Genomic DNA, 72,089 nt, shown 5'->3' on the forward strand with positions numbered 1-72,089 from the left:
ATACTTCACCATTCTCGTTTTTGAACAATTTATAGTTGGAGTCAAATGACTCATCAGGTGAATATGAAGAGTCACATGTAAAACCAGATAAAGTGGATGGATCTACTAGATGGCCTTTTGCAGAAACCCATGAGCTTTTGGGATACTGCTCATGTTTCCAGTAGGTCCCATTAGCATTGAGTTTCCTCTCAAAGGCAATACCCTCTTTCCTAGGATTCCTGTTGAGGATCTGCTTCTTAACCACTTCACAAAGAGCCTGATGCCCTTTGAGGCTTTTGTGCATGCATGTCACATACAATTCCTTCAACTCCGCATTGTCAGTGATACTTGTGGTATCCTCAGATGAGGAATTTGTGACCACAGAGATAGTCGAAGAATTTGCAGCAATAGAAGCATTTGAACTTTTAGTTGAAGAATTAGCAGATTCACATTCAATGCATTTCAAACATGGTGGAATGAATTCATCCTGAGCGGAACTGATTTGTTGAGCAAGCAATGAATCGTTTTACTTCTGAAGATCTTCATCACCCTAATCTTCTCAAGATCTTGCTTTCTTTGAAGAAATTCATAAGAAAGCTTCTCATGATTGGCTAAGAGAGTGTTATGATGACTTTGAAGGTTATCAAACTTGGACTGTAGTCACTGAAGATTATCAGTCAGAGTTTGAGTTCGATCCATTTCGTCACCCAACATGTTTCATTGCTTTTATCTAGCAGATTTTGAACCTTTTCTAAAGCCTTTTGTTGTTTGACGGCAATCTTAGCAAGTTCAGAATAGCTAGGTTTGAGATTTTCATCAGATTCATGATCACTAGATTCAGATGAGGAATATCGGGGTACCTTTGCACCTTTTGCCATGAGGCGTGGTGAAGAAGATGAGGGTTCGGGTTAGAAAGTCATCGTTTTGAGTGATTCCTTGAACTCATCAAACCATGGATCATGAAGAGTTCGATGACCTTCATAAATGTTAGAGATTCGGTCCCAGATAAGCTTCGCATCGTAGAGATGCATAATGAGCCTGAACTGATTTCTGGATAAGCAGGAGCAGATGATGTCCTTCGCCATAGTGTCCAACCACGTGTACTTGTGAATGTCATCAGTATGCGCCATCTTGCATAGATCTGTAAGAACAATCTCATTGATGGTCCACAGCTCATTGTTCATCTCCATGAGGCGATTCCTCATCATGGCCTTCCACTTGGGATAATCATGACCATCAAAGATGGGGCATGACACTTTCTTCATACCTGCGGTCGACCTAACTAAAACTCCAGGTGGTTTAACCAAAATCACATAGAACAAGGGAGTACCTTGCTCTAATACCAATTGAAAGTGCGTTATATCGACTAGAGGGCGGTGAATAGGCGTTTTTTATGAATTCTTCACTGAGGAAATTCAACTTGAGGAATTTGCTCAGAGGTGAACTACAAGTAGCGGAATAACTACTCAGGTGCAAGCATAACATGGCAGTAACACAGTCATCATGATAATATGAAACAAGCACAGAGTACAGGTGGCGTGTGAACAGGATAAGCAAGCAGAAGACAAAGTGACTGAAGAAATAGGATTGAGGAAATTGAGAAAGTCTTCAGTCAAAGTCCTCAAACAGTAATGATCAATTTCATCAACACATGAATGAGGAAATGAAAGGGTCGAGGAAACAGAACCAGTAGCTTGGTGAAGACAATGAGTTGGTAGACCAGTTCCAACTGCTGTGCCAATTGTACGTCTGGTTGGAGCTGCTAGGTATTTAAACCTGAGGACACACAGTCCTCAATGTATTCTCCTTGAGCTAAGGTCACACAGACCTCGCCCAATCACTCATGGTAAGTTGTCAAGTGACTTCTAAACCTTCACAGACTTGGTCACTCTGCGATTCACGATTCCTCTTGGATGCACTAGACCATGACGCCTAACCATCTAGAAGATGCATAGTCTTCAAAGGTAACAAGCATCAGTTCCACATAGGAACAATCTCTTTAGTGATGCTCAATCACATTGTGTTGTAGGTGTTTAGGTTTGGGTTTTCCTCACTAATGATTTTCGCTCAAAGTCCTCAGAGGATGGGATGCTCTCAATGACAAGTGTCATTTTCTCTCAGTGCAGCCAACCAGCTAGGGGTTGTAGGGGGCGGACATAAATGCCCTTCAATGATATGACCGTTAGGTGGATAGGATATTCTGGGACAGCTGGCGCATAGCACAACAATGGTTGGAAATTGAGCTCTCAAATTCCTTAGGGCTATCATGTTCCTCACTTGTAGGCAATCCGCACTGGCAGATTCCTAACACCTCAATCAGAACAAATTCCTCAGAGAACAGAAGAACTTCATCTCTGTCACTGAAGAAATTGATTGAACTATATGAGATTTCCAATGGCTTCACTCGAAAGTATGGGGTAGGTGTAGGATTTGAGATGAGCATCCCTTGGAAAGTGTTTTACCTCAACCCCCTTTAATAGTATGGTGTTTCCTATGACTCAAGAAAGAGAAAATGAAATTATGAAAACAAAAGTCTTCATGCTTCATAATCCTTGCATCAATGTCAAAGTCTTAAGGGTCACACCAATTTCCTCATTTCCAAAGTCTTAAAGAAAACCAAAGTCTTGAACTGAAGACATTCATTTTTAGGGTCGACTTTCTTCGTAAATATCAAACTCCTCATGGACTTATAGAACCTGTGTACACTCACAAACACATTAGTCCCTTAACCTATAAGTCTTAAATACACCAAAATCACTAAGGGGCACTAGATGCACTTACAATAATAGCATGTGAAAGGAATCGAGAAGAGGTGTCTAGAGGGGGGTGATTAGACACTAAGTGCCAAAAGTTGCAGTTTTTAATATTCTTAAGTTTAAGTGGAGTTTAAGAACAAGTTTAACAAACACAATACATATCAAGCAAGCATGCAATGAGTATATGAGCAGCGGAAAGTAAAGCATGCAACTTGCAAGAATGTAAAGAGAAGGGTTTGGAGTATTCAAACGCAATTGGAGACACGGATGTTTTGTCGTGGTTCCGATAGGTGGTGCTATCGTACATCCACGTTGATAAGCCCCCACCACACACACACGAGGTAACGGTTGCGCGAGTCCACGGAGGGCTCCACCCACGAATGGTCCACGAAGAAGCAACCTTGTCTATTCCATCACGGCCGTCGCCCACGAAGGACTTGCCTCACTAGCGGTAGATCTTCACGAAGTAGGCGATCTCCTTGCCCTAACAAACTCCATGGTTCAACTCTTCAATCTTGTTGGAGGCTCCCAAGTGACACCTAGCCAATCTAGGAGACACCACTCTCCAAGAGGTAACAAATGGTGTGTTGATGATGAACTCCTTGCTCTTGTGCTTCAAATGATAGTCTCCCCAACACTCAACTCTCTCTCACAGGATTTGGATTTGGTGGAAAGAAGATTTGAGTGGAAAGGAACTTGGGGAAGGCTAGAGATCAAGATTCATATGGTTGGAATGGAATATCTTGACCTCAACACAAGTGTAGGTGGTTCTCTCTCAGAAAATGTGTATTGGAAGTGTAGATATGTTCTGATGGCTCTCTCCATGAATGAAGAGTGGGTGGAGGGGTATATATAGCCTCCACACAAAATCTAACCGTTACACTCAATTTACCAATCTCGGTGAGACCGAAGGGAAAAACTCGGTCGGACCGATTTAGTAAACCTAGTGACCGTTAGGGTTTTCGGTGGGACCGACTAGTTCAACTCGGTGGAACCGATGTGCTAGGGTTAGGGTAAAACAAAAACTCGGTATGACCGATTACTCAAACTCGGTGGGACCGATTTGGTAATAAGTGAAACAGAGAGTTGGCCAAGCAAACTCGGTGGGGCCGATTGCATATCTCGGTGGGACCGAAAATATTGCAACAGGTAATAGAGAGTTTGCAAGCCCATCTCGGTGAGACCGAGATCCTATCGGTGAGACCGAACTGATTAGGGCTTCTGGCAGTGGCTATGTTAACTGAACTCGGTGGCTCCGGATAGAAAGAATCGGTGGGGCCGAGTTTGACTTTTGGTTTAGGTCATATGTGGATGTGGGAAGGTAGTTGAGGGTTTTGGAGCATATCACTAAGCACTTTGAGCAAGCAAGCCATTAAGCAACACTCATCCCCTCTTGATAGTATTGGCTTTTCCTATAGACTCAATGTGATCTTGGATCACTAAAATAGAAAATGTAGAGTCTTGATCTTGAAGCTTGAGCCAATCCTTTGTCCTTAGCATCTTGAAGAGGTTCCACATCCTCTAGTCCATGCCACTCCATTGTTGAACTTATCTGAAACATACTAGGTAAAAGTGTTAGTCCAACAAGAGATATGTTGACATTAATTACCAAAACCACCCAGGGAGCACTTGTGCTTTCAATCTCCCCCTTTTTGGTAATTGATGACAACATACATCAAACCTGCATATACTTACCTTGTGGTCTTGAGTTGGCTTAGGATGGGATGAACCTGCGCAAACAAGGTTAAATAACACAGATACACCTACTGACCAGAGCAAACAAGAGAAACCACAAGAGAACCAAGATGGGATGACATGTAGAGTGAGTACTAAGTACCACATTGGATATAGACATGCCCCCAAAGGTAAAGATACACAATAAAATCAGATATTTCCTTCCCTTAGATGTCTTGCTCCCCCTGAATCTGCATGGGATATTGGGAGAAGATAGGGAACAGAAAATCAAAGCAACAAAAAAGAAATAACAGAGCTTGAGCTAAAGCAAGCAACCAAACATGTCTTTCTCCTCTTAAAGACATGTGACATCTCTCCTCTTGAACACCAAGCATATGGGGTCTTTGATGATATTACTTTCTCCTAGTTGAGAAACTCTCTCCCCCTGAGTACTCTCTCTTTCTCCCCCTATAGGAAGGATTAAGCTTTGATGTGATCTCTCTCTCCCCCTTTGACATCAATTTCCAAGAAGGGCTCTTTTGGAAATGTGATACAAATGGGTTGGTCCTTGAGTCACAGAGCAAAGCATCATGTATAATATGATGCTAGCAGAGGACAAGAATCATTGAGTGGAACTGGAGCAAACAGAAATCAGGAATAAGTGGCAAGTTTGCTTTCCTGTGATGAAATCGGTGACTCCGAGTTGTGTGCTTCGGTTGCACCGAAGGATTTCGGTTGGGCCGAAGAGAACAAACCGGTGTGACCGAGTTCATCAGAGTGAAACCACTGGTCACCTCAGCTCACTAGAGAAGTAAGATCTCACAAGGATAAGCAAGGAATTAACTGAAAGATTTGCAATGAATTGGATGCAGAAAATGCAGAACAAAAAGGAAAGAAAAGAAACTAAAAGTTCTAGATGAAGTTTTTTTTGAAAGGGTAAACAAATATGCAAATGCAAAAGCATGGAGAAACACTAGAGAACTTCATCTAGAAATGGTCGGTGACAAAGTCACCTATGTTAGAGTATATTGACTTAGGAGTCAAGTGAGAGCATTTGATCATAGGTCATACTCATCGTTTAAGCTCAAAATGGGGTTACCATTTTTCATTTAAGCCTTTTGATGTATTCACATCTTGTCGAGTTGCTTTGACTCATGACTTGGAGTAAAGCTTCTCTAAGATGGAATAACATACCTTGGGTGGTGGTGTTGATCTTGTTCATGTAGTTGAACTTGTGTGGGTTGCTCAAGGTTGATGTAGTTCATCAAGGGTTGGGAGCACCACTTGGAGTTTGAGTTCATCTACCTACATGGGTTAGCTTTGCAAGGAAGAGCACTTGTGTATCCAAAATGACAATCATGAGACTCAACATGGAATTTGCCAAAGGATATGTTTGAATGGTTTCGTGCTTCCTTGTCTTCAACCACCATTGTGTAGAGACTTGATGATGTAGAGATTGCTCAAGATGTGGGTGAGTTGCAATCCCATAGATTTAGATTCAACCAATCACCTACACGGGTTAGATAACATGCAAGGTACAAATATATCCAAGAAATATGAATAGCATCATAAGAGAAATATCGAGGATTAGTCATAGGATCATGCCCCGCATGTATCAAATGGAGTTCCTACTCCAAGTTTGAAGCATCAATGATGTTCAATTCACCCCTCAACCTACAAAACACTTTCTCATCAAGTGGTTTAGTGAATATATCCGCCAATTGCTTATCGGTGCGAACATGCTTAAGGTTAATGTCCCCTTTTGCAACATGATCTCGAATGAAATGATGACGACCTTCAATATGCTTAGTTCGAGAATGTTGCACGGGATTGTGAGCAATCTTAATAGCACTTTCATTGTCACATAGCAATGGAACATGTTTCACATATATCCCATAAACTTTAAGAGTTTGGGTCATTCAAAGTAATTGAGCGCAACATGAACCAGCGGCAATGTATTCCGCTTCGGCGGTGGATATGGATACCGAGTTTTGTTTCTTTGAAGACCAAGACACAAGAGATCTACCAAGGAATTGACAAGTACCCGAAGTGGACTTTCTATCAACCTTGTCTCCGACATAGTCCGAATCGGAGTAGCCAACAAGATCAAAAGAGGACCTCTTAGGATACCAAATGCCAAAATTTGGTGTATGGATTAGGTATCTCACTATCCTTTTCACAGCCTTAAGATGACATTCTTTAGGAGCAGCTTGATATCGTGCACACATGCACACACTTAGCATAATATCGGGACGAGAGGCACATAGATATAACAATGAACCAATCATAGAGCGATAAACCTTTTGATCAACCGGTTGACCATCTTTGGTCAAATCAAGATGTCCACTAGTAGGCATGGGTGTAGTCATACCTTTGCATTCTTGCATATTGAACTTCTTGAATAAGTCATTGGTGTACTTCATTTGAGAGACATAGGTACCTTCCTTAGTTTGCTTGATTTGCAAACCGAGAAAGAATTTGAGTTCACTCATCATAGACGTCTCAAACTTCTCTGACATTAGCTTTCCAAACTTCTCACTAAAATGAGGGTTAGTGAACCAAATATGATATCATCAACATAAATTTGGCACACAAATAGTTCTCCATTAACCCTTTTAGTAAAAAGAGTAGAATCAATTTTACCAATTTCAAAGCCTTTTTCAATAAGGAATTTGGTCAAGCATTGATACCATGCTCTAGGAGCTTGTTTAAGACCATAAAGGGCTTTGTGAAGTTTGTAAACATGATTAGGTTTCTTAGGATTGAAGAAGCCGGGAGGTTGCTTAACATAAACTTCCTCTTCGATTTTGCCATTTAGAAAAGCACTTTTAATGTACATTTGGTACAAGGTGATATCATGGTGATTAGCATAAGCAAGTAAGATGAGAATGGACTCAAGTCTAGCAACGGGAGCATATGTCTCACCATAGTCCATACCTTCAACTTGTGTGTAGCCTTGGGCGATGAGACGTGTTTTGTTGCGAACCACTTGTCCATCTTCATCTTGCTTGTTGAGAAACACCCATTTGGTACCAATGATGTTGTGGTTGTTGTCGGCCTTCTCGACCAAAGTCCACACTTGATTTCTCTCAAAGTTGTGTAGCTCTTCATGCATAGCGTTTATCCAATCCGGATCCTCCAATGCTTCTTCAACCTTCATAGGTTCAATGCTAGAGATGAATGAGTAATGTTCACAAAAGTTAGCTAAACGAGTTTTAGAGCGAGTGATTCTCCCGGTTTGGATATCATTGTAGATTTGCTCGACGGGATGATCTTTGGCAATTCTTGCTCGAACTCGTGAAAGCTTTCGCTTGGGTCGGGGTGGAACATCCTATTCATCTTGTTCTTCTTCTTGGACTTCTTCATTGTTTACGTTGTCGTTCTCTTGTCGTGGTGGAGAAGGGGGTTGTTGATTTTCATCTTGGTGCGCTTCCTCGTTTTCTTCATCTTGCCGTGTCCCACTTGTGGATGCTTCCGTATCAACTCTTGGTTCACCTTGTCGTGAGGTAGAAGCTTCCACTTGGACGGACGAGGTACTCTCCTTCACTTCCGTTGGACGAATCTTGCCAATGGACAAGTCTTGAATTGCTTCCGAAGGGTCTTTGTCTCCTACATCAATTGGCAATTGCTCTACTTGCGAGCCGTTAGATTCATCAAACTTCACATCTACCGTCTCTTCAACCTTTTGGGTGAAATTGTTGTAGACACGGTAAGTGTGAGAGTTTGAGCCATAACCAAGTAGGAAACCTTCATGAGATTTAAGATCAAATTTAGAACGACGGTGCTTATCAAGAATGTAGCACTTTGAGCCGAATACTCAAAAGTATCCAACTTGGGGTTTGTTACCGGTGAGGAGCTCATATGCCGTCTTGTCGAGTAGCTTGTGAAGATACAAGCGATTTGTTGCATGACAAGCTGTCTCAACCGCTTCCGCCCAAAAGTACTTTGGCATTTTGTACTCATCAAGCATCGTTCTTGCCATCTCGATAAGAGTCCGGTTCTTCCTTTCAACAACTCCATTTTGTTGAGGTGTGTACGTAGCCGAGAACTTGTGTGAAATCCCTTCTTCGTCAATAAAGGTGTCCACATTTGCGTTCTTGAACTCCGTTCCGTTGTCGCTCCGAACCTTCTTGATCTTCATTTCAAACTGATTTTGGGCCTTCCTAGCGAATTTTTTGAAGATCTTTTGGACCTGCGATTTGTCATCAAGAAAGAACACCCACGTAAATCTTGAAAAATCATCAACTATGACTAGACCAAATGAGTTACCACCGAGACTCTTGTAGGCATTTGGACCAAAGAGATCCATGTGAAGTAGCTCGAGTGGTCTTCTTGTGGTCATGATGTTCTTTGTGCAGTGACTTCCTCCAACTTGTTTTCTTGCTTGACAAGCACTACAAAGTCTATCCTTGTGAAATATGACATCTTTTATTCCAAGGATATGATCACCTTTAATAAGCTTATCAAGATTTTGCATACCAACATGACCTAGTCTTCTATGCCACAACCAGCCTTTAGAAGATTTGGCAATTAAGCAAGTTTTAGGTTGAGCCTTTTTAGTGAAATCAACAATGTAAAGATCTCCTCTACGTATATCGGTAAAGACCATTTTATGATTATCTCTACAAAACACTTGGCAGTCTACTTCAGTAAAAAGGACATTGAAACCGAAATCAGCAAGTCTAGATAATGAAAGTAAGTTGTAGCCAAGAGATTCAATGAGCATGACATTTTGTATGGAGCTATCATGTGAGATGGCCACCTTACCAAGGCCAACCACCTTACCCTTTGAATTATCACCAAAAGTGACATACTTTCGAGGGCCATCATTTTCAGCAAGCTCACGGAACATGTCTTTATCTCCGATCATATGATCAGTACATCCACTATCAAGGGCCCATTCCTTTCCTCCAGCCATGTAGCTGCGAAGATTTTCCATAAGACCAAAGTGTCTCATCGCATCATTGAGATCATAGTCACTATCATCATCATCATCATCATTATCCTCATCCTCATCTGAGTATTCATGTTCAACATCATCTTGTGATTGATCAATTCATAGAGAGGCAAATTCATTAGATAAATGATCATTTCTATAGTTATCTTTATGAATTCTAATAGCTCTGGAAATGATATTGCTAATGATTCGAACATCTCCTTTGGCACTCGTAAGATTAGTAAGCTCAAATAAGCAGTCACCAAATTTGGGATCATTGGAACTCATCTTAATCAAAGCAATAGACTTATGGAGGATTTCATCTAGATCTTTCAAGGAGTAATTAGGAAAGAGTTCCTCAAGAAATTTCCATATGGTGTAGGTACACTTAAGAGTCGGCAAACATCCAATCAAGTTTCTAGGCAAGCCTCTACTGATAAGATTAACAGTTCTAACAATGCGAATCATGTCAATATCTTCATCTAGGGTAGGGTGCAAAGGATCAACATGAGGTGCACAAGGGCTAGTAATGTACTTGTTCAAATGATATTCATTGAAAATCTCAAGCATTTCATTTTTCCACTCATGAAAATACTCTCCATCAAGAATAAGCACTCTATGTCTAAGACTCCCCAAAGTAGACACATCCATCTTCCTCCAATGGTGTTTAAACCAAGGCAATGGAGACCAATGCTTTGATACCAATTGAAAGGATTGAGAAGAGGTGTCTAGAGGGGGGTGATTAGACACTAAGTGCCAAAAGTTGCAGTTTTTTTTAAATTCTTAAGTTTAAGTGGAGTTTAAGAACAAGTTTAACAAACACAATACATATCAAGCAAGCATGCAATGAGTATATGAGCAGCGGAAAGTAAATCATGCAACTTGCAAGAATGTAAAGAGAAGGGTTTGGAGTATTCAAACGCAATTGGAGACACGGAGGTTTTTGTCGTGGTTTCGATAGGTGGTGCTATCGTACATCCACGTTGATGGAGACTTAAACCCACGGAGGGTAAGGGTTGCGTGAGTCCATGGAGGGCTCCACCCACGAAGGTTCCACGAAGAAGCAACCTTGTCTATTCCATCACGGCCGTCGCCCACGAAGGACTTGCCTCACTAGCGGTAGATCTTCACGAAGTAGGCGATCTCCTTGCCCTTACAAACTCCTTGGTTCAACTCCACAATCTTGTCGGAGGCTCCCAAGTGACACCTAGCCAATCTAGGAGACACCACTCTCCAAGAAGTAACAAATGGTGTGTTGATGATGAACTCCTTGCTCTTGTGCTTCAAATGATAGTGTCCCCAACACTCAACTCTCTCTCACAGGATTTGGATTTGGTTGAAAGAAGATTTGAGTGGAAAGCAACTTGGGAAGGCTAGAGATAAAGATTCATATGGTTGGAATGGAATATCTTGACCTCAACACAAGTGTACGTGGTTCTCTCTTAGAAAATGTGTATTGGAAGTGTAGGTATGTTCTGATGGCTCTCTCCACGAATCAAGAGTGGGTGGAGGGGTATATATAGCCTCCACACAAAATCTAACCGTTACACTCAATTTACCTATCTCGGTGAGACCAAAGGGAAAAACTCGGTCGGACCGATTTAGTAAACCTAGTGACCGTTAGGGTTTTCAGTGGGACCGACTAGTTCAACTCAGTGGAACCGATGTGCTAGGGTTAGGGTAAAACCAAAACTCGGTTTGACCGATTACTCAAACTCGGTGGGACCGATTTGGGTAATAAGAGAAACAGAGAGTTGGCCAAGCAAACTCGGTGGGGCCGATTGCATATCTCGGTGGGACCAAAAATATTGCAACAGGTAACAGAGAGTTTGCAAGCCCATCTCGGTGAGACCGAGATCCCATCGGTGAGATCGAACTGATTAGGGTTTCTGGCAGTTGCTATGTTAACTGAACTCGGTGGCTCCGGATAGAAAGAATCGGTGGGGCCGACTTTGACTTTTGGTTTAGGTCATATGTGGATGTGGGAAGGTAGTTGACGGTTTTGGAGCATATCACTAAGCACTTTGAGCAAGCAAGCCATTAAGAAACACTCATCCCCTCTTGATAGTATTGGCTTTTCCTATAGACTCAATGTGATCTTGGATCACTAAAATAGAAAATGTAGAGTCTTGATCTTGAAGCTTGAGCCAATCATTTGTCCTTAGCATCTTGAAGAGGTTCCACATCCTCTAGTCCATGCCACTCCATTGTTGAACTTATCTGAAACATACTAGGTAAAAGTGTTAGTCCAACAAGAGATATGTTGGCATTAATTACCAAAACCACCCAGGGAGCACTTGTTCTTTCAGCATGGAACAATAAAAAATTATAGATATGCTGGAGACATATCAAGCACCCCCAAGCTTCATTCCTACTCGTCCTTGAGTAGGTAAATGATTAAAACAGATTTTTTTATGTGGAATACTACCTATTGTGAAATCTTCTTTATTGTGGCAAGAATATTCAGATCCATAAGATTCAAAACAAAAGTTTAATATTGACATAAAAACAATAATACTTCGAGCGTACTAATAAAGCATTCATGTCTTCTCAAAATAACATGGCCAAAGAAAGTTATCTCTACAAAATCATATAGTCTGGGTATGCTCCATCTTCATCACACAAAGTATTTCATCATGTACAACCCCGATGTTAGTCAAGGAGTTGTTTCATACTTTTAGTGTTCTCAAAATTTTTGAACTGTCATGCAATACAAGAGCGTGAGCCATCGATATAGCACTATAGGTGGAATAGAATATGGTGGTTGTGGAGAAAACGAAAAGGAAGGAGAAAGTCTCACATCAACTAGGCAAATTAATGGGCTGTGCAGATTCCCATCAATTGAAATCGATGCGAGTAAGTCAGGATTGCCATGCAACGGATACTCTAGAGCTATAAGTGTATGAAAGCTCAAAAAGAAACTAAGTGGGTGTGCATCCAACTAGCTTGTTCATGAAGACCTAGGACAATTTGAGGAAGCCCATCATTGGAATATACAAGCCAAGTTCTATAATGAAAAATTTCCACTAGTATATGAAAGTGATAAAATAAGAGACTCTCTATCATGAATAACATGGTGCTATTTCGAAGCACAAGTGTGGAAAAGGATAGTAACATTGTCCCTTCTTTCTTTTTCTCTCATTTTTTGTTTGGGCTTCTTTGGCCTCTTTTATTTTATTAAAGTCCGGAGACTCATCCCAACTTGTGAGGAAATCATAGCTTCCATCATCCTTTCCTCACATGGGACAATGCTCTAATAATGATGATCATCACACTTTTATTTACTTACAACTCAATAATTACAACTTGATACTAGAACAAAGATATGACTCTATATGAATGCCTCATGCATATGAGAACAATATGACAATGATGATATGTGTCATAATAAAATGGAATAGTGGAAGTTGCATGGCAATATTTCTTGGAATGGCTATGGAAATGCCATAATAGGTAGGTATGGTGGATGTTTTGAGGAAGGGTATATGGTGGGTTTAATGCACCGGCAAAGTTGTGCGATACTAGAGAGGCTAGCAATGGTGGAAGGGTGAGAGTCCGTATAATCCATGGACTCAACACTAGTGATAAAGAAATCACATACTTATTGCAAAAGTTTATTAGCCATTGAAACGAAGTACTGATACACATGCTCCTAGGGGATAGGTTGGTAGGAGTTAACCATCGCGTGCTTCCGATCTCCAAACAAAGGATGAAAATAAAAAAAATCATGCTCTGAATTCATCACATAACATTGCACCATACGTGCATGCTACGGGAATCAAAAACTTTAACACATGTATTTATACCAATACGCAATTACTCACTGGCATGACTCTAATATCACCATCTTTATATCTCAAAACAAATGCAAGGAATCAAACTTCTCATATATTCAATGCCCTTTATATGAAAGTTTTTATTATATCCCTGTTGGATTGCCATCATATTAGGACTAAATTCATAACCTAAGAAAATTGCCATGCTGTTTAAAGACTATCAAAATAATATAAGTGAAGCATGAGAGTTCATCAACTTCTATAAAATAAAACCACAGTCGTGCTCTAAAAAGATACAAGTGAAGCACTACAGCAAACTGCCTAGCTCAAAAGATATAAGTGAAGCACATAGATTATTCTAATAAATTCATGATTAAAGCATGTCCCTGTTAAAGGGTGTGTACATCAAGGACGATTGTGGCAAACTAAAAAGCAAAGACTCATGTCATACAAGACACTCCAAGCAAAACACATATCATGTGGTGAATACAAATATAGCCTCAAGTAAATTTACCAATGGATTGAAGACGAAAGTAGGGATGCCATCTGGGGCATCCCCAAGCTTAGATGCTTGGTTGTCCTTGAATATTACCTTGGGGTGCCTTGGGAATACCCATTGTTAGGCTCTTTCCACTCCTTATTCCATAGTCCATCAAATCTTTACCCAAAACTTGAAAACTTCACAACACAAAAATCAATAGAAAACTCATAAGCTCCATTAGTACAATAAAATAAATCACCACTTTAGGTACTATTGTGAACTCATTGTAATTTTATATTGCTGTAATATCTACTTTATTCCAACTTCTCCATGGTTTATACCCTTGATAGTACCCATAAATTCATCAAAATAAGCAAACAACACATAGAAAACATAATCTGTAAAAAATAGAACAGTATGTAGTAATCTGGAAACTTCGTATACTTTTGTAAGTCCAAAAATTCCAAAATATTAAGATGACCTAGGCATTTTTTTATCAATCTTGTGTAAAAAATCAGAATTTTATCACGCTTATATGATTTTAAACAATTCTTCTACTGGACACAAAAGTTTCTGTTTTTCAGCAAGATCAAATCAACTATCACCATAGACCATCCCAAAGGTCTTACTTGCCTCAAACACTAATTAAAACACCAAAACACAATTACTATAGAAGTAATAATGTGTATTTATTGAAAAATAGTAGACAAAACAAAAAATAAAATAAAATTGGGTTGCCTCCCAACAAGCGCTATTGTTTAACGCCCCTAGCTAGATATAAAACATAGATCTAGGTATTGTCATCTTTGTTATGTAGTCCATAAGTAGCCCCCATAATAGATTCATATGGCAACTTAATTTTATTTCTTGAAAATTGTTCCATTCCCTTCCTTAACGGAAATTCAAATCTAACGTTTCCTTCTTTCATATCAATAATTCCACCAATCGTTCTAAGGAAAGATCTACCAAGAATAATAGGGCATGTAGGATTGCAATCTATATCAAGCACAATAAAATCTACGGGCACATAATTACTATTTGCAATAATAAGAACATCATTAATCCTTCCCATAGGTTTCTTAAGAGTGTAATCTTCTAGATGCAAATTCAAAGAACAATCATCAAATTTATGGAAACCTAGAACATCACATAAAGTTTTCGGAATAGTGGAAATGCTAGCACCCAAATCACACGAAGCATTACACTCATAATCTTTTATTTTAATTTTAATAGTAGGTTCCCACTAATCATAAAGCTTTCTAGGGGGTACAAACTTCCAATGCAATATTTTCTTCAAACGATTTCATCATAGCATCAACAATATGTTTAGTAAAAGCTTTATTTTGATTATAAGCATGAGGTGAATTAAGCATGGATTGCAACAAGGAAATACAATCTATCAAACAAAAATTATCTCTCCCTAATAATAAAGCACAGATGGACTCCGTGGGTTCACCGTCACAGTACGCTTCTTCCCGTGAATTTACGATTTTTCTTTCTTTTCCAACATGTTCATATTTTTTTCCAAAATCCAAGGTGGTACTAATTCACCGTAACTTTCCTTCTTCCACACAACCAACGTCATAAAAACTGCCTGAGGCCATCCAATCTGTTCGACCGTGTATGCAGAGATCGTGACTGTATTAAACAAGAGACCGATCCATGTATCATGAGTCCCGACCAGATCCGAGTCGGCTCTTCTAGCCTTCCCCTTGCCTTTAAATATGGTAGGAATTGATTTCCTTGCATCAAATCAATCCAAACTTCCAATCGAAATCTAGTGTTCCAAGCTATCAGGTATGGAAGAGAATCATGGTCGCGAACACCATGGACGGAAGCAAAGTTAATGGATCACGCTGGTCAGCTCCTACGGCGAGCGCTTCAAGATCAAGCAATAGGTGGCAGCGCTGTCACATCCACCACATGATCGAGGACAAGTGCGTTGAGAACGGTGTCCCGCTCCGCCGCCGCAACATGCACCAAGGTCATCTAGTGCTATAACATGCACGCCGCTGCCAGAGGTACCAGCTCCACGTCCGGCCAGCGGGACCTAAAGAGCTAACAAGCTGTCCCACGATCCTTAATTCACGTATACTAAATCAGGCCCTCGAGCGACAACACCTCTCAACGGCTCGACGAGTTAACTGATTTCCGCTGCCATGTCACATCCATAAGCCATCGCCCACAAGTGGCTACTATTTGCCACCCTGTGCCTAAACTTCGGCACTCAGCGATCCCGCGAGCCCGCACTGACGACATCGCTGACCCGCGGTGCCGCCTGCTGCTCATTCATAGCTAATCTGCAGATTGGATGCACTTTCGATTGGATGCATGTAAGATAATATGTCCCTAGGAAATAAGGAACAAATTATTTGTCTGCGTATCATCACAGCTAATATGTCCTGTTCCGGTAATGCCTAATGCGTTGGCTTTTTAGCAGTACATTGATACCTGCTCAAGGTAGACCTGTGTCTCTGATTATTTCTCTCCCTGTGATGGAATTAATCACCATATGTCGGATGCCCATGTAATGTAATGGAAATTTCTCACTATTGTGTACATAGACATGTATCATAATTTACTGCCAATTGTATGAAGCCCACTTTTGTTATGTTTCTCTCCCTGAACTCTAGCTAATTATCAGAGTAGGCATCTAGCTAATTACACATTATCTTTCGTGTTGATACAAACGTGATTTCACTTCCGATTGGATGCACCTAAAAGCTAAGCTATTTGTTAGTTGTGCTGCCTTGAATTAACTACTTCCTTTTATACATATTTTTCTCTTTGTATTCCTGACCAGCTATCTATGCAAATTTATATAGAGAAGAAAATTGTTTACCTCTGTTTTATAACTCTTAACTTCTAAGCAGGAAATGCCTATGTCAATTTTGGGATTCAGCTCAAGGTCAGCATTTCTTGGTACATGTCACTACTGCGTGCTAAGGATTGGTCAAATTTTGACAACTTGATCCACTAAATTTAGTGGGAAAGTTGGCTGAGAATAAATTTGAAAGGAGAAATCATCCGATAAAGTTCTAGACTTCTTTCATTAGGACAAAAGGAAAAACATTCTGATATATTCTAATTGTATGATCTGCATACAACCTTGGTATCCAGGTCAAGTGTGAGCCGAGATATAATGTTGTCAATTTGGGGAAAAGGCACAGTCTCAAGAAGCATGCTCTTGAAAGTGTGTTATATCGACTAGAGGGGGGTGAATAGGCAATTTTTATGAAATTCTTCAATGAGGAATTTGCCGGTGAGGAAATTCCTTAGCGAAGAACTACTAGCAGCGGAATAAGTACTCAAAAGTAAACATAACAGAATACAAGCATAGTCATCATGATGAAATGAAGACAGGCACAGAGTACAGGAAGCGTAATCACATCATAACACAGGATGAAGACAAACAGACTGAAGAAATTGAGCTGAGGAAATTGAGAAAGTCTTCAGTCAAAGTCTTCAAACACAGATATGAACAAACACACAACACAGTTATGAGGAAATGAAAGAGTTGAGGAAATAGAACCAGTAAGCTTGGTGAACACAATGATTTGGTAGACCAGTTCCAACTGCTGTCTCAGTTGTATGTCTGGTTGGAGTGGCTGAGTATTTAAACTCGAGGACACACAGTCCCGGACACCCAGTCCTGAACACGCAGCTCAGGACACCCAGTCCTCGCCGTATTCTCCTTGAACTAAGGTCATACAGACCTTGTCTAATCACTCGTGGTAAGTCTTCAGGCGACTTCCAAACCTTCACAAACTTGGTCACTCGGCGATCCACAATTCCTCTTGGATGCTCTAGACCATGACGCCTAACCGTCTGGAAGAAGCACAGTCTTCAAAGGTAACAAGCGTCGGATCCACACAGGATCAATCTCTTCAGTGATGCTCAAGCACTTGGGGTTTGTAGGTGTTTGGGTTTTGGGTTTTTGTTTTTTCCTCACTTGATGATTTTTGCTCAAAGTCCTCAGAGGATGGGTTGCTCTCAAATGACAAGTGTCAGTTTCTCTCAGAGCAGCCAACCAGCTAGTGGTTGTAGGGGGCGGCTATTTATAGCCTAGGGAGCAGCCCGACATGATAAGACATAAATGCCCTTCAATGATATGACCGTTACGTGGATAGATATTTTGGGACAGCTGGCGCATAGCACAGCAACGGTCGGAATTTTGAGTAGCAAAATCCTCAGGGCTATCATGTTCCTCACTGTGTAGGCAATCCGCACTGGCGAATTCCTAACTCCTCAGTCAGGACAAATTCCTCAGAGACCAGAAGAACTTCGTCTCTGTCACTGAAGAAATTGACTGAACTTAATGAGGTTTCCAATGGCTTCACTTGAAGGGATTGGTAAGTGTAGGATTTTGAGGTGAGCATCACATGGAAATTTTTCCTTAGTATTTCCTTGACCCCCTTTAACAGTATGGTGTTTCCTATGACTCAAGAAAGAGAATAAACAAAACTATGAAAACGAAAGTCTTCAAGCTTCATATTCCTCGCATGAATATCAAGTCTTCACGGACACACCAATTTCTTCACTTTCAAAGTCTTCATGAAAGTCTTTAGAAATACCAAAATCTTCAGTCGAAGATATTCATTTTTAGGGGTCGACTTTTCCTATAAATATCAAACTCCTCATAGACATATAGACATGTGTACACTCACAAATGCATTAGTCCCTTAACCTATAAGTCTTCAATACACCAAAATCACTAAGGGGCACTAGATGCACTTACAATCTCCCCCTTTTTGGTGATTGATGACAATATAGGTTAATTTATCAACGGGGATAAACATATGAAGTGTAACTACTGATATTGAGGAATTTGATTGCAAGATATAGAAGAACTCCCCTTGAAGATGTGCATAGTGAGGAATTTGCTTTTGAAGCAATGCACACTTGAAGAGTAGAATCATGGAGATCTCCCCCTATATCTTGTAATTCATACACGCATTTAACATATAATATGAAGAATTTGAAATGCATGATGAAATATGGTGCCTGATGAAATTCAGCATGCATGCAATAATATTAACGAGGAATAAGCATGCAGAATAGTGCATCAAAGTATCAGAGCACAGTGCATCAAAAGTATCAAAGCACCAACGGGTTTAAGATTACAACTCGATCCAATAAAGTTTCAGAAGAACGAGAGTTGTAACTTAGCAGAAAAATGCCCATATAGTAGACCCGCTTGAAGACTAACTCATATTTCTCCCCCTTTGTCATTGAATGACCAAAAGGATCAAAAATGAGGACTAACGCCCCTGAAGATAATCATGTTGATGAAGGAGCGCCAGCGTTGTTGGGGTCGTTTGTCGATGTAGGGCCTGCCGCAGTGTCGTCCAAATCTTCATGTTCATCAGTGTCGCGCGATGAAGAATATGAGCTAGCCACCAGAGAAGGAACCTGGACCTTCTTGAATTTCTTCGGTGGAGGTGCAGACCAGTCAAAATCTTCTTTGAGACCCATGTTCTTCAGATCTTCTTCACCATACAGATGTGACATGATTGCCCAGGTGCGACCGAAGACTTGATGGAGGTAGTAGTGGTTTTTCTTCACTGCATTGTGTGTGGCAGTCATGTTGTGAAGAAGTGAACCAAACTGACGCTTAACCCATTTGTGATTTTGATCCACCTTCTGGTGAAGACTAAGCAGATGTTCACGGTCAGTCATCACGCGTGGAGCAGTGGCTTGAGGAGTGGACTTGGGTGCATTGGCAGAGTCATGTGTGGCAGAGTCATCATTGGTGGAATAAGATGTAGCTTTGCGAAACTGACCATCCAATGGACGAATGCCTTCATCTATTACAGCTGGTGCCTTGCCCTTTCCATCAACTAAGGAATATGTCTTCTTGAGGACTTCAATTGGGGGCAAGTAGCTGAGGTGATTCTGGAAATCAGCTTTGTAGTTGAGTGAAGACCTTGTCCTGAGGAATCTCATAATCCAAGGTGCATAAGGCTTCAGCCCAAATGGAGACAGTGCAACATTGGCCATAGTCCTCATGAAGAAATCATGATAATTGACAGGAATGCCATGAACGATGTTGAATACCAGATTCTTCATGATGCCAACAATTTCCTCATCAGATGAGTTGTGGCCTTTGATGGACTGATTGTCCTCGTAAGAATATGATAGACAGTTCTGGGCACGTACAACAATTCCTTCATGAGGAATTTGGTTCTTGGTGCTTGACCTGGCTTCAAAGGTTTCATCAGCACCTGCATGTAATGATGTGTGAGCTCAGGTTCACTGTAGATGCAGTGAGCTTCTTCAAGGAGAGGACTGAGTGGTAGAGCATGAAGAAATTCAGAGGCTGGTGCAGTGTAGTGAGTGTTTTCAGACATCTAGTCCAGCACCCATGAATTCACATCTTCAGCATCTCCGGTGATGTGCAGCGTTGCATAGAATTGAAGAATTAGTTCTTCATTCCAATCGCAGATGTCAGAGCAAAAGTTTAGCAGTCCAGCGTCGTGAAGAACACTGAGGACTGGTGCGAAGCACGGCAGAGATTCCATATCCATGTGAGGAATATGCTCATGGTAGAAGATCTTCTCCTTGTTGAACAACACTGAGGAATAGAAATTGGCCTGGCTAGCAGTCCAGAAACGCCTCTTCCTAATCCGAGCAGAGTCATATGGGTTGTAATCTTCGAAGAATACATGCTCACCAAAGAAATCATCAGCCTTGAACTTTTGCTTGCGTGAGAATGGATCCTTTGGCTTCGGCAGAGAGTGTCAGTGAGTTGCATCACGACCTCAGGAATCTCAATCGCAGGTTCTTCAGGCTGAGGAATTTCTGGTTCCTCCTCAGTGGCAGTCTGCGTCGTTGGTTGTTCAGCAACAGCAGTTTCTTCAGCGCTAGTGGCTGGAATTTCCTCATGGACAGATGAAGTGGGATGAGTTTCTTCAGAGCCCATGTGAACAGTTTGTGTGGGGGACTGAGGAATTTGCTGTAGAGGGGTGAACATTGGAGAGTTTGGATGCTGACTTTCCCAGAATTCATCACTGATTACGGGTGTGGAGCAGCCAGTGTCCACATCTTCATCTTCCATTTCTTCAACGCCAGCCTCTTCAGCTGTGAACTGAGGCATAGGTGAGGAGATGATAGATGTTGAAGGGATCGCATCCACTTCAATTTCTTCATCCAACGGTTCAGACGAAGCAGCAGAAGGAGTTTCTTCATCAGATCCGCTGGGGATCACATATTCTTCATCAAAAGGAACAAGGTCCTTTGATGGCCTGGTTGAGATGGGAACAACATCAATCGGATTTGCAAATGAACTGGTCATAGGCTTCATTTTCTTCGGAGCTGAAGAATCCGAAGCAACTGATACTTTCCTTTTCTTTACTGCAGCACGCTTTACAGCCTTGGTCTTCTTCACATCTGATGCAGATGGAAGGATTGGGGTTGAATTTGGTGCAGGAGCAGCTGAGGAATCTGGTTGATTTTCTTCAGGCACAACTGATGCAGTTGCCCTGAGTTTTTCAGTTTCTTCAGGCACACCACTAGTGGGTGCCCTGGCAATTTCTTCAGCGGCTGGAATGTAGTCATCAGCCCTGGAACTCACATTATCTTCAGCAATCTGATTGTCATCAGCGGTGCTAGCATTTTCTTTAGTAGGCTGAGCAGATGCTTCAGCCTAAGGAATTTCCTGTTGTGTTGCGGCTGCAACATTGGAAGTGAAGTTATCCGCAAGTTTCACAAAATGAACCTTGGCTCCAAGCCAATCAGCGCGATATGTGTCAAAGTCATCACTGAGTTTCATAATCTCAGTTTGAATAGTGACAAGTTCTTCAGTTGTCATAGAGACAACGTTTTTCTTTAGATAGCGCTCTTTCTTGTACTGCGCTTTCTTGATCTGCCTGGCCTTCTCAAATTTCCACTTTTCTTCTTGAATGAAGTGGGTCAGCATGTAACTCTGGCCAGGAGTCAGCTTGAAGTCGGGCAAGGGAGTGTTGGGGTCCTTGTACCAATCATCAATGTAGTCGAGGATCAGCTTGGGATCCAAAAGCAGTGGCACCTCTGATCCTTTGGCTCTAGCGGCCCTGACTTGCCTGTCTCTGATGATTTCTGCAAGTTCATCATCATCAGCTTCGTCTTCATCAGACGGCACTTGGAAAGCGACTTGCTTCTTTTGAGGACTTGGGCGAGGACCTCGTCCAGCAGTGGCCTTTGTCTTCAGCAGTGAGGGGCCAGCTGAGGAACTTGGTGCAGCTGAGGAACTAGCTGAGACACCTGAGGCAATGGAGATGCCGACAGTCCTTTGGCACGAGGCGAGATGCACAGGTGCTGAGGATTTAGTCGGAACAGCTGAAGGCTTTGGCGGAGGAGCTAAGGACTTAGGAGGAACAGGAGCATCATGAGGGATTTGCCGTGAGGGCTTTGAGGATTCTTGCCGTGAGGGCATTTCTGAGGAACTTGGCATGCGCGCAGGCTTCTTAGACATAATCTTCTTTGGCTTGACAGCAGAGGCCTCAGTAGAGGCAGCAGCAGTAGCAGAGTCTTCATTGAATTTTCTCACTGCTTCTCTGGCTTGCTTAGCCAACTTGGCTTGGCGCTTGGCCCATTCATCAGGATAGTCCTCACCGTGCTTGAGGCTGGTGGGATCTGCTATTTGGCCAGGTGCCAATATAGCTCTTGGGCATGGAGGATTGAGTGCGAATTTCTTCATGTACTTAGGAGTGACATATCTGTACTCCCTCCATTCTCTTGCCCATCTCCTCTCTATCCTCTGTTTGCGCACTTTGCGCTCATTCTTGGTTTCCTCAGTAGGTGTGCAGTACCCAGCATATATGTCATCAGGGATCTCAAACGCTATATTTACCTCAAGCCTCTTTCCTCCTTTCTGTGGCCTTTTACCATCAGCCATTTTCTTCAGTTGAGGAATTTGAACAATCAAATTCTCTGAAGAAGTATGCAACTTTTCTTCGAGGAATGCTGCAAATGAGTTAAGTTGATGAGAACCTAGTGATTCAGCAGCTGACATGTGTACCTGTGAACAGAGTATAGTTGCAAGGAATTTGGAGAGGTCATATGTGTTCTCAGAAGGTTTTTCAAAAAGAACAAGTTTGAGGAATTTGACCAGATGAGTCTTGAAGAATTTCACTAAGCATTCTTTGTCTTAGGTTCCAGAGATGTGTAGATTAATAATCCACACATTTGAGGAATCTTGAAGAAAATCATGGCTTAGAGAAACGAATCAAGAACGGATAATATGTGAGGTGTTTTAGTGTGCGAATCTATGAAGAAGAACACCTTTGAAGATTTTGAAGATAATCATTCGAATCAACGAGGGAAGTAAAAGTAACTTTTAATTACCCTGGATGAAGAACACAACGAACAGTGAAGTGGAGAGGTGAAGTTCGTCTGTGTAGATCTTCCACGCCCTAACTCGGTGGAGGAAGACAGCTACAGCGGCGACGGAGTGAAGATTTCCGTGGTCGGCGTGAGTACGGCGGCGACGAGGTCGAGGCAGTGAAGCTCTTCCTCATCGGCAACGATGAAGTAGCGGCGGTGCTAGGGTTTGAGAAGCTCGAGCTGGAGAGAGAGGTCGAGCAGAGTAAAAGAAGTGAGGAAGGGAAGGAGGGGTATTTATAGCCACGGTGAAATACTGCTCGCCCGAAGAAATAGGACGAACGTGCCCCTGACCCTTCTCATTCGCATGACATGTGTCACCCACGTAGTGAGAGGTGGTGATCATGTTAGATCGTGGGTGAGTGGATAAGTGTATCGTGGGATGCGGAATGATTTGAGCGGCGAAGCCGAAAATTTCGATAAGATAGGTTTTAAAGTTCCGTTCGCAATTTCTTCAGCTGACAAGGACACAATGAAGATTTTGAACGAGTTTCAAATAGAACGCACATGAAGAATTTGTGAGCAGATTGGGTTGAGTATAGCATAGAGGGGGAAGGGTCCGATCACATTCACTTAGCAGAAAACCAACTTGAAGAAATAGCAATAAGTGAATGCTATAGAGGACATAAACACATATATATATATATATATATATATATATATGGCCAATGAAGAAAAATGACGGAACCAGTGAAGACTATGCAAAGTTGAAGAATATGAATAATTTGAGGAATTTGAACTTTTGGTGGTGGTGTGACCCACCATATAAGAATGATGATTTCAGACAACGCGTACAATTATCGTAGGGTTCTGAGAATCAAATTCTTCATTAATTTCTTCACACTAAGAGTGTTATTCTTCATTGATTGAAGAAAAATGCTTCTTCATGTGTTGCACATCTAAGTCAACAATTTTGCATAAGTGTTAGGATGAGTGTCCTTTTCAAAGAACATTCGAAGATTCTAGGATATTTAGCTCACACCGCAACTTGCTAAATCTCTTCTCATCCAAGGGCTTTGTGAAGATATCGGCTAGCTGTTCTTCAGTCTTCACATGCTCAATAGAAATGTCGCCCTTCAGCACATGATCACGAAGAAAATGATGACGGATCTGAATGTGCTTTGTCTTCGAGTGCTGAACTGGGTTGTGAGCAATCTTGATGGCACTCTCATTGTCACAGAAGAGAGGCACATTCTTCATGTTGACGCCGTAGTCCTTGAGAGTTTTCTTCATCCATAGCAATTGGGCACAGCAAGAACCAGCAGCAATGTACTCAGCTTCAGCAGTAGATAGTGATACGTAGTTCTGTTTCTTCGAGGACCAACAGACCAAAGATCGTCCGAGGAAATGACATGTACCAGATGTTGACTTGCGATCCACACGATCACCAGCATAGTCAGAGTCAGAATATCCAACAAGATCAAAAGCCGAGCCCTTGGGGTACCATAATCCAAGTGTTGGTGTGTGAGCTAGATATCGAAGAATATGCTTCACAGCCTTATGGTGTGATTCCTTCGGTGTAGCTTGAAATCGGGCACACATGCAAACACTAAGCATTATATCTGGCCTAGATGGACATAAGTACAATAAGGAACCTATCATGGAGCGGTATACCTTATGATCGAAGTCAATACCATTTTCATCAGTGCACAGGTGGCCATTTGTGGGCATAGGAATTTTGACGCCTTTGCAATCTTGCATGCCGAATTTACTCAGTACATCCTTGAGGTATTTCTCCTGAGATATGAATATGCCATTGCATTGTTGACGAATTTGAAGACCTAAGAAGAATTTCAACTCTCCCATCCTAGACATTTGATATTCTTCACTCATCATATAGGCAAATTCATCACTATAATGTTGGTTAGTTTAGCCAAAGATAATATCATCCATATATTTGGCACACAAAAAATTCACCATCATAATATTTAGTGAAAAGAGTAGGGTCGAGTGAACCGGGTTTGAAGCCTTTCTTCATGAGGAGTTCCTTCAAGGTATCATACCAAGCCCGTGGGGCATTCTTGAGGCCATAGAGGGCCTTGTTGAGTTTGAAGACTTTGTCAGGATTCTTTGGATCTTCAAAACCTGGGGGTTGAGCAACATATACTTCTTCCTCAAGCTTACCATTGAGGAATGCACTTTTCACATCCATTTGATATAAAGTGATATCATGATGGTTAGCATAAGAAAGTAATATGCGAATAGCCTCAAGTCTAGCAACGGGTGCAAAAGTTTCATCGAAATCAATTCCTTCAACCTGTGTGTAGCCTTGAGCTACAAGCCGTGCCTTATTCCTCACCACAAGGCCATTTTCATCTTGCTTGTTGCGGTAGATCCACTTTGTGCCGAGGATTTTGTGCTTGCGAGGATCTGGACGTTTGACCAGTTCCCAGACATTGTTAAGCTCGAAATGATGTAATTCCTCTTGCATGGCCTGAATCCACTCAGGCTCCAGAAATGCTTCATCTACCTTAGCGGGCTCTGTAATAGAGACAAAAGCATACTGCCCACAAAATTTAGACAAATGTGAAGCTTTTGAGCGTGTGAGAGAACCTGGCGCTTTGATGTCATTGATGATCTTTTTAACTTGCACTTCTTTTGCAATGCGAGGATGAGCTGGTTGTCGTTGAAGAATTTGATCAGCGTTTTCTTCAGCACAATTTTCTTCAGCATTTTCTTCAGGTGCATTATCCCGACGTTCTTCATGTTCTGGAATGAATTCTTCAGCAGATTCTTCAGTAGGAATGACATCCTCAATAGCCTTGAACTTGATAGTTTCCTCAGGTCCTGGTTCATCTATCACAGTAGGTAGGTGCTCTCTTTGCGAGCCATTAGTTTCATCGAACCGCACATCTACAGTTTCAACAACTTTGTGAAGAACGTTGTTGAAGACTCTGTAGGTGTGCGAGTCCTTTCCGTAACCAAGCATAAAACCTTCATGTGCTTTCGGTGAAAATTTTGAGTTGTGATGAGGATCTCTAATCCAACATTTAGCACCGAAGACTTTGAAATAACTTACATTGGGTTTCTTATCAGTGAGGAGTTCATAGGCAGTCTTTTTGAAGAATTTGTGAAGATATACTCTGTTGATGATGTGGCACGCAGTATCAATTGCTTCAGTCCAGAAACGACGAGGCGTTTTGTATTCATCAAGCATAGTGCGAGCAATCTCAGCAAGAGTCATGTTCTTGCGCTCCACGACGCCATTCTGCTGAGGAGTGTAAGGAACAAATAACTCATGAGTAATACCAAGTTCATCAAGATATTCATCGAGACCAGAATTCTTGAACTCCGTGCCATTGTCACTTTTGATGTGCTTGATCTTCACACCGAAGTTGGTTGAAACCCTCGAGGAAAATCGTTTGAAGACTTCCTGCACTTCATGTTTGTAAGTAACAAGGTGTACCCATGTGTAGCGAGAATAATCATCAACAATAACAAAGCCATATTGAGATGCTTCATTTGAAATAGTAGAATAATGATTAGGACCAAAGAGATACATGTGAAGAAATTCAAACGGGCAAGTGGTGGTCATGATAGTCTTTGCTGGATGCTTGGCCTTCGTCATCTTCCAGCTTCACAGGCTCCGCATAGGTGATCCTTGAGGAATTTGACATTCTCGATGCCAATGACATGCTTCTTCTTCGCAAGCGTGTGAAAATTCCTCATGCCTGCATGACCAAGTCGTCGATGCCAGAGCCAGCCTTCTTGTCGGGTGGTAGGTGCGACATATGCCAACGGGTGGCTTATCTTTGTGGGAACCAGTAAGAAGTCGCTGGTGCCTGGAAGCGGGATGAGGCGAAGACGTGCTCGCCGGCGGATCTTACCCAGCTTTGGGGCTCTCCGAGGAGATAACTCCCCTACTGCTGCTCTGCGGGGTCTCCGCATGCTCACTAGATGAATCGAGTAGCTACACGACGCTCCTTGAGCTGTTTTGGGGGAGGGGGAGGAAGAAAGGGCACGGCTAGCCTGCTTCTCCTCCTTGTATGGTATCTAGAACTAGCGGGGGGTCCAACCCTTTGCATGGGTGCCCCGGGGGGTTTATATAGGCCTACCCCCCGGGAGTACAATGGTAATCCGGCTGGGCGCGGGCCCAGCCGTCTGTGACTGCACTCACCGGCTTCTGCGCCGACTGCTGGGGCCCGCCGGCTGGCGAGTCCCGTCGGCTGTCAACTCCTTTGTCCCTGTGGCTTCATCTTGCTGACGTGAGCTTCATCGTGGCAAGCGCGGCTACAGTACCGCCGCCTGCCGGGTGATCGCTGTAGCCTTACCGCGTCTTGTCTCCTTAATGGGGCATCCTCTTCGAGGGAAGCGGCGGGCCGGCTGGCGGAGCCGGCTCTGCCTTGGGCCGGCTGGTTGGAAGCGCGGCCGCCTTCGGCCGTCTCCCTGCTCTAAGGGGCCCACCGCCTGTGGGCCACGCTGGCGGCCCGTCGTGGGTGACGCCAGGGTCAACATGGCAACAGTGCTGCGCCGGATGTGTCATGCCTACCTCGTACGGCGCACTGTGCCAGGCGTGCTCCGGGATTCGGGGGTGGCAGGCTTTTCTGTAGCCATGCCCCGTCGCACCGCCGTTAGGTGGGTGCAAACTTTGTGGGTACGGTCTTGACTACTTTATGGGGAGCCGGCTTGAAGGAGTCGGCTTTCTCGTAGCTGGCTTCTTGGAGTCGGCCCTCTCATGAAGGTTGAAGTCGGACCGCCTTCCCAAAGCCGGCCTAGATCGCAGCCGGCGGGGGGAAGGCGGCCCCGTGTCTTCGATTTTTGAGAGCCGGGTGGGCTCGTAATTTTTGCACAAGTGCCAGGGGAAGCCAGCTAGGCTACCCATGGCCATTTACTCCGACAGTAGTCCCCGAAGCTGATCGAGCTCCGAGGTGAACAAGGGGACGAGAAGCTTGGTCAGCTTCCTATCCCGGAGAGCCGGCTTCGCGGGCGTACGCCGACTTCTGATAACCCGCGTAAGCGGGAGGAGAGGGGGCCTGCATGCTGACCACGGGCCCTCTTGCGGGCACGTGGCGGCAGGATTCTGCGAGCGCACGCGCCCGATGGGACGCCGCCGCAGGCCCGGGCCCGCCACTCGCGAGCCTCGGCCCGGGCGCGGATCTCCCATGGCCCACAGGGTCGCTCGCCTTCTCAAGGCAGTTTCGCCTCGCCATTAAGGATCGGTAATCGTGGGGCGTGGGAAGTGGGCACGATCGACCCCCACGCTTCCCCACGCCCCGCCTCCTCGACTCCGTCACGTGAGCCTATAAGTAGGGGGAGGAGAGGGAGCGACAGAGGTTCGCGCGCTCCCTCCCACTCCGTCCCTCCTAGCCCTCGTCTCCTTACTCTCGCTGCCGCCGCAGCCTCCTCCTCAACGTCGTCGCTTCTCCACGCCACCTCGTCGCCATGGCACTGTCAAGCTCCTGGGACGGCTCCAACGTCCACGAGGATCACGTGGAGTTCCTTCGCCAGACCCGGCGCCTGCCCGGCGCCGACCGCGTTCAGGTCCGTCTGGCGCCCGAGAGGGAGATCTCGCCGGCGCCGGAGGAGGGCGAGCGGGTCGTCTTCCGCTCGCACTGCCTGCGCGGCTTCGGCCTCCCGGCGAGCAGGTTTCTTCGTTCCTTCCTCGACTTCTACAAGCTCCAGCCGCATCACCTCACGCCCAATGCGGTGATGCTGCTGTCGGCCTTCGTCTCCCTCTGCGAAGGCTTCTTGGGGCTGCTCCCCACCCTGGAGCTCTGGGGAGAATTCTTCCAGAGCAAGCTCGGCACGGTCGTCGCCGGCGTGCCCGCCCCCTGCGGAGCCTTCATCGCCATGAGGAGGGCGAGCGAGAACAATCCGTTCCCGCCCATCCCCCTGATCCAGTCGGTGAAGGTCTGGCAGAGATCTTACTTCTATGTGAAGAACGTCGCCGAGCAAGAAAAGACTACATCAACTTGCCGGCTTACGTAGCCGGCCCGCCGGCTGGGAGGCAGCCCTCGTGGAGCTTCCGATCCCGGTCGTTGTCTCCGGCCGGGAACGCCGCCATCTCCCGGCTTCGGGTGCTCATTCAGTCGGAAGGCCTGCGCGGGGCCGACTTGGTGGCCGCCTTCGTGGAGCGCCGGATCCTTCCTCTCCAGAGCCGGCCCCACATGATGTGTCAGATGAGCGGCCGCTTCGACCCAAGCCGGCTCAGCACATGGGAGATGCCCCACGCGGAGGTGGCGCTTATGGTTAATTACATCGCCAATTGCAAGCTCAGCGGGGACTGGCAGTACGGCAAGGCGCCGTACTCTCGCGCGAAATCCTCCACCCGTGGTAAGCTTCTCTCTTTATCCTCTTTTTCGTCGTCAGCCGGCTTCGCGACGGCCGGCTTCTGACCTTCCGCTCTGTGCAGAACCCTCTTCTCCCGCCGCCGGCTGGGGCGGCAGGGATCGAGCGCCAGTACGTCCCCGACCGCACGGTGGATGATGTTGACGACCCGGACTTGGGGGCGGCCGCCATGGAAGACGCCGTCGTGGGGGACAGCGCCGAGCCCGGAGGCTCGAAGTTCACCGCCGCGAGCTTCGAGGACTGGCCGGACGACTTCGAAGCCGAAGTCGTTCCGCGCCGCCAGCCGGCGGCCGACCAACAGGGCGCCGGCTCGTCCGTCGCGCCGGCTGCCGGCGGTGCGCAGAAACGTCGGGCCGCTCTAGGCCTCTTCGGCAGCCGGCCGAAGAAGTCCAAGCCCTCCGCCGCGGCGACGAAGCGAGAAGAGGCGGCCGCGAAGGCGGCCCGCTTCCGCAAAGCCGTGAAACAGCCCCAGGCGGTCTCGGCGTAAGTTTTTAACCGCTTGCCGCAGTCTCGTCATTGTTCTTTTTTCTTCAAATGCACTCTTAGCTTTCTTCGTTTGCTGGACAGGGCGCCGCCTTCTCTCGAGCGGGGCCCAGGCGGCTCCGTCGTGGGGCCGGCTGTAGGTTCTTCCAGCTCCCGCCGCGTGGACCCCCGCGCCGATCTTAGGGAGGCCACAGAGCGGAACGCCCGCGAAGCGCGGGAGGAGCGCGAGGCGGCGGAGAAGGCAGCCGCCCAGGCGGCAAAGGGGCAGGCTGAAGCCGTAGCCAAGGCCCAGAAGGAGGCGGCTCCTGCAGAGACGGAGGCGGAAAGCTCGCGCAGCCAGCCTCCGCTGCTCGCCGTTCCCCTCCGAGCCGTGGCCCCCAACACCCCGTTGCCCATGGCGGAGGAGATCATCCAAGACCCGCCGCTGTTGGAGAGGGAGGAGGAGCCCATGGTCTTGGCCGGGAGAACGCCGCCTGCGGCTCCAACCGGGGCGGGCCAAGGCAGTCGATCGCCAGCGGCGCCGGAGGAGCCGGCCGGAGGTGAGACAGGGAGCCGGTCCGGCCTCAAGGTGCAGCTGGCGACGGGCCGGCGTGCTGAAGGAGGCGCCGCTCCGCCGGAGTCGCGCCGAGCCGCGGGCGCAGGCCAGCCAGCAGGAGATCTGGAGGTGGCCAGCTCCGCCGTGTCCGAGTGGACTCCCATCGGGGGGGACCGGTGAGCTAGAAGCAGCGGCTCAAGGGGTCCGGAGCCGGCTACGAGCTCAAGCCGCCCTGCTGCAGCAGCTCAACCAAGAGTTCTCGTCGACACGAACCTCTGTCCGGGTAAGTCCTTCGCTCTTGGCTGCTTTGCTTTCTTGATTTCTTCCGTGGGGGCCCGTTAGCGCACCCACTCGGTGTAGTCCCCGAGATTCGGGCCGACTGCTGCGCAGTCGGGTCGGATCTTTCTCGACGGCCACCTTACTTTGCTTTCTTTCTAAACTTTCAGGAATACCACAACCTTCGTGTTGCCGCCTTCGACTGCCAGGCTCGAGAGCTGAGCCGGCGGACCAACGATCTGGCCCACAGCCGAAGTAAGTACTTGGTTTGTTTGTCTCCTGTGGGGGCGCGCCAGCGCACCCACTGGGTGTAGTCCCCGAGATTCGGGCCGACTGCCGCGCAGTCGGGTCGAATCTTTCTTGACGACTCCTTTCTTATTGATTTTTCTTCTTCTTTGTCTTCAGGGGCCAACGCCGACTTGAGGAAGGAGCTTGGCGAAGCGAAGGCCGCCTTTTTCGCCAAAGAGGCCGAGTGCACTGCCTTGGCCCAAGAACGGGATCGCCTGGCCAAGAAGCTGGTCGACCAAGAGAAGAGCCACAAAACGGCCCTTCAGGCGGCGAAGGAGAGCGAAGCCGCCGTGCTGGCGGAGTATGAGATAGCGGCGGCGACCTGGTCCGAGACCCAGCGAGGCCTGGAGGAAGGCTACGGCCGGATTGAAGACTTGATCGATGGTAAGTTGCTTTCCACAGCCTTCCCCCGTCCCTTGCCGTCTGGATTTTTTTTTTGACTTATCTTGGACTGCCGCTTGTTGTTTCTTGCAGATTACTTCCCGGGCTACTCCGTCTTCGCTGCCCAAACCATCGAGGCTCATCACGAGGCGCGCCGTCAAGCGGGGGCCGACATTGCGCCGGATGCAAACCGGACCCTTGAGGAGCAGCTTCTGGCTGTCCAGGCGCGGCTGCAGCCGGCCCACCGGATGCTCCGCCGGCTCCAACGTGCGGGGGCGCAGGTGCTGGCCGCCCTCTGGCCTGGCGAGACGATCCCCCACACCCCGAGCCGAACTGCCGACTGGCTGGAAGTCGCAGTCGGACGCTTCGAGGCTTGGAAGGCGTCAGCGGCCCGCCTCGGAGCCGGGCGGGCGTTGGAATTCGTACGGGCTTGGTACCCAGGACTGAGCCTGGACCAGCTGCGTACTTGGCGGATGGAGGCCGACGCGGAGCTGGAGGAGGTGAGGCCGGCTATCGCCCAGCGAGCTTCAACGATCGCCGAGTGCACCGACATCAGCATTTTCGCACCCAAAATCGATGATGATGGTGTCGCGCAGCCGGAGGAGTGGTTCGGGCTGAACCCGGCGGTGGGCGAGGACTCGGCGGAGGAGATCGCCTCCAGCGACGAGGGAGAAGAGGACGAAGATGACGACGGCGGAGACGTCGAGCCGGCTGGTGGAACAACCAGCCGACCTCAGGCCGACCGTGCCTCCAGCAACGAGGCGCGTGGAAGCGCGCCCTCTGCGAGAGGCGGCGACCAAGCCGAAATTCGTCAGCCGGCCGCTCCTTCAGCCAGCGCGACCGTCTCCGCCAACTAGTCGGCCGCTCCACCAGCCTGACCTGCCGTCTTTATCTTTCCTGCTTTGTTGTCTTTGAACAATCTTTTGTTAAGTTTCGCAGTTCCACCCACTGGGGGTGTATCCAAACTATGTTGAATGCTGGCCTCTTGGAGGTCTTTTTGTGTAAATATTATCACGTGCATGTTTGGTTTCCATTCACGTATGCTTGATGCCGGAGAGGATGAGGCCGTTGGCTCGCTCGACCTGGCCGTTTGACTGCGGATGGGCGACGGACGCTAAGTCCAGCCGGATGCCTTGGGCTGCACAGAAACGTGCCAAGGCTCCTTTGGCAAAATTCGTGCCATTGTCGGTGATGATGCTGTGCGGCACGCCATACCGAGTTGTTATGTCTGCGATGAAGGTCACGGCAGTCGGCCCATTCAGCTTCTTGATCGGCTTTGCTTCAATCCACTTGGTGAACTTGTCCACGGCGACAAGCAGATGCATCATGCCACCGCGCGCCGTCTTGAATGGGCCCACCATGTCCAGTCCCCAAACGGCAAAGGGCCAAGTGAGGGGAATGGTCTTGAGTGCCGAGGCCGGCATGTGTTGCTTGGAGCTGAAGAGCTGGCATCCCTTGCAATGCTTGACTAGTTCTTTGGCGTCGTCCAAAGCAGTCGGCCAGAAGAAACCATGGCGGAAGGCTTTGGCGACAAGTGATCTTGAGGCCGCATGGTGGCCTCACTCTCCTTGGTGAATGTCTGCGAGGATTGCAATGCCCTTCTCTTGCTCGACGCATCGCTGGAGGACTCCGGTGACGCTGCGCTTGAGTAGTTCTCTATTGACGATTGTGTACGCTCCGGCTCGACGCTGGACTTGTCTTGCTTCTGTTTCATCGGCCGGCAGGTCTTGGTTCACTAAGAAGTTGAGGATGGACTGAGCCCAAGATGGAGCCGCGATTTCTTCTACTGCCAAAGTGGCTACTGCCACTAGGGTGGGCGGGCTGGGCGGTGAGGTGCTGGAGTCGGCCGCCGGCTGTAGTGCTGGTGCAGCCCCCGGGCCGGCTACCGCAGTCCCCGAGCCGGCTGCCGAAGTCCCCGGGCCGGCTACAGGGGTCTTGAGGTCGGCTACTTGATTCTTCGAGCCGGACCTGGCCGCATCGGGGTCAGGCGGCACGAAGATGGAATCGGATTCCGGAGACGGCTTGAATAGGCGTTGTAGAGCGACGCCGGTTGGAATTGCTTGCCGGGTGGAGCCTATTCGGGCCAAGGCATCGGCTGGCTCGTTGTAGGCTCGAGGTACGTGGAGGAACTCGCACCCTTCAAAGTATCCGCTGAGTTGTTGGACCAGGAAACGGTAGCTCGCCATGTTCGCGTCCTTGGCGTCCCAGTCACCGGATGACTGCTGGACTACCAGGTCTGAGTCGCCATAACATAGGATCCGGCGGATGCCAAGCTCTTTGGCAAGCCGGAGCCCGTGTATGAGCGCCTCGTACTCGGCCACATTGTTGGAGGCGGCGAAGTGGATCTGTAGCGCGTATTTGAGCTTGTCGCCTTTGGGAGAGGTAAGGACGATGCCGGCTCCCAAGCCGGTGCGCATCTTGGACCCGTCGAAGTGCATGCGCCAATGGGTGGAGTCTGGAGCCGGCGACAGGTACTGGGTCTCGGCCCAGTCGACGAGGAAGTCGGCCAGCGCTTGGGACTTGATGGCGGTGCGGGGTTGGTAGAAGATTGTGTAAGGGGCCAGCTCGATTGCCCATTTCGCGACCCGGCCGGACGCATCCCGGCTGCCTATGATCTCGGCTAGCGGGGCAGTGCATACGACCGTGACGGGATGCTCTTGAAAGTAGGGCTTTAGCTTCTTGGCGGTGAAGTACACGCCGTAACACATCTTTTGGTAGTGCGGGTAGTTCTGCTTTGAGGCGGACAGCACCTCGCTCAAATAATACACCGGCCTCTGGACCGGCTGGGCTCGGCCTTCTTCCGGGCGCTTTACTACGATGACGGTGCTGACCACCCGGCTGGTTGCAGCGATGTAAAGGAGCATGGGCTCTTTCTCAGTCGGTGCTGCGAGGACAGGCGGCGTGGCCAGCATCTTCTTCAATTCGTGGAAAGCTTGGTCGGCCAGGTCGTTCCACTCGAAGTGAGTGCTCTTCTTCATGTGGCGGTAGAGGGGGAGTGCCTTTTCTCCGAGCCGGCTCATGCAGCGGTTCAAGGAGGCTAGGCACCCGGTGAACTTCTGAATGTCTCGAAGCTTGGTGGGGATCGCCATTCTCTCGATGGCCTTGATCTTCGCTGGGTTGCATTCGATGCCGCGTTCGGAGACCAGGAAGCCTAGGAGCTGGCCGGCTGGCACCCCGAACACGCATTTCTCGGGGTTGAGCTTGATTTGGAACCGGCGCAGGTTCTCAAATGTTTCCGTGAGGTCTTCCAGCAAGGTGCCACGCTTCTCCGTCTTCACCACGATGTCGTCCACATAAACGTGGGCATTCCTGCCGAGCTGCTTGAGGAGACACTTCTGCATGCAACGCTGGAAGGTGGCACCGGCATTTCTCAAGGCGAATGTCATAGTCAGGTAGCAGAAGGCTCCGAACGGCGTGATGAAGGCGGTCTTCAGGCGGTCATCCGGGTCTAGCTTTATCTGGTGATATCCAGAGTAAGCATCCAAAAAACTCAACAGCTCGCATTCGGCTGTGGAGTCTATCACTTGGTCTATCCTTGGTAGGGCGAAAGGATCTTTGGGGCAGGCCTTGTTGAGGCTTGTGTAGTCTATACACATGCGCCAGTTGTTATTCTTCTTCAACACGAGGACCGAGTTGGCGAGCCACTCTAGAAAGAAAACTTCCATGATGAAGCCGGCCGCCAAGAGCCGGGCTATCTCCTCCCCTACAATCCTGCGCTTCTCCTCTGACAGCCGGCGAAGGGGTTGTCTGACCGGCTTCACGCCTTCTCGAACATGCAGTTTGTGCTCGGCGAATTTCCTCGGAACACCCGGCATGTCCTTGGGGGACCATGCGAAGATGTCCCGATTCTCACGGAGGAAATCGGCGAGCTCGCCTTCCTATTTGCTGTTCAGGTTTGCCCCGATGACGGCAAACCTCTCTGGATGCTCGGGGTCAAGGGGTATCTTCTTCGTCTCCTTGGCCGGCTGGAAAGATCCTTGATCATCCTGCTCCTTGGGGTCGGGGGACACGGCCGACTGCTTGCCGGCCATGGCCACGACTCAGTCCAGCATCTTCTTCTCTTCAGCGATCACAAGGGACTCGGCCAGCCGGCTGCTGGCCGCGGCGCACTCGGAGGACTTCTTGTAGTCGCCGGCTACGGTGATGACGCCTTTGGTGCTTGGTATATTCATCTTGAGGTATGCATAGTGGGGAACCACCATGAATTTGGCCAAGGCAGGTCGGCCCAGCAATGCATGGTAAGGGCTCTCCAGGTCCACCACCTCAAACCAGATCGCTTCCCGGCGGAAATGCTCCTTGTCCCCAAAAAGTACATCAATCTTGATTTTGCCAATGGGGGCGCAGGACAGGCCGGGTACGATGCCGTGGAACACTGTCCGAGTGGGCGTGAGCTGTTTTGTCTTAACGTTCAACTTCTCTAGGGTGTCACGATACAAGATGTTGATGCTGCTCCCGCCGTCTATCAATACACGAGAGAAGCGGGCGGCGCGTCTGTCCGTTGCAAGGGTGGCTTCCAGGACCAGAGCATAAGAGCCGGGATACGGCATCACCTCCGGGTGGTCGGCCCGGCTCCAACTGATGGGATTTTCTGACTAATGCATGTGCTCAGCGGGGTTGGCAGCGACCACGCTGACTTCCTGGTGCTCTCGGCGTTTGCTGCGCCGGTCTTCGGGCTGGCTGGTGAAGACGACATAGGTTGCTTGCTCATCAGGGAACTCGTCATGCACGGCTCCGACTGCGGGCCGAGCGGCCGGAGGCGGCGGAGGTGGAGGCGGCAGGCCGGCAGGCGGAGGCGGCAAGAGCCCCTCGCCTTTAGAGATTCGGGTGAGCCAGTTGCACTTCCGGGTCGTGTGGTTGGACGGCTTCGCTTGGCCCTCGCTGTGGAACTTGCAAGGGGCGTCGAGGGTTTGCTCGTAGGAGAAGGCGGGCTGCCAAGCCGGCCTGCCGCCCTTGGGCTTCTTGGGCACCGGTTGTTCTTCAGGCGGCGCATCTTCGACCGTGGCCACCTGCCGGCTAGCGGGAGGCGGCGCAGGGCCCTTGCGCTTGTTGTCGTTCGAGATGGGGTGTCGTCCGGGCTCTCCAGCCAGCGTCTTGGGCGCCGGGTTGAGCACCTTCCCGGACGCGTCTACCCGAAGCTCGGTCTTCATCGAGGAGTCGGCGGTGGCGTACTTGTCCGCTATGTCCAGAAGCTCGTCGAGAGTAGCCGGCTCGTCGCAGAGGAGCTTGTGCTTGAGGAGGGTGCCTTCTCGGCATCCGGCTGTGAAGTATTCTATGGCTTGTACCTCGTGCACCCCTTCACAGGAGTTGCGGAGCTCGGCCCAACGCGTGAGGTAATCGCGAGTGGACTCGGCGGGGCCTTGCACGCACAAGGAGAGCTGTCTGGGCTTGGGAGCCCGCTTGTAGGTGCTGGTGAAGTTGCGGATGAAGGCTTCTGTGAAGTCTAGCCAGCTGTTGATGCTACGCGGCTTGAGGCTGTTGAGCCAAGTCCGCGCCGTGCCTTGCAGCATGAGGGGCATGTACTTCACGGCGACTCGCCGGTTGCCGTTGGCTATGCTAACTGCGATGGAGTAGTCGATCAACCAATCTTCCGGCTTCACGGAGCCGTTGTACTTGGGCGTGTCTCTTGGGAGCGAGAACCCTTTGGGAAAGGGCTCGTCGCGGATGCGGGGGCCAAAGCAAGGCGGGCCGGCATCATCTTCTTCTTCCAATGCCAGGGATCGTGCCAGGCGGTCGAGCCGATGGCGGGCGTCGTTCTCGCCGATTCCTTCGCGGCAGCCCAGTCGGCCGCTGAGAGTCGGATGCGCCACTGGCGGTGAGGCGGGGTATCTCTCTCCACGGGGCGGAGGCGGAGGCGGGTCGCCCCGCCACTCCATGGCTCGGGGATAACCGTCCGCGTCCCGCTCGATGGAGATCCGGGTCCGGCGGCGGCTGGTAGCCGGCTCCTTCTCGCGTCGCGCGCGGGTATCGCTCGTAGTCGGTGTCCGGGACGTCGCGCCATGCTCTCGGCGCGGGGGAAGGCTTTCCGCGCGAGCGTCGGCTTCGTGCCGCTGCATGGCGGCGTCGATCAACTGCTGGATGCGCCGGGTCATGTGGGGAAGGTCTTCAGGCTCCAGGCCGTCCAGCTCGTCTACGGCCGCCTGGGCGGCACGCAAGTTCTCGAGCGGAGTGGCATAGACCGGGCGGTCGACTCCCAGCGCGTCGGCGATGACGGCGCCGCATTGCTTGACAAGGCTGGCCCGGCTTGGCCCGCTCGGGGCCGGCGTGCCGAAGGCGGCGCGGTCAGCCTCGCGCCGGTAGGCCTCAGTGAGGCATCTTACGGAGGCCAGCCTCCGGCCCTCTGCGAGGAGGGCGAGGCGGCGTGCTTCCATGGCTTCGTCGTCGGCGACGGCCGGGAGAGGAGCGGACAGGTCGTGGGCCACCGCGCGCGAGGCATCGCGGGCGCTCTCGTCGGCCGGGCCGCTGTGGCCGACAACCATCACTTCGGCGGCGACAGCATCGTGGCCGTCGACACGGGGAAGCGGGTCGTTGTAGATCGCGACGTTGGCGGGGAAGGCGCCTTAGGAGGCCGTGTCGGAGTCGACAGGCATCGGGTCGGTGGAACCAACCGACTCCAGGTCCGCAGCGGGCTCGCTGGAGACGTGGAGCTGGCCGAGAAAGTTGGCGAGGCGGTCAGCGCCCGCATCGGAGGCGAGCTCGTCGGAGAGATCGGCGAGGCCGCTTTCCGCACAGATGCTGGCGACGCCTTGCAGCGCGTCGTGGCAAGCGCCATCGGGCGTGCCGGGCTGGCTACGCTCGCTGGGGAGGAAGAGGGTTCCTGTCCAGAACAGGTCTCCGGGCGACGGTGCGCCTGGCCCCACGGTGGGCGCCAAATGTCGGGTGGTAGGTGCGACATATGCCAACGGGTGGCTTATCTATGTGGGAACCAGTAAGACGTCGCCGGTGCCTGGAAGCAGGATGAGGCGAAGACGTGCTCGCTGGCGGATCTTACCCAGCTTCGGGGCTCTCCGAGGAGATAACTCCCCTACTGCTGCTCTGCGGGGTCTCCGCATGCTCACTAGATGAATCGAGTAGCTACACGACGCTCCTTGAGCTGTTTTGGGGGAGGGGAGGAAGAAAGGGCACGGCTAGCCTGCTTCTCCTCCTTGTATGGTATCTAGAACTAGCGGGGGGTCCAACCGTTTGCATGGGTGCCCCGGGGGGTTTATATAGGCCTACCCCCCGGGGGTACAATGGTAATCCGGCTGGGCGCGGGCCCAGCCGTCTGTGACTGCACTCGCCGGCTTTTGCGCCGACTGCTGGGGCCCGCCGGCTGGCGGGTCCCGCCGGCTGTCAACTCCTTGGTCACTGTGGCTTCATCTTGCTGACGTGAGCTTCATCGTGGCAAGCGCGGCTACAGTACCGCCGCCTGCTGGGTGATCGCTGTAGCCTTACTGCGTCTTGTCTCCTTAATGGGGCGTCCTCTTAGAGGGAAGCGGCGGGCCGGCTGGCGGAGCCGGCTCCGCCTTGGGCCTGCTGGTTGGAAGCGCGGCCACCTTCGGCCGTCTCCCTGCTCTAAGGGGCCCACCGCCAGTGGGCCACGCTGGCGGCCCGTCGTGGGTGACGCCAGGGTCAACATGGCAACAGTGCTGCGCCGGACGGGTCATGCCTACCTCGTACGGCGCACTGTGCCAGGCGTGCTCCGGGATTCGGGGGTGGCAGGCTTTTCTGTAGCCATGCCCCGTCGCACCGCCGTTAGGTGGGTGCAAACTTTGTGGGTACGGTCTTGACTAATTTATGGGGAGCCGGCTTGAAGGAGTCGGCTTTCTCGTAGCCGGCTTCTTGGAGTCGGCCCTCTCATGAAGGTTGAAGTCGGACCGCCTTCCCAAAGCCGGCCTAGATCGCAGCCGGCGGGGGGAAGGCGGCCCCGTGTCTTGGATTTTTGAGAGCCGGGCGGGCTCGTAATTTTTGCACAGGTGCCAGGGGAAGCCGGCTAGGCTACCCATGGCCATTTACTCCGACACTTCTGAAGCTTTTGCAAGTAAGCACACGGTTGGTTGTGGTTCTGTAGAGAAATCAACAATATACAGGTCTCCTCTCCTAAAGCCTTCGAAGACTTTGGAATTGTCAGCTTCCATAACCACGACACAACGGTACTTGCCAAAGACAACAACCATATCAAGATCACAAAGCATTGAAACAGACATAAGGTTGTATCCTTAGGATTCAACAAGCATGACTTTGTCCATGTGTCGATCCTTTGTAATCGCAACCTTACCTAGACCCAATACCTGACTTTTGCCTTTGTCAGCAAAGATGATATGCTTCAGATGCGACGGAGATAATGGATCATCCATCAATAGATTCTTGTCACCAGTCATGTGGTTTGTACATCCACTATTGAGGACCCACTCAGTGGCTTTGGGTTGATCATCCTGCAGACGAATTAGTGCAGCTTACAAACTCATATACTTCATCAGTGAAGAATATGACATCAATTTATCAGATCAATTTCATCAAGTAAAAGAACTGATAAAGCAATATGAGGACGTGAGAAATGAAAGTTCATTTCTTCATGATTAGCCTGCGTCCTATCAGGCATGCTCAGGTCTCCAGCAAATTCTTCAGACGATTACGTGCGTCTGGAGACCTGACCCTGCAGAAGAGATTAGTTCTTTTTCTTCACCACCCACATCTGAAGGGGTGACAATGAGTTTATCATTCTGCGAGCTCCATACGAGAAGGATGGCATATAAGCCAGTCCATTTCGTTTCACATAAGAGGGGTTAGAGTAAGCATAAGAGTATGGAGAGAAATTCTTCGAGGACATATGGACATAATGATTTGAAGAATAATACACATATCCATAATCCTTAGATCTTCCCTGCGAAACAGACGGGTTAGCACGATGATGTTCATATGAGGACTTTGATCCATATGAGGAATTTGGTCCATATGAAGAATTTGATCTGGGGTTCCTATTCTTCACAGGTGGCGTCATGATGACATTCACCTGAAGATTTTCAAGGCATCTTTTGGGAACCAAGATTTTCTTCATAGGGGAGCCGTTCCTGCAGTTAGTGCCAACATATCTAGCAAATACTTCACCATTCTGATTTTTGAACCGCTTATAGTTGGAGTCAATTGACTCATCATCAGAATGAGGAGATTCACAAGCAAATCCAGATAACTTAGAAGGATCAACTGGAGGTCCCTTTGCAGCAACCCATGTAGTTTTGGGGTACTGCTTAGGCTTCCAATATGTACCATCAGCATTGAGTTTCCTCTCAAAGGCGATACCCTCTTTCCTAGGGTTCCGGTTAAGGATATGCTTTTTAAGCACATCACAAAGAGCCTGATGCCCTTTGAGGCTTTCGTACATGCATGTCATGTACAATTCCTTCAGCCCTGCATCGTCAGTGATACTAGCAATGTCCTTAGATGAGGAATTAGTGATAGCAGAGGCATGTGAAGAATTTGAAACATTAGCAGCATTTGAACATTCAGGTGAAGAATTAGCAGATTCACGTTCAATGCACTTCAAGCATGGAGGAACAAATTCTTCCTGAGACGAGCCGATTTGTTGAGCAAGTAATGAATCACGCTCCTTCTGAAGATCTTCATAACTCACTCTTAGCTTCTCAAGGTCTTGCTTTCTTTGAAGAAATTCATAAGAAAGCTTCTCATGGTCAGATAAGAGAGTGTTATGATGACTTTGAAGATTGTCAAACCTAGTTTGAAATTTCTGAAGATTTTCAGTCAGGGCTTTAGTGCGATCCATTTCTTCACCCAACATATCATCACTTTTGTCTAGCATGTTTTGAACCTTTTCTAAAGCCCTTTGTTGTTTTACAACAATCTTAGCAAGTTTAGAATAGCTGGGCTTAAGATTTTCATCAGATTCATTCTCACTTGATTCAGATGAGGTATATTTGAGTACCTTGGCACCCTTTGCCATGAAGCAGTAGGTGGGAGCGTAGTCATCATTCCCTTCATCAGCATTGTTGGTGAGGTTATTTTCTTCAGTGTTGAAGATAGACTTGCCAACGAATGCAGTAGCGAGAGCTAGGCTCGCCACTCCGAATTCGGACTCATCAGATGACTCCTCTTCCTCATTTTCTTCAGATTCAGCCTCAGAGTCCATTTCCTTGCCAATGAATGCCCTGGCCTTCTTGGAGCTGCTCTTCTTGTGATGTGAAGGTTTTGAGGATTTTGATGATGAAGATTTTGAGGATTTCTTCTTTTTCTTCGCATCATCAGAACTGTAACCCTTGTATTTCTTCTTCTTTGATTCCTTTTCCCATTGAGGACAGTCTTGAATGTAATGACCAGGCTTCTTGCATTTGTGGCAGAGCCTCCTCTTTTAGTCACTTGATGAGGAATCATTGCTCCTTGAGGGTCTTCCAAGGCGACCACATCTTGAGAACTTTTGGAACTTCTTCACGAGCAGAGCCAGATCATGGCTCAGTTCTTCAGGATCACCAAGGCTGCTATCAGAGTCTTCATCTTCGGACTCAGATACTGCCTTGGCCTTTAGTGCACGTGATCTGCCATAGCTTGAACCATAGAGATCTCTCTTTTCATCAAGTTGGAACTCATGAGCATTTAGCCTCTCGAGAATATCAGCGGGATCAAGTGACTTGTAATCAGCACGTTCTTGTATCATCAATGCTAGAGTGTCAAATGAGGAATCAAGCGATCTCAGCAATTTCTTCACCACCTCATGGTAGGTGATGTCAGTGGCACCAAGTGCTTGAAGCTCATTTGAGATGTCAGTGAGGCGATCGAAGGTTTGTTGAACATTTTCATTGTCGAGTCTTTTGAAGCGGTTGAAGAGATTGCGAAGAACATCAACTCGAGAGTCACGCTGATTTGAGACTCCTTCATTCACTTTGGACAACCTGTCCAAGATAAGCTTTGATGTCTCCAAAGCACTCACTCTGCCATACTGTCCTTTGCTCAGATGGCCACATATGATATTCTTCGCTTGAGAGTCGAGTTGCTTGAGTCTCTTCACATCAGCAGCGTTGAGAGAAGGTGTGACAGAGGGAACACCATTTTCCACAACATACCAGAGATTGTTATCAATTGCTTCAAGATGCATTCGCATCTTATTATTCCAGTAGGGGTAGTCCGTCCCATCGAAGGTAGGACACCCAACAGAGACCTTGATCATACCTGCGGTCGACATAACTAAAACTCCAGGTGGTTAAACCAAAATCACACAGAACAAGGGAGTACCTTGCTCTGATACCAATTGAAAGTGTGTTATATCAACTAAAGGGGGGTGGATAGGCGATTTTTATGAAATTCTTCACTGAGGAATTTGCCGGTGAGGAAATTCCTTAATGAAGAACTACTAGCAGCGGAATAAGTACTCAAAAGTAAACATAACAGAATACAAGCATAGTCATCATGATGAAATGAAGACAGGCACAAAGTACAGGAAGCGTAATCATAGGAAAACACAGGATGAAGACAAACAGACTGAAGAAATTGAGCTGAGGAAATTGAGAAAGTCTTCAGTCAAAGTCTTCAAACACATATATGAACAAACACACAACACAGTTATGAGGAAATGAAAGAGTTGAGGAAATAGAACCAGTACGCTTGGTGAAGACAATGATTTGGTAGACCAGTTCCAACTGTTGTCTCAGTTGTACGTCTGGTTGGAGTGGCTGAGTATTTAAACTCAAGGACACACAGTCCCGGACACCTAGTCCTGAACACACAGCTCAGGACACCCAGTCCTCACCGTATTCTCCTTGAACTAGGGTCACACAGACCTCGTCCAATCACTCGTGGTAAGTCTTCTGGCGACTTCCAAACCTTCACAAACTTGGTCACTCGGCGATCCACAATTCCTCTTGGATGCTCTAGACCATGACGCCTAACCGTCTGGAAGAAGCACAGTCTTCAAAGGTAACAAGCGTCTGATCCATGCAGGATCAATCTCTTCAGTGATGCTCAATCACTTGGGGTTTGTAGGTGTTCGGGTTTTGGGTTTTTGGTTTTTCCTCACTTGATGATTTTCGCTCAAAGTCCTCAGAGGATGGGTTGCTCTCAAATGACAAGTGTCAGTTTCTCTCGGAGAAGCCAACCAGCTAGTGGTTGTAGGGGGCGGCTATTTATAGCTTAGGGAGCAGCCTGACATGATAAGACATAAATGCCCTTCAATGATATGACCATTAGGTGGATAGATATTTTGGGACAGCTGGCGCATAGCACAGCAACGGTCAGAATTTTGAGTAGCAAAATCCTCAGGGCTATCATGTTCCTCACTGTGTAGGCAATCTGCACTGGCGAATTCCTGACTCCTCAGTCAGGACAAATTCCTCAGAGACCAGAAGAACTTCATCTCTGTCACTGATGAAATTGACTGAACTGTATGAGATTTCCAATGGCTTCACTCGAAGGGATTGGTAGGTGTAGGATTTTGAGTTGAGCATCACATGGAAATTTTTCCTTAGTATTTCCTTGACCCCCTTTAACAGTATGGTGTTTCCTATGACTCAAGAAAGAGAATAAACAAAACTATGAAAACGAAAGTCTCCAAGCTTCATATTCCTCGCATGAATATCAAGTCTTCACGGACACACCAATTTCTTCACTTTCAAAGTCTTCATGTAAGTCTTCAGAAATACCAAAATCTTCAGTCGAAGATATTCATTTTTAGGGGTCGACTTTTCTTGTAAATATCAAACTCCTCATAGACTTATAGACCTGTGTACACTCACAAATGCATTAGTCCCTTAACCTGTAAGTCTTCAATACACCAAAATCACTAAGGGGCACTAGATGCACTTACAGCTCTCTTAACTAGAATTGTTTTTACTACAAAAATGATCCTAGGATTTTAAAGACTTCTGTCATACAATTGTTCTTGAACCATGTGTTTCTCATGGTCTTTATCTGATGCGATGTACTTATACTGTCTGTCGCTACTTAGCTTGGTTTCCCCAAGTGAAAGTAAGTCTTCATGCAGTTACAGTCCTTTTGACATGAAGGAGTAGTGTTACAAATCCTTCACGCTTTGAATACCCCTATTGCCACACAGGTTTATCAGCTGCATGTTTCTATTTGTAAAATTCCATGTTGAAAAGGAGTTCTATTGCAAGTATGCCTTTCTTATTTTGTGGGATTTTAATTTATATAAGGACAACCCAAAAAAGATATAAAGGAGAAGAGAGAAGACAGTATGATACACATCTTCAAGAGGCTGAGCAGGCTCAGCCAATATTAGTGTATCTAGACATCAGTTTGAAAGGTTTGGACACAATGAAAAACCTGAGACATTAATAATTTGAACTTAGTGATGGTATTTCTGGATAGGCATTGCTATTGCACTCAATGCCATACAACTAGATTCCCCGCCACGCCAACAGGAATTTACTATATGCATCACCGTGACATCGGTTTTTTCTCTCCCACTGCAACACATGGGCATGTTTTCCTAGTCATAATTAAAGTCCTTGAAATCCAAAAGAGTGGGTTCATCGCTACTTAAAGTTTCGACCTCTCCAATCCCACTTTTATCAATTTTTTCATGAAGATCTTTAAACTACAAATTATTGGGATGCCTTCTAGCTAAAGTTGACTCATCTCTAGTCCCATCTTTATCAAGATTTATATTAGCAAACAAATATTCAACAGGAGTCACACCAATCACTTTAAGATCTTCATTATTTTTTCGAAAAAACTAGAAGAACATGCTTTTACAAACCAATCTCTCTTAGAACGCATCCTAGTGGTTCTTTATTTACATTCATCCATAGAAATTTTAATTGATTTTAGAGATTCATTAATATCAATCTTGGGTGGCATAGATCTAATCATTAAAGCTTCAATTTCAAGAGAAATTTTATCAACGTTCCTAGCCAAATCATCAATCTTAAGCAATTTTCTTCTACCATAGCAATGAAATTATTTTGAGAATTAATGAAATATTTAATATTATTCTCAAGATCAGTAGGTATTTTATTATAATTTCCATAAGAATTGTTGTAGGAATTACCATAATTATTAGAGGAATTACTAGGAAACGACCTAGGGTTGAAATTACCTCTATATCCGTTATTACCAAAATTGTTCCTACCAACAAAATTCACATCCATAGATTCATTATTATTATCAATCAATGTGGAAAAAGGAATATCATTAGGATCAATAGGATAACTCTTACTAGCAAACAATTTCATAAGTTCATCCATCTTTCCACTCAAAGTATTAATTTCTTCAATCGCATGCACAATTTTACTAGTGGAAGATCTTTCGGTATGCCAATGAAAGTAATTTTCCATAATATTATCTAGGATTGTAGTAGCTTCCCCTGATGTTATTTCCATAAAAGTACCTCCCGCGGTGCAATCTAAAAGATTTCTAGATGCAAAACTCAATCCGGCATAACAATTGTATGATCATCCATAAACTTAAACCATGAGAAGGGCAATTTCTTATCATCAATTTCATCCTCTCCCAAGATTGTGCAACATGTTCATGATCAACTTGCTGAAAATTCATTATATCGTTCCTAAGGGAGATGATCTTAGCGTGAGGAAAATACTTGGAAATAAAAGCATCTTTACACTTATTCCATGAATCAATACTATTTTTGGGAAAAGATGAAAACCAAGTTTTAGCACGATCTCGTAGTGAGAATGGAAAAGGATTCAATTTAACAATATCACTATCCACATCTTTTTTCTTTTGCATATCACACAACTCAACAAAAGTATTTAGATGGGATGCAGCAACTTCATTAGGACTATCGGAAAATTGTTCTTTCATAACAACATTCAACAAAGTGGCATTAATTTCATAAGATTCCTGTCGGTGGAACGACACCTATGGGGTAACTGGGATCCCTTCTACGGTTGGCAAGTGCGAGGTTGTCCAAAGAGCGGGTCTGACAGGAAGCACACAGATCGTTTACCTAGGTTCGGGCCGCGAAGATGTGTAATACCCTAGTCCTGATTTGGTGGATGTATTTGAGTGTTGTTGTGTTCTTGAGCTAGCTACATGGTGCAACTTTCCCAAAAGAGCTGAATCCCTCTCTTGGTCGCCTCGGGCCTCCTTTTAGAGGAAAAAGGGGTTGCTACAGTGGCACACGGGAGGTGGAAAGGTCTACAGTCGATAAGCCTATCCTCTGGGGCCGTCGGACAAACGGATTTAATGCCATGCCGACGTGCCCCCTTTCTTTATCAGGGACGCCAGAGAAGCACGTCCTAGCCGTTGCCGCCTCGCCTGGCCTCAACACGCGTCTGAGATGATGAGGCATCGGGGCGCCACGGTGGCCGGCTGCTAGGCTGGTGCGGTGGTGGAGCCTTCATGAAGGGTCGCATGCCTCCACGTAGGTGCTTGCTGGGTCGGTGTAGAGGCTGCCTGTCACCACGCAGGTGCCTGCCCAGCTGGTTGAGCTAGCAGCTGCTTTGGGACGGTGGTAGAGTCTTGGCTGGTACAGGCCTGGTAGTGGCCCTACTGATGCCCTCGGCAAGGGTCTTGCCGTGGCGTTGCACTCATCCCCAGCAAGGGTCTTGATGGGGGTCTTGTGGATTTCCTCGGCTAGGATCCTGCCGAGGGTCGCCATCTTCTGGTCCTCATCTGATCTCACATGTTTATGATGTTGACTAATATTTGCATGCCACCACAAAGGCGCCTCCCTATCCTTGGTTCCAATGTAGTTGGTTGGGTTGGAGCCTGTGGGCTCAAGGGTGGCTCGCTCTGCTGGTGTTGGGCAAGTTGCCCTGGCAATGCTCTTGTCGGGGCCGCGGAGGTTGCCGGGGGAGTCCACCTTGCTCCTTTGTTCTTCAGTGTTTCTGGCCTTGGCGTTGCTTTGTTTGCCTTATGCTTCGGTTTCTCTCTGGCTCCCCTCCTCTGCCCTGCTAAGTGTGGCCGTGGCACGCGGCTCTGACTGCCCATGCATAAGTAAAGGGGTCAAAAGAAGAGCCCCTACTTTTTTACACTGACAGGAGCCCCGGGCCTGGGCCACACATAAGCGCGCCGCGTTGTTGGGCTAGGCCTAGAACGGTGCGCGGGCAGGTGGGACGGATTTTACCGCAGTAACGTCTTGTCCACTGCGCTTCCCATGCCCTGTGTTGAATGCGTGACGTGCAGGGTCGTGCGTGACGTGGGGGTCATGCGTGGGGCGGTTCCCGCATGCATGCGTCACATCGTGGTAAATTGGCGACTCGCGCCTTCCCTATAAAAAGAGGAAGGCGTAGAGGCGTGGCTCATTTACATGACGGACTCGGGTCATGGTCTTCAAGGCGTCAGTCCCCCACGATCACGGGGTGGGGAATGGTCGCCTCACCCGTCCCCTCAATTCTGCTTGCTCGCCATGTGTCCCCCATGCAGGTGGCAGGTGGTGGAGGCAGGAAACCGGGTCGTCGCTGATTGGGGCAGCGGGTCGGTCTCCATCCCCTGCGCCCCCGATGGTCGGATTGGCCGAGTGGGGCGGCCGAGCCCCGACCCTTTCGTCATCCCACATCCTTTCGTCATCTACCTCCATTCACTTCGCCTCCTTTCTTCCGTCTGCCATGGCGAGAGGAGGCACCGGCCCTTCAACGGTGGCGGCAAGTGTTGCTGCTCGACAGCGCGTCCCTCCTTCCCAAGAGCTCGTGGCGGTGGAGCCGTCCATGAGAGGAAGGGGGAGAGGGCGAGGCCGAGGTCGCCGTGGCACTCGGGGGAGAGGGGGACGGGGTGGCGCACTGGCCTCGCCTCCGCCAGCAATGCCTCCCCCGATGGAGGGCCAAGTCGGGGACCAACCCCGCGAGTTCTTCATCAGGCTGCGCCGGCCACCGCGTCGCTGCCTCCGTCTCCCTACCCCATTTGCTTGAGAGATGGAGCTCGATCCACCCCAGACCCTCAGGTTGCACATGAGGGGCTGCAGGAATGGCGGCACATGGGTCGACATCGACTTCCCCGCTCCTCACGTCATGTACCTCTGTCGCGGATGGAAGACGTTCACTCGCATCCACAGCCTAACGGCGGGGCTTGTCCTTTACTTCAAGTTAATGGAGGGCGGCCTGCTCTCTGTCAAGGTCTTTGGAGATCTTGGAACTCGCCTAAAGTGCTGCGTGGAGAGCTCCTCCAACGATGAAGATTCCTCTTCAAGCGGGAGTGATGAGGAGGGTAGTGACAGCGATGACGAGAGCATTGAGAGAGGTCACGTTGACCTCGTCTACGACTGACCGTGTCGCCCCGTCCTACGTCATGCGGCCTGTCGAGGGCCTTCCTCGTCAAGGTCTCCATCGGCGCGTCCCCCGTTGCTTTCTTGGGTGGCTGGCATAGGAGGGTTGGAGAAGGCGAAGAAGGCGGGTGGCGGCCGTCAAGTCGGAGTACGCGGGCACCGACGCCTTCGTCGCGTATTGCCGGCCCGCTGCCTCATCTTCCAGCTCCTGTCCCGGCACCAGGGCATTCTCTTGGTGCCTTCTGCTCCTCGCACCTTGCCTAGGCACTCTTTCTGCCCTCTTGCTATCTTGTTCCACCTCCTGAGGAGAGGGACAAGAAAGGGATTACAAGCATCTTATCTCTTTTTAGTTTGTAAGACTGCGGGCACTTGTTAATTTTAAGACTTAATTGTAATCCCATTGCTCATGTTTTTAATTCCGTATGAATTGTACCTACATGGGATCTTTTTAATGAAAGAGGGTGCTTGCCGGGTTCCTTGTGCGTGAGTGAGGCCCATGCCAAGGAACGAATCCTTGTTATTTTTAAGATAAATACTGTCGCCCGGCAACAGGCCCTGCCGTCCCCTGACTTCTGTCGACCATTCTCACGCCTTTGGCGGAGGCAGGGGCGAAGTAGAGTTAGGCCCTTCATTTATTTCCTCGCCACCGCGTTACGACCTACTTCTGTCCCAGGGACTTGGGTACAAGAGGAAGGGGGAGCTCGGTGGTTGTCGGTGTCAAAACCGACGGATCTCGGGTAGGGGGTCCCAAACTGTGCGTCTAGGCCGGATGGTAACACGAGGCAGGGGACATGATGTTTTACCCAGGTTCGGGCCCTCTTGATGGAGGTAAAACCCTATGTCCTGCTTGATTAATATTGATGATATGGGTAGTACAAGAGTAGATCTACCACAAGATCAGAGAGGCCAAACCCTAGAAGCTAGCCTATGGTATGATTGTTGTTGTCCTACGGACTAAAACCCTTCAGTTTATATAGACACCGGAGAGGGTTAGGGTTACACAAGGTCGGTTACAAAGGAGGAGATATCCATATACGTATTTCCTAGCTTGCCTTCCACGCCAAGTAGAGTTCCATCTGGACACGAGACGAAGTCTTCAATCTTGTATCTTCATAGTCTAACAGTCCGGCCAATGGAGATAGTCCGGCTGTCCGGAGACCCCCTAATCCAGGACTCCCTCAGTAGCCCCTGAACCAGGCTTCAATGACGATGAGTTCGGCATGCAGTATTGTCTTCGGCATTGCAAGGCGGGTTCCTTCTCCGAATACATCATAGAAGAATTTGAATACGAGGATAGTGTCTGACCCTGCAAAATAAGTTCCACATTCCACCGTAGAGAGAATAATATTTTTGCAGATCTAATTTGTTGGCTTGTTTTTGGCAGCGTGACGTTATGTAATGGCCCGGTGATTATTCGAACTATTTCTTTTAACCATCCCCGCACATAACGCGAGGCAGTTTTTTGACACGTCTTGTCAAAGTAGAGATCGTACCCCCTTATTATGGGATTCTCATTAATACGGGCATGGGTAACCCAACCGTGTCTAGGACTCCTAGATTATAGGCAAGTCCTAAACGGCTACGGAGAGGACGCTTGATACTCACCCTCTTTATAAAGGGACAAGGTTTTCGTTTTTTTCCCTCTCGTGCTCAATCGAACCCTTCCCCTGCCTCGAGTTCTAACACCCAAAGCCCAGGTTTAGGTGCTCTGGATCTTCAATCATGTCTGGATCCAGCCTTCAAGGCCGATGGACGCCCTCCTTCGTTACGGAAGATGACATTAAGAAGTTGAGGGAGGCCAGATACCTGATCGCCTAGGTTTCACATCGGCTGCCTTCTCGAGGGCAGATCGTCCCTACTCCCGAACCCAACGAGAACGTCATGTTCGTCTCCCACTTCCTCCGAGGTCTAGGCCTCACTCTGGATCCCTTCGTCAAGGGTTTGATGTTCTATTACGGGCTAGATTTCCATGATCTAGCTCCGGACTCCTTTCTTCACATCTCGACATTTATTGTCGTGTGTGAGGCCTTCCTCCGCATCACCCCTCACTTCGGCTTGTGGCTCAAGACCTTTGAAGTGAAGCAGAAGATGATCGAGGGGCAACATGCAGTGTGCGGAGATGCATCAGTAGGCAAGATGGAAGGAGCTCCATGGCCGAAAGGTTCCTTCCCAGAGGTGTCCGAATTATGGCAGCGGGAGTGGTTTTATGTCACAGCTCCCAGAAGTGCCAAGTGGGCGACTGCCCCTGCTTTCCGCTCGGGCCCCCACCACAACTAACAAATATTACACATTAAAAGTGCATTATATCGACTAGAGGGGGGGTGAATAGGCGATTTTTATGAAAGTCTTCAAAACGTGAGAGTTATGAAGACAAACAGCGAAGATTATGCCTTTTACTATGCAGCGGAAGTTAGATTACACTAGGCCAGCCATGGTCATGTATTCAATAGAGTGAAAGCACAATGACAAACAATTGTAGTGTAATAAGGATCAGGTAGGAAGAAGTTATGAAGCCAAACAGTTCATACATTCACGTTGTGAAGACAAAAGATAAAGCAAGCATGCAATAGCTTCACAATGTGTAATAGTAAGAAAAGGAAGTGAAGATGAAACCAGTGACTCGTTGAAGATAATGATATGTTGGACCAGTTCCAGTTGCTGTGACAACTGTACGTCTGGTTGGAGCGGCTAGGTATTTAAACCTTAGGACACACACTCCCGGACACCCAGTCCTGAACACACACTCCAGGACACCAAGTCCTCACCGTATTCTCCTTGAGCTAAGGTCACTTAGTCCTCGCCCAATCACTCTGGTAAGTCTTCAAGGTAGGCTCCCAAACCTTCAAAAACTTCGTTCACTGGCAATCCACAATGTCTCTTGGATGCTCTGAACGCGACGCCTAACCGTCTGGAGGATTCACAGTCCTCAAGTGTAATAAGTCTTCAGATCACACAGACAAGAAGACTCAAGTGATGCCCAATTTGCTCTGGCTCTGGGTGGTTAGGGGTTTTCTCCTCACTAGGAATTTTCTCTCAAAGGCTTCGAGGTGGGTTGCTCTCAAACGACAAAAGCCGTGCACTGAAATCTGAGCAGCCAACCATTTATGGTTGTGGGGGTGGGCTATTTATAGCCACATGGCAACCCGACCTGATTTGTCCGAAATGACCCCGGGTCACTAAGGAACTGACACGTGTCTCAACGATCAGATTTCAAACTCTCATGGCAACTTTGCTTGGGCTACAAGCAAAGCTGACTTGTCCGGCTCTGGACAAGATTCGCTCTCATTGTCTTCGCTCGAAGACATAGGTTTTTGATTTAGGCATCACTTCAGTCATTCTGACTGGTTCTCCTGGACCCCACTTAACAGTACGGTGGTTCCTACGACTCAACACAAAAGAAAAGGAACTATGAAAGATCTAAGTCTTCGAGCTCCATAGGCTTCATAACGTGTCTTCTTTTGTCATAGTCTTCAATGTGAATATCTTCATATACCACCTTTGTCTTCAATGTCTTCATACATTTTTAGGGGTCATCTCTGGTAGTAAAACCGAATCAATGAGGGACTTCTACCTGTGTTTTCCTGCAATTCTCACAAACACATTAGTCCCTCAACTAGGTTTGTCGTCAATACTCCAAAACCAACTAGGGGTGGTAGATGCACTTACAATCTCCCCCTTTTTGGTGATTGATGACAAACTAGTTGAAGTTTTCAACGGGGAATATAATGTGTGAAGTTTGTAAAGGATAGGGAATTGTCTTCATAAGTTGCAAGGGCTCCCCTTGAAGATGTGCATATAAGTTAATTTGCTTTTGGAATGCAAATGCACATGGCAGGTTGTACTTGTGGAGATCCACTTCAGCTTATGATGACAATCCACTATGCATGTGAAAGTATATGAAGATAATGACATGCATAATGGAAAATGGACGTCTGCAGAATGAGATAAGTGCGGAATTTATCGTCGCACATGCGGAATTTATCTTCGCAAACAGAGTGGCAAACGAGTAGCAGACGACCATCGAGTCTTAGTGTTACAACTCAAAGAACCGAATGAAGCAAAAACGAGAGTTGTAAGCATGAAGCAGAATGTAGCAAAAAGGAATATAGCACCCGCCCATATGGACCCGCTTGAAGAATATCAACCCATACGCTTCTCCCCCTTTTGTCTGCAAGGACTAAAAAGGTTCGAAGACATAGAGTGTCTACTCGTTTCCAGGAGCAGCAGGGTCGTTGGAGGTGTTTGGCGGTGCAGACGAGCTTGGAGGTGCTGAAGCAGGTGGCGGTGATGTAGCATCGTCGTCTTCATCAATGATCCTTGCAGTAACTGTGGCAGCAGATGAACAAAACTCAGAGTCTTCAAGTGATGGTGTGTTGCGCATCACATCCCTTCTGGGAGGTGTGGTGTCAAACTTGAAACGCTCTGTGAAGCCATCCTCTTCAAGTTTAGCTTCAGTACATATCATGGCACGTTTCATGTGTAACGAAAGCATTCTTGGTGGCTAGGTTTCGAAGACGATTGACATCCACCAAGAGGCTCTTCATCTGACGCTTTAGCCAGTCGTGATGCCTATCTTGCTTTTGGTGAAGGGCCACAAGAAGCTCTCGGTCATTGAGGACACGAGCACGCTTCTTGGGTCTTGGAGCATTTGTCCTGTCTGTGGCTTCAGTAGATGCTGGTGCACGTGTAGTGCCAGCCAACGAATATACCCTGGATATGGCTTCAACACCTTCAACATTCTGCGTGAAGCTCTGGTGTTCTGCATTCTGAAGACTTATCGGTTGCTTGGCAGGCTCAGGATATATTGCTTCAGCAAAGGTATCCACATCTGGCAAGAAGATCCGATGGTTTCGGGCAGAGGGCTGATACGAGATCGCAGAGTGCAGTTTGATCAGCCTCATCACCCAAGGTGCATAGAACTTCAAACCAAATAATTCTGAGCCTGACGCAGCAAGTTGGCGTATGAAGAGATCCTGTGCGTTGAAGCATTTGCCATGCAGGATATAGAATATGAGAGTCTTCATTGCACCCTCAATCTTGGCATGTGGTGAGTGTCCCTTAATGGGTCAGAGAGTCCGCCGGATGATGTGATATATGGTCCTGGGCAGGTACTCTAGGTCTTCAATGAAGAACTCAGTAGGATAGGGTGCATCATGGGGCAATGGCTTCATCATTGAGAGCATCTGACTCATATTGGGTTCAGGCCTCTAGAATATGCTCTCAATAGCTTCAGAATGTAGTTGACAGCCTTCCTCGAAGAATTCGCCTGGAGTGGGCAGGCCGGTGAGCTCAATGATATCAAATGCATTGGCTTCATGATGGACATTGCCGGTCATCCACTCTAGGATCCAAGTCTTCGGATCTCTGTTGCATCCTTTGATATGGAGGGTGGCATAGAACTGAAGCAGAAGCTCTTCGTTCTAGTGCTCTTCATCAGTCACAAACGGCAGCAGACCCACTTGCCTGAAGCAATCCAGTGCTTCCTCTAAGCAGGGCAGACCAGTAATGGCGTCAACCTCAAGGCGCTTGTGCGAGAAGATGCGACCTTGGTTGTATAGGATGCATGAATAATAGCTGCGCTGAGAATAGCTCCAGAACCTATCTGATACAATCCTTTCCCTTGATAGGGGTTCTTGGAGCTATTGAAAAATGTATTGTCTGCCTTGAAGTTGTTGATGTCAAAGGAACCAGGTGCTGATGCAGGACCTGGGAACCTTGGCAGCCTTGGGACTGGCTTCTGAACATGAGGCCTGTGCTCAATATGATAATCGAATTGAGGACCTGCAGCAGACTCAGGAACAGAAGTGTCTGGCTCGGTAGCTTCGCTGTCCACTGAAGCATTTGGTGGGGCGGGCTCCACATTGGCTTCAGTGTTTGTGGTGGCAGCCGCAACATTTTCTTCCTCCGCTTGTGTAGTTGGAGGGACAACCTCAGGCACGTTCTCCTGGAGAACTGCATCTTGATGGAGCGGGGGAGTGGGTTCTGGTGGTGCTTCTTCATTGTCTTCGGCTGATGCAGCCAGAATTTCTGCAGAATGGACTTGAGGCCGTGGACCTTTGCGAAGCATACGGAACACAGACGACGCTTGTGGGGTTGGAGTGGGCTGGGCCTCAAGGTCTTCTTCCTCCTGAGGGTGATCCGCCCATGACGCATCTTGTGCATTGGCGTCAGAGGACGACCAATGCTGATGAGTTCGCTTGTTTCAAGCTGAGGAAGGGCTGCATCATCTTGCACATTGGCCTGGCGACCAATGTCTTCAGCAGCTGTGGTGCCGGCTGCTGGAATATCTTTAGCTTCAGGAGCCTGTATGGGAGCAGGCTCATGAACTGTCAGCTGACATTCTGCATTGGGGTGAATGACAGAGAGGGGTTCAACCATCAAGGGCTCTGTGGGAGCAGCCTGAGCTTTCTTGATCTTGCGCTTCTTCTTGGTGGGGTCAGAAGGAGAGGCTTCAGAGTGTTTCCTCTTCCTAGCTTCAGCCTCTGCATTCCGTGTCTTCTTAAGCTCTGAAGCGGTTGACCGGCTCTTTGGCTTCGAGCCAGTCGTGGCGGTTGGGAAGACAATCGGAATAGCTTCTTGTCTTGGTGCCTCTGGTTCATTCACAGCAGGCTGCTTCTTCTTCTTCGCGGCCATCTTGGGGTCGATGCCAGGACGCCCAAGTGCCTTGCGCTTCTCGGCCTCATTGTAGGCCTTCACACATCGTTCTGCCAGAGACTTCATCCGCTCACGCGAGCCCTGAGCTTCAGCATGCTTCTTCAGAAAATTTTCCTTGAGCTCATGCAACATGGTTTTGAAGCTCTTCACTTCCTGCACGCTGAGCCTGGCCATGTGCTTCTTGAACTGAGCCTTTTCATGATCAATTTTCTGCTTCAGCTCAACTATGCGCTGAGCAATGGCAAGTTCTGAAGCAATTGCGCCTTGGAAGGCGACGCTGAGACCGACAGGCAGCTGCAGATCTTTGAAGCTGATGTCTGGTGAGGCAAACCATTCATCGATGAAGTTGTGGATGATGGCGACATCAAATAGAGGCAAATTGTTGAAGATTTCAGCTTCTTCTTTGCTTTTGATAAGCTGCTCTAGAGTGTCATCTCCAAGATCTTCATCGCTAGATAGATCAATGGCTTCGCTGTGCAGAATGGCAGCAGCAGTGAGCTCTTTGCCGGTTTGTTGCTGGGGCTCCTTTTCTTTCTGGGGATTGGAGACGCGGGATACGTCTTCAGACTGCACACTGACTTCAGGAGGTGCAGTTTTCAATGGCTTCGCCCTTGAGATTTTTGAGGCAGGGGCCGGCTTTGAAGCTTTTGGTTTCTTCGTCTGCTTTGGCATCGGCATAGCAGGAGCTTCATCAGACTCATAGTCAGCTGGAGGGTCATTTACGGCAGTCCCTTGGACTAAGATGTGAGTGATCAGGCCCTCAAGATTGGCAAACGGACCGATGATATTGGGTTCGGCGTCGCGTGTGCCATCTGCCCTTGGTGCGGAGGGACCAGGGTTGAAGTCTAACCCAAATTTCTTCTTGTTCAGCTTCGCTGATTGTTGAGCAAACTGGAAGTTGCGCTTGAACAGATTGTCGTCACGACACTAGAGTAGTGACGATAGATGTGCATCATCAGGCTGTGGCCCTCGGACCATGCATGGGTAGAAGCCTTGAGCAATGGCTTCATCTCTGGTCCTGGGCATGAGATTCTTGAAACGGATGTCCCCCCATGGTCTCCTGATGGCACTTTTCTCAGCATACTCCTTAGTGACGAAGCGGTATTTGAAGCACTGTTCTGCCCAATAGCATCGAATCCATTGGATTCGGGTCTTGCGCTGCCCATAGCTCTCTTTTGGAGCTGTTTTGTACGTTTCTGCCAAGTCTTCAGGCAGATCCTTGGAAGTTCCCTCACGTCTCTGTCTGCCCCCCTTCCTTGCTGCTGCTTCTGAAGCCATAAACTTTAACTTGAAAGGCTTCAAGACTTTCAAAGGCTTCAAAGGCTTTCTTTTTCTGGACCAACAGGAACTGGCTTCAGGAGAGTTTATGTGATGCTGTAGGAATTCTGCAAATGAATGCAGACTATGAGAACCGAAGGATTCTCCCATGGACATGTACCTATGACAGCATTAAGGTGCGAGGGAAGGGGAAGAGGTCATATGCATTCTCAGAAGGTTTTGAAGATTAATCAGTTTAGAAGACATTGACCTCATCGTGCGAAGACATTCACTCATAGATAAGAAGTTGGTTCTAGATTTGTACGAACCCACAGATTAGTACAAGTGAGGAATCTAACTACTTTATGAAGCACAAGTGAATATATTAGGCATGTTATGAGATGCAGCGAGAGATGTAACTAGTGTGAAGAGAAACTTCTTATGGTAGAAAGTGACAGAGCCATGAGATCAAAAGAGGCTGTAAAAAGAAGTTTTATTTACCAAACTTGGAATTGCTAGACGGAAGTGGGAGATGATGCCGAGCAGTTCAGTCCTCCGTGCCCTAACTTGGTGATGGAAGACACCTACGGCGACGGCGGAGAGGACGATGTCCACAGTCAGCGTGAAGACGGCGTCGGAGAGGTTGCGGCAGCGAAGCGCTTCGTCGCCGGCGTCGTCGAGAGCTAGCGGTGGCGCTAGGGTTCGTGCGGGGGTGGAAGAAGGAGATAATGATCGCGGTAAGTGTGAACTTATAGGCGCAGGGGCGGCACTGCGCTATTACTCAGGTGCCCCTGGCGATTCGCATTTGAGTAGTACGTGGCCATCATGCGGTATTTTGGGGGCAGTTCCACATCCCACGCACGCCTGGATTGTCGGGCGGTCGTTCCTACTTCTCTGGATTTTATGTGGAGGAATGAGCATTGAAAACGGACATTATGGTTGTCTCTTTATCTTCTGCTGACAAGGACGCAGTGAAGACATTCGACAGTTTCAATAGAATGCATATGACTTAGAGAGATAGAGTTTGAGATAGAAAGCATAGAGAAGTTTGGGGTTCGATCACATTCACTTAGTTCAAAAGATTCAACACGAAGACATAGCTATAAGTGAATGCTGTAGAGGACAGAACACTAGAATATATTCGACATTCACTTAGTGAAGATAATCATGAAGACATGTTCGAAGCCAAACCAAATGTGAAGACAACCAAATGTGAAGATATTGCAAGGTAACGTCATGAGTGAAACACTTCAAAATAGAACGTTTGGTGGTGGCGTTACCCACCGTATAGGAAGTATTAGACCCAGACACGGCGCACAATTATCGTGGCGCTCCGAAGTCAAATTCCACATTAATGTATTCACACTTAGAATGTATGTCTTCATTGAATGAAGATATACTTTACTTTGTGTGTTGCACATCTAAGTCATCAATATGCATAAGTGTTAGGATGTGTGCCTGATCACAGGACATTTGAGGATTCCAAGATATTTAGCTCACACCGTAACTTGCAAAATCTCTTCTCATCCAAGGGCTTGGTGAAGATATCTGCCAATTGCTCTTCAGTGTTGACGTGTATGATATCAATGTCTTCCTTCACAACATGATCTCTGAGAAAGTGATGACGAATTTCAATGTGCTTTGTCTTAGAGTGCTGAACTGGGTTGTTGGCAATCTTGATGGCGCTTTCGTTGTCGCAGTAGAGTGGCACTTGCTTCAGATGAATGCCATAGTCCTTGAGTGTTTGCTTCATCCACAGAAGCTGAGCGCAGCAAGATCCAGCAGCAATGTATTCAGATTCAGCAGTGGAGAGAGATACACAGTTCTGCTTCTTTGAAGACCAACATACAAGTGATCGTCCCAGAAAATGACATGTGCATGATGTAGACTTGCGATCAACTTTGTCACCAGCATAATCAGCATCCGAAAATCCAACCAAATCAAACTCTGAGCCCTTGGGATACCATAATCCTAGAGTTGGGGTGTGAGCCAAATATCGAAGAATTTGCTTCACAGCTAAGTGATGCGACTCCTTTGGTGCCGCTTGAAATCGAGCACACATGCAAACACTAAGCATAATATCTGGCCTAGATGCACATAAATAATGCAAAGAACCAATCGTGGAACGGTATACCTTTTGATCGAACTCTTTACCATTGTCGTCAGGACCTAGATGATGTTTGGCTGGCATTGGTGTTGTGAATCCTTTGCAGTCTTGCATACCGAACTTCTTCAGGCAATCTTTGAGATACTTCTCTTGAGATATGAAGATGCCATTGCGTTGTTGTCGTATTTGAAGACCAAGGAAGAACTTCAGTTCCCCCATCATGGACATCTGATATTGCTCTTGCATCATATATCCAAACTGTTCACTGTACTTCTGATTGGTGCAGCTGAAGATAATGTCATCCACATATATTTGGCACACAAACAGTTCACCATCATATGTCTTCGTGAAAAGAGTGGGATCCAGGGAACCAGGTATGAAGCCTTTGCTCTTCAGGAAGTATTTGAGTGTGTCATACCAGGCCCTAGGGGCTTGTTTGAGGCCATACAGTGCCTTGTTGAGCTTGTATACCATGTCAGGATGTTTTGGATTTTCAAAGCCAGGTGGCTGTGCAACATACACTTCTTCTTCAAACTTGCCGTTGAGAAAGGCACTTTTCACATCCATTTGATATAGAAGTATGTTATGATGATTTGCATAGGCTAGCAGTATGCGTATAGCTTCAAGCCTTGCCACAGGAGCAAATGTTTCATCGAAGTCAATGCCCTCCACTTGAGTATATCCTTGAGCAACGAGACGAGCTTTGTTTCTGACAACTTGACCATTCTCATCTTGCTTGTTGCGGTATATCCATTTGGTGCCTATTATGTTGTGCTTTCGTGGATCAGGACGGTTAACCAGTTCCCATACATTATTCAACTCAAACTGTTGAAGCTCTTCTTGCATAGCTTGAATCCATTCAGGTTCCATGAAGGCTTCTTCAACTTTCTTGGGTTCTGATATTGATACGAATGCGAAGTGCCCACAGAAATTTGCTAGCTGAGTTGCCCTTGAACGAGTGAGTGGACCAGGTACATTGATGCTCTCAATTATTCCGTCAATCTGCACTTCATTGGCAACACGAGGATGTACAGGGCGAAGACTTTGCTCTTGCTGATCTGCGTTGTTGTTGGGAGGAATGTCTTCAGGCTGAGCATTGTCTTCATGTTGATTAGGTGCTGAGATGATAAGTTCTTCTTCAGGATGAGCTTCAGAAGGTATAATCTCTCCAGTTCCCATAAGCTTGATTGATTCACTAGCTGGAACTTCATCTAGCACATTTGGCAGTTGCTCTCTTTGTGAACCATTTGTCTCATCAAACCGCACATCCACTGTTTCAACCACTTTGTAATGGAAGAGATTGAAGACTCTGTAGGAGTGTGAATCCTTTCCATATCCTAGCATAAAGCCCTCATGTGCTTTTGGTGCAAACTTTGAGGTGTGGTGTGGGTCCTTGATCCAGCACCTTGCGCCAAATACTCTGAAGTAACTGACATTTGGCTTCTTGCCAGTTAGGAGTTCATAAGATGTCTTGTTCAGAAGCTTGTGAAGATAAACACGATTGATTGTATGGCATGCAGTGTCAATGGCTTCTGTCCAGAATTTTCTTGGAGTCTTGTATTCATCTAGCATTGTTCTGGCCATCTCAATGAGTGTTGTGTTCTTGCGTTCGACGACGCCATTCTGCTGTGGCATGTACGGAGCTGAGAATTCATGTGTGATGCCCAAGGTATCAAGATATGTATCAAGCCCAGTGTTCTTGAATTCAGTGCCATTGTCACTTCTGATGTGCTTTATCTTGGCGCCAAAATTGTTTATTACTCGATTGGCGAAGCGTCTGAAGACATCCTGCACTTCAGTCTTGTAAAGGATTATGTGCACCCAAGTATATCTAGAGTAATCATCAACAATGACGAAGACATAGAGGCAAGCAGTAGTAGCAAAGGTTGAGTAGTGAGTGGGACCGAAAAGATCCATGTGGGGCAGTTCGAAGGGTTGAGTAGTAGTCATGATTGTCTTCGAAGGATGTTTTGCCCTTGTCATCTTCCCTGCTTCACAGGCACCGCATAAGTGATCTTTCTTGAACTTGATGCCCTCGATGCCTATGACATGCTTCTTCTTCGCAAGGGTGTGGAGGTTCCTCATGCCAGCATGCCCAAGCCTCCGATGCCAAAGCCAGCATTCTGAAGCTTTTGCAAGAAGACATACTGCCAGTTGTGGCCCTGCTGAGAAATCTACCACGTACAAATCACCTTTCCGATACCCTTCAAACACTAGAGACTTGTCAGATTCCATTAGTACCAGGAAACGATATTTTCCAAACATTACGATCATATTCAAATCGCAAAGCATTGAGACAGACATTAAGTTGAAGCCAAGGGATTCAACAAGCATGACTTTATCCATGTGTTGATCCTTTGAGATTGCAACTCTACCTAGACCCAATACCTTACTTTTACCAGTGTCAGCAAATGTGATGTGGCTCTTGTCGGATGGACGTAAGGTTGAGTCCATAAGAAGGCTTCTTTTGCCAGTCATGTGATTTGTACACCCACTGTCAATAATCCATTCTGAAGACTTTGAAGACGCTGGTGTCGTACCCTACAGTGTAGTTAGGGGGATAGGCTTCACGAAGAGAATTGTGAAGCAAAAACATTTGACGAACCAGTGGGTTATGAGAACTTAGATCCAGATTAGGACCAATAGGTAGAGTAGCATGCGATTCAGGAACGAAGTACATAATGATGCCGTTCGGGCATTTTATCTTGCGCCCTACAAGATTTTTAAGGTCCCCAGCAATAGCATCAGAAGATTTTGTTTTTCTGCTGGAGACCTTTCCCTGCAAAAGAGAGTTAAGCTTTCTTAACCACCCACATCTTCAAGGGTGGCTTAGAAGCAATAAGTCTAAGTGCAGCATCTGAGAATTTTGGCTTTGAAGCCTTAGCAAACAGTCTTGCAGGTGGACAATAATACTCATAGGAATAAGCAGAATAATTTTTGGTCATATGAACATGACGGTTCGATGGACCGCTCTCATATTCATATGCCTGAGTATGGTTTCCCTGCAAAACATTTGCGTTAGTGTGACTCAGGTGAGTCCTCTGATTGTATGAAGCCTTTGGACCGTATGAAGCCTTTGGACCGTATGAAGCCTTTGGTCTGAGGTTTGTCTTCTTCAAGTGAGGTGTCATGAAGACATTCACAGGAAGATTTTCCAGACACTTTTTCGGAACCCAGATCTTCTTCATAGGCGGTCCATTCCTGCAGTTAGTACCAATGTACCTGGCAAACACTTCACCATTCTGATTCTTAAATAGTTTATAGTTTGCATCAAAGGATTCATCAATAATAATGGGGTTAGCACATGTGAAGCCAGATAAATTGGATGGATCTGCTGAAGTTTCCTTTGCAGCAACCCATGTGGTTTTGGGGTACTGCTCAGGTTTCCAGTAAGAGCCATCTACATTTATTTTCCTTACGAACCCAACACCCTCTTTCCTAGGGTTTCGGTTCAGAATCTGCTTCTTGAGGACATCACATAATGTCTGATGTCCTTTAAGACTTTTGTACATCCCTGTTTCAAGCAATGTCTTCAACCTAGCATTCTCATCAGCAATAGCAGTGGTATCCTCAGCAGAGGGGTTAGTTACCACATCAACAGTTGAAGATATTGCAACAGCAGTAGCAGTGGAACATTCAGCAACAGAAGTAGCATTATCACGCTCAATGCATTTAAGACATGGTGGCTCAAATCCTTCCTGAGCGGGACTGATCTGTTCGGCGCGAAGTGACTCGTTTTCCTTTTTGAAGATCTTCATGAGCCGCTCTCAATTTCTCAAGTTCTTGCTTCCTTTGAAGATAATCATAGGAAAGCTTTTCATGAGTTGTTGAGAGAGTATCAAGACGATCCTCAAGTTCCTGATACTTAATGTGAAGATTTTTTATGTCTTCAATTAAGGATTCAGATCGAGTCATTTCAGCACCCAACAGATCATCGCTTCTGTCTAACAGTTTTTGAATATGTTCCATAGCTTTCTGTTGTTCAGTTGCAATTTTAGCAAGTGTTTTGTAGCTGGGTTTTGAATCACAGTCAGAGTCATCGTCACTAGATGTTTGATAGCGAGTAGTGCGTGTGTTTACCTTGGCACCGCGTGCCATGAAGCAGTAGGTAGGAGAGGAGTCGTTCTTGTCATTTGCATCGATGTCGGTGATGAAGTCATTGTCTTCAGTGTTGAAGATGGACTTGGCGACGTATGCTGTAGCCAGACTCGCAATACCAGAATCAGACTCCTCCTCAGACTCCACCTCCACCTCCTCAGAAGCGGACTCATCCTCTGAATCCATTTCCTTGCCAACAAACACACGTGCTTTGCCAGATGAGCTCTTCTTGTGTGATGAAGACTTTGAGGAAGACTTGGAAGAAGACTTGGAGTATTTCTTCTTCTTCTTGTCGTCAGAATCATATTCCTTGCTCTTCTTCTTCCTTCTGTTCTCATTGTCCCACTGTGGACACTCAGAGATGAAGTGTCCAGTTTTCTTGCACTTGTGACATGTTTTCTTCTTGTAGTCATGAGCAGAAGCTTCATCATTCCTTGAGCTTGATCTTGAAGATTTTCCGAAGCCTTTCTTCTTGGTGAATTTTTGGAACTTCTTCACTAGCATTGCAAGTTCCCTTCCAATGTCTTCAGGATCATCAGAACTGCTGTCAGATTCTTCTTCAGATGAGGAAACAGCTTTTGCCTTCAAGGCACGAGTTCGCCCATAGTTTGGACGGTAGATATCTCTTTTCTCAGAAAGCTGAAACTCATGTGTGTTGAGCCTCTCAAGTATGTCAGATGGATCGAGTGTCTTGAAATCAGGACGTTCTTGAATCATCAGGGCTAGGATGTCAAACGAACTATCAAGTGATCTCAGCAGCGTCTTGACGATTTCATGTTTGGTGATCTCAGTGGCGCCGAGGGCTTGAAGCTCATTTGTGATGTCAGTGAGCCGATCAAATGTGTGCTGGACATTCTCATTGTCATTGCACTTGAAGCGGTTGAAGAGGTTGCAAAGGACACTGATTCTTTGATCTCTCTGGGTTGAGACACCTTCATTGACCTTGGAGAGCCAGTCCCAGACCAGCTTGGATGTCTTCAAGGCACTCACACGGCCATACTGTCCTTTTGTCAGATGGCCAGAGATGATATTTTTGGCAGTAGAGTCCAGTTGAGTGAACTTCTTGACATCAGCAGCAGTGACCCCTTCTCCAGCCTTGGGAACGCCGTTCTCGACGACATACCATAGGTCGACGTCAATGGCTTCAAGATGCATGCGCATCTTATTCTTCTAGTAGGGATATTCAGTTCCATCGAAGACGGGGCACGCAGCGGAGACTTTGATTATCCCTGCAGTCGACATAGCTAAAACTCCAGGTGGTTAAACCGAATCACACAGAACAAGGGAGCACCTTGCTCTGATACCAATTGAAAGTGCGTTATATCGACTAGAGGGGGGTGAATAGGCGATTTTTATGAAAGTCTTCAAAACGTGAGAGTTATGAAGACAAACAGCGAAGATTATGCCTTTTACTATGCAGCGGAAGTTAGATTACACTAGGCCAGCCATGGTCATGTATTCAATAGAGTGAAAGCACAATGGCAAACAACTATAGTGTAATAAGGATCAGGTAGGAAGAAGTTATGAAGCCAAACAGTTCATACATTCACGTTGTGAAGACAAAAGATAAAGCAAGCATGCAATAGCTTCACAATGTGTAACAGTAAGAAAAGGAAGTGAAGATGAAACCAGTGACTCATTGAAGACAATGATATGTTGGACCAATTCCAGTTGCTGTGACAACTGTACATCTGGTTGAAGCGGCTAGGTATTTAAACCTTAGGACACACAGTCCCGGACACCCAGTCCTGAACACACAGTCCAGGACACCAAGTCCTCACCGTATTCTCCTTGAGCTAAGGTCACTTAGTCCTCGCCCAATCACTCTGGTAAGTCTTCAAGGTAGGCTCCCAAACCTTCACAAACTTTGTTCACTGGCAATCCACAATGTCTCTTGGATGCTCTGAACGCGACGCCTAACCGTTTGGAGGATTCACAGTCCTCAAGTGTAATAAGTCTTCAGATCACACAGACAAGAAGACTCAAGTGATGCCCAATTTGCTCTGGCTCTGGGTGGTTAGGGGTTTTCTCCTCACTAAGAATTTTCTCTCAAAGGCTTCGAGGTGGGTTGCTCTCAAACGACAAAAGCCGTGCACTGAAATCTGAGCAGCCAACTGTTTATGGTTGTGGGGGTGGGCTATTTATTGCCACTTGGCAACCCGGCCTGATTTATCCGAAATGACCCTGGCTCACTAAGGAACTGACACGTGTCTCAACGGTCAGATTTCAAACTCTCATGGCAACTTTGCTTGGGCTACAAGCAAAGCTGACTTGTCCGGCTCTGGACAAGATTCGCTCTCATTGTCTTCGCTCGAAGACATAGGTTTTTGATTTAGGCATCACTTCCGTCATTCTGACTGGTTCTCCTGGACCCCACTTAACAGTATGGTGGTTCCTATGACTCAACACAAAAGAAAAGGAACTACGAAAGATCTAATTCTTCGAGCTCCATAGGCTTCATAACGTGTCTTCTTTTGTCATAGTCTTCAATGTGAATATCTTCATATACCACCTTTGTCTTCAATGTCTTCATACATTTTTAGGGGTCATCTCTGGTAGTAAAACCGAATCAATGAGGGACTTCTACCTGTGTTTCCTGCAATTCTCACAAACACATTAGTCCCTCAACTAGGTTTGTCGTCAATACTCCAAAACCAACTAGGGGTGGCAGATGCACTTACAGGCGGCTGCCCCTGCTTTCCGCTCAGGCCCCCACCACAACTAATGTCATGGATTAGCAACGGTCTGAGTTGGGGTCCAGCCAAGGACGTGCCTATACTGCAAAGCCGCATCCGAGATTTCTTCGAGGGAGATTTTAATTTGGTTGCGGTGATACAAGTTATGCTGGTTCGTCAAGTCCGGCCTTGCAAATGCCGGCCCCTTCACTTGTGGGAGTTCAACCCAGAGGGACCACGTGCCATTCAAAGTTTCCTCGGCCTCATGCACGAGGAGATGTACAAGTCATTCTTCGGACCTCAAGTAGAGTGTCCGGATATTACCGAGGACGTGGGCCTGAGTAGTAACCGTGCCGGCAAACAAGTAAGAAATCCTCTGGCCGAACACACTGTCTTTTATTCATTATGAAGTTATTTCTGAGAGTTAACCTTTTGACCAGGACTGGCTAACAAAGACAAAGATGATTCGGTGTTTGGCCCCCCTCCCTGAGGGTTTGGAAAATCCGGTATTCGAAAAGCTGCTCGAGGTCGCACCTTGCCCGGAGCCCTTGAAGGAAGATACCAGGGGGATAATACGGGCAGACGCGGGCCCCCATCGCTGCCTGTTCCAACCGAGGGAATGAGCGTCTCCACGAAGGAGGACAACCGGGGGAGGAAAAGGACTGCTTCCGAGGATCCGGAAGCCGAAGCCTCCAAATGGGAGAAGTCTCCCACAGAGGGTCCTGCCTCGGGGGGTGCTTTTGCCGCACAAAGTCCGTGGGGGGATAAGCCCTACAACGAGTCGTAAGTGATCCAAAATACTTCAATAGTAAAGGTATGCTATCATTTTTCTGAGAAAATAACCACTGCATATATCTTGTAGTTCGGGCCTTATCCCCTCTTAGATGAGCTCGTCTTCGGGGGATCTTCTTCCAGAGATGATGGAGAGCGAAACGCCTCCCCCAGACTCCTCCGCTCAAGAAGCGGGTGACCCCGAAGTGTCGTCACGGAGGGCCTCTCCAGATCCGGTGAGGCCAGAAGATAATCCCATAGACCCCTGAAGTCCCCAGCATCCGGCTCCCAAAGAGAGTAGACAAAAGAATCCGGCATCGTCTGGTGTGCGGTCGGACGTTCTGAGGGAGTTGGTGGGGCTAGCGGCCATCTCAGAAGAACACCGTATGCTGATACGTATGGTGATGGAGAGAATCTCGTCCGCCGAAAGCGTATTACATGAAGCTTTTATGACTCTACTAACAGGCTTTGAGGTACGTGAGATAATATGTGATAGTACTGCACATGTTAGGTGTGCCATGTGTAGATAGTAGCCCCTGAGACTCTGGTTGTCGACGAGAACGGCGGCGAATAGAGGATCACAGTCCCAGGCAATAACCAGACTGCCCCTATGTGCAGGTGGTGGAAGCTCCGGTGGCTAGCCGGACTAGTGAGTTTGCCAAATTAAAACGACAACTGGATGCGGCAGACGCCGACATCGAGCTTGTTAACAAGAGGCTTGACGAGGCACAGGGTAAGTGTTATTATCTGGTGAACGCCACATAGTAAGAGCAGCATGATGCTAGTATCTTTAATATGTTGTGACTGCAGATGGAGCTGCCGCCGTGGAAACCTTGCGGGCAGAACTTGCCCGTGCCAAGGAACAAGCGAGGATTAGTAATGCGGCTGCTTTGAAGGCGGGCGAAGAGTTGAAAGCCGAGAAGGCCGCACATGGCGAGAGCAAAGAGAAGATGGCCAAGATGGCCGTAGAATTAAAAGACACTGCCGACCATTGCTGGCTTCTTGAAAAAGAAAACCGAGCGAAGGCAACGGACCTTGAGAAGGCCACGATGGCGGATAAAGACACCCGCTCTGCTATGAGAGCAGAGAAGGAGGAGTTGCGGGAAGCCGGGGATATTGCGGCTGGGAAGCCCTTCATGCTACGGAGGAAGTTCGGAGATCCACGGTATGCCCCTCTGGATCGGCTGTGGAGTTCGGCAGATGCATATATGGACTTGGCGGCGAGCGCTGCCGATGCGGCCAAATACTTCCAAGGTCAAGCAGATCGTGGGGTGGACAAGCTGTTCTGGTCGCAATTCAACGTTCCAGAGCGTCCGCTTCCTTTGACTAATCAGCTAGCCGAATGGGCTGAACTAAATAGGTTGTCCGGACTCGCCATGAGGTCTGTTGTGGATCAGCTATGGCCGGAAAGGCCAAAGCCGAATAGCTATTTTAGCTTAGTGCAGCAGGTCCTTGGTGCGGTGCCGCACATTGATGCGATGAAGAGGTCGGCGTGCATAGAAGGCTCGTGGATGGCCCTTGCCCGTGTTAAAGCATACTGGGCGGAGATGGACGCTACCACTGTTGCGGCGCAGGGTTCGGCCATAGGCCGAGTGGCTGCCGAGCACTATTTCAAGGACATTCTCGAGGGTGCTTGTTTGATAGAGGCCCAGTGCTCGAAGAATATTATGTTTGAGTGACATGTATTCCCATTGTAAACACAATGTTTTTATGAAATTCTATAAGGCTGTGTTTATACCTTTGCCCGAAAGTAATATGATGCCTCCCGTGTGGCCGTTTATGTATACATGTGTATAACCTGAAAGATTGCAGTCGTCGGCTTCAGCCCCCACGCATACAATGCGGAGGTGCTCGCAAAAAATGCGTGTTGGCACTTAACCCAACGTCTTGGTCCTATTAAGGAGGTGATAGCGCAACGAACGAGGCAACCGGACTATAATGCTTTAACACTTTCACTTGGCCATAGGAGTTTGACAGTGGGGCTACTAGATAGCCCCTGGTGGCTCCGCACTCTCCCGATCTCGGGGTGCGTACATGCTTGGCCAGGAAACGGCCCTTCGTTAAGGCGGAGTAATTCTAACATCCCTATAGGTCATCGAGTGGTTGACCAGTCTCATGCTATATCATGACAGTCACTTTTCGGCTTTCTCTACTGAGGTGCTCGTCCGGATGAACCAGGGCACAATCGCAGTAGTTCTCCTGGTGCTGCCTTAGCTGGTAAAGCGGAACGTAAGGCACCAAAACACAGGAGCCGGGCAAACCCAACATTTGACCAAAGACAATGATTCAGAGCTGATGCATATAAGGCCAAACTCGCGACGCCGAACACTCCCTAAGGTATTCGGTCTTTATGGTATAAACCGGGCCTAAATAGTGCCCTTTGTAGGAAGCCCCTTGTGTCCAGGTACGTGCTTTATTCTGGCGTGGCCACATGCCAAGACGTCAGCATCCTTCTCAACTATGCTGAGAATTCGGTGGATATGTATCAACAAGAGACAGTAAGAAAGGTTTACGCAGGGTCTTAATCTAAAAAGAATCCTTGGAGCGGGTCCCTGCTGCACGTCTGCGCCTGTGTCTCCGTTGTGCCGTATCCTGGACGGGTGTAGCACGATGATCATCTGTAAAAGAGAGAAACTTAGGTGAAAAAGTTGTCATGCAAAAATATATATTTTTAAAAAAAATCATGTATAATTCAAGATGAGCAAAAATTGCCAGTTGTCTGCGCGTGTTGAGCCCCTTGTATTTGTAATAGGGGTGTGACCATCGATCCGGTATGAATTCCATATGGCTGCTCCAGACTCGTCTAACCGTGTCCGAGGTCTTGACGACATGTTAAATGCTATAGTTGGTGAGGCCGTTTTTAGCATGCGGCTGCCATGGCCGCTGCACTCTCTTCGGCGTGCAAAGATCGCTCAATATTTCCATTCACTATAATGATGCCACGTGGACCGGGCATCTTGAGCGTGAGGGGAGCGTAATGCGGTATTGCATTAAAGCGAGTGAAAGCTTCACGTCCAAGTAGTGCTTGATAGCCACTTTGGAACGGAGCGATGTGGAAGGTTAAATGTTCGCTAGGAAGTTATCAGGGAAGCAGAATATAACCTTTAGTAGCAGGGAGCCCGTACAATGAGCCCCTAGGCCTGGCGTTACTCCTTTAAAGGTAGTATTGCTATGGCGAATTTTTGTTGGGTCTATCCCCATTTCGCGGATTGTGTCCTGGTATATCAGGTTTAGACTGCTGCCACCGTCCATCAGGACTCGTGTGAAGTGGTATCCGTCAATTATTGGGTCTAATACCAGGGCAGCCCATCCTTCACGCCGGATACTTGCTGAGTAATCACGATGATCGAATGTGATCGGTTGAGACGACCAGTGGTAGGACTTCACGGTGATAGGCCCTTGGGCATATTTTTCTGGGAGTGCCGTTTTGTTTCTTCCTTTGATCACGTGTAACATATAGACTTTTTTACTTCTGGTGGGAATTTCTTTTGTTCCCCAATGTCTTTCTTGATAGGCTCATCCTCGTCTTTGCTTGGTGTATCCTCCCCCTTGTGTACGGCGTTGAGTTTGCCGGACTGCTTGAAGACCCAACATTCTCTGTGGGTATGATTAGCGGGTTTACCAGGGGTGCTATGGATCTGACATATTTGGTGCAGAATTTTGTTTAGGCTGGACAGTTCATCTCTGGCGCCTTTAGAGTGCGGCTTTTGCTGACCTGGCCGTGAGCTTTTGAATCCGGCGTTTACTGCCGTGCTCTTCGTGTTGTCTTCTTTATTCCAGCGTTTGTTATTGTTGTTGCGACGTGATTTCCCGTTTCCATCTCTAACTTCAGTTGTACTGGGGTCGCTCGTGCTGCATCTGGCTAGCCAGCTGTACTCACCCGTGCAAAAGCGGGTCATGAGGCTTGTTAATGCTGCCATTGTTCTCTTCTTTTCTTGGCCGAGGTGTCTGGCAAGCCATTCGTCACGGACACTATGCTTAAAAGCTGCCAAGGCTTCGGCGTCCGGACAGTCGACAATTTTGTTCTTTTTAGTAAGAAACATGTTCCAAAGTTTTCGGGCTGACTCTCCGGGCTGTTGAGTTATATGACTCAAATCGTCCGCGCCCGAAGGTCGGACATAAGTCCCTTGAAAATTTGCCCGAAAAGCGTCTTCATGCTCTTCCCAGCTTTCAATGGAGTTTTCGGGTAGGCTTTTAAGCCAGTGCCGAGCTGGCCCTTTGAGTTTGAGGGGTAAATACTTGATGGCATGGAGATCATCTCCTCGAGCCATGTGGATATGGAGGATATAGTCCTCAATCCTGACCCCAAGGTCTGTTGTTCCGTCGTATGCCTCTATATTTACGGTTTGAATCCCTCTGGAAATTCATTGTCCAGCACCTCATCGGTGAAACATAGGGGGTGTGCGGCACCCCTATATCTGGGTGTACCACGTTGTTCGGGTGTTTGTTGTGTTGCATCATATGCTGGAGCACGCTTGCGTGGTCCATAGATGGATCTGGTTTCGCCGTCCTTTTGATGCGATCCCTCGCGTAGACCGCGTATTGGCTTATGTGTGGCGTTGCTTGCCGCTTTATGTTGGCTGTGAGGTCGTCTATCCGGCCAGATGGCTGTTTTAATTTTCGGTTGTGGGGGGTCTAAGGCCTCCTCATCGAATTCAGGTAGTAGCTTCCGCTTTGGGTAGCTCTTGGTGGGGCGATTGCCGCCGTACTTTGCTGCTGTGTTGAGTACTTTGCTCCATCTGATTTGGAGTGTGTTCTGCGCAGCCTTGAGCCTTTGCTTCTGCTTTTTCAAGCTCCTCACGGTGGCAACAAGCCTTTAACGGGCGTTCTGCTGCTCCGGGTGCCTGTCCGGCGTTATGTCGTCCGGACTATTATCTTTGATAGAATTGGTTTGTTCGGTTTGATTCTCCGTATTGCCGTGGTCCAGTAGTGTTTCGTCCTGCTCCAACGCTGGGTCTGTATGATCGTTGTTTCTGCCGACGCGGGGTTTGGGGCAGCGCCTGCGCCGCCTCTTTGACAGCTTCTTGAGGGAAAAGCCTTCGGTGCGTCCTTCCATTCCTCGTCGTCGTCTTCTTTTGGTGTGTCCACCATGTATACGCCATATGATGAGGTGGACGTCCAGCGCCCTGTGGGCGGTGGTTCCTCTTCGCCTGCTGCACCGTCGTCCATACCGTCGATGTCTTCGGAGTCGAAGTCGAGCATGTCGGTTGAGTCATTGACAGTGGCTATTAAGTGGGTGGTGGGTGGGCGTTGAATTTCTTCGTCGTCCGTATCCCAATCCTGTTGGCCATAATCCGGCCAGGGCTCTCCTGACAAAGAGAGAGACTTTAGTGAATTCAGAATGTCGCCAAAGGGCGAGTGCTGAAAGATATCCACGACGGTGAATTCCATGATCGGCGCCCAATCGGATTCGATTGGCAGGGGCGCGGATGGTCTGTAGTCCTGAAAAGAGTCCGGCACCTTGGAGTCACGGGCTGTGCAGAGGGTTAGGCAGGTGTTCGGCTCGATCGCCGTTGAGACTGCGGCCCCGCAGGCGGTGTCTAACCACCCGTCCTTGATTGGCGCAGTTGGCTCCGAACTAAGGGTCGGAGCTGATGCGGGCGCGGCCTCTAGAGTACTGTTCAGCGGCAGAGCTAGGTCATACCCATCGCGACAGTGCGGCGTGCCCGGCTATGGCTCGAATCCGTCGAAGATCAAGTCTCCACGGATGTCAACCGTGTAGTTCAAACTTCCAAATCTGACCTGATGGCCAGGGGCGTAGCGTTGAATCTGCTCCAGATGGCCAAGCGAATTAGCCCGCAGTGCAAAGCCGCCGAATACGAAGATCTGTCTGGGGAGAAAAGTCTCACCCTGGACCGCATCGCCATCGATGATAGCAGGAGCCATCAAGCCTAACAGCGACGACACAGAGGAACTCTCAATGAAAGCACCAATTTCGTTGTCAAAACCGGCGTATCTCGAGTAGTGGGTCCCTAACTGTGCGTCTAGGCTGGATGGTAACAGGAGGCAGGGGACACGATGTTTTACCCAGGTTCGGGCCCTCTTGGTGGAGGTAAAACCCTATGTCCTGCTTGATTAATATTGATGATATGGGTAGTACAAGAGTAGATCTACCACGAGATCAGAGAGGCCAAACCCTAGAAGCTAGCC

This window comes from Triticum urartu, chromosome 4 (genome assembly GCF_003073215.2).
Source record: "Triticum urartu cultivar G1812 chromosome 4, Tu2.1, whole genome shotgun sequence".
Classification (NCBI taxonomy): domain Eukaryota; kingdom Viridiplantae; phylum Streptophyta; class Magnoliopsida; order Poales; family Poaceae; genus Triticum; species Triticum urartu.